At 40.9% G+C, this 64,875-nt stretch overlaps 8 protein-coding genes and 1 long non-coding RNA gene across 12 annotated transcripts in view; 5 read left to right on the forward strand and 4 right to left on the reverse strand.

The window, feature by feature from the left end:
- The window catches only part of LOC116651671 (uncharacterized), a 6,438-nt gene extending 3,455 nt beyond the window's left edge, over positions 1-2,983 (reverse strand). Inside the window, exons 1-3 of one of the 2 annotated variants that reach the window (XR_004304687.2) lie at positions 2,653-2,973; positions 717-2,199; positions 1-567 (exon numbers count right to left, since the gene is read on the reverse strand). The exon at positions 1-567 is cut by the window's left edge and continues 3,455 nt beyond it. This is a non-coding gene — a long non-coding RNA (uncharacterized lncRNA). Of the gene's footprint in view, positions 568-716; positions 2,200-2,652 lie in introns of those variants that run through there. The other variant, XR_011416739.1, reaches the window with a different exon arrangement.
- Positions 949-12,337, forward strand: FASN1 (Fatty acid synthase 1). The gene is made up of 6 exons (XM_002052391.4): positions 949-1,080; positions 3,801-4,276; positions 4,338-11,047; positions 11,117-11,212; positions 11,268-11,411; positions 11,474-12,337. The coding sequence occupies exons 2-6, from the start codon at positions 4,045-4,047 to the stop codon at positions 11,585-11,587; spliced, it is 7,296 nt and encodes a 2,431-aa protein (XP_002052427.1). The 5' UTR covers positions 949-1,080; positions 3,801-4,044; the 3' UTR covers positions 11,588-12,337.
- Positions 12,338-14,821: 2,484 nt separating this feature from the next.
- fusl (transmembrane protein fuseless) lies at positions 14,822-21,599 on the forward strand. 3 transcript variants are annotated; one of them, XM_002052390.4, is made up of 5 exons: positions 14,822-15,539; positions 18,166-19,402; positions 20,423-20,575; positions 20,646-20,829; positions 20,886-21,599. In XM_002052390.4, exons 2-5 carry the CDS (start codon positions 18,659-18,661, stop codon positions 21,215-21,217), a joined length of 1,413 nt encoding a protein of 470 aa, XP_002052426.1. In that variant the 5' UTR covers positions 14,822-15,539; positions 18,166-18,658; the 3' UTR covers positions 21,218-21,599. The 3 variants fall into 3 exon arrangements, with proteins under 3 accessions (XP_002052426.1, XP_015028678.1, XP_015028677.1); XM_015173192.3 differs by having other exon boundaries at positions 14,822-15,249; XM_015173191.3 differs by having other exon boundaries at positions 14,822-15,228.
- Positions 21,600-22,681: 1,082 nt separating this feature from the next.
- Positions 22,682-23,615, forward strand: LOC6628101 (acylphosphatase-2). The gene is made up of 3 exons (XM_002052389.4): positions 22,682-23,001; positions 23,205-23,331; positions 23,398-23,615. Exons 1-3 carry the CDS (start codon positions 22,938-22,940, stop codon positions 23,510-23,512), a joined length of 306 nt encoding a protein of 101 aa, XP_002052425.1. The 5' UTR covers positions 22,682-22,937; the 3' UTR covers positions 23,513-23,615.
- Positions 23,616-23,661: 46 nt separating this feature from the next.
- On the reverse strand, positions 23,662-24,417 carry cype (cytochrome c oxidase subunit cyclope). The gene is made up of 3 exons (XM_002052388.4): positions 24,278-24,417; positions 23,904-24,088; positions 23,662-23,844 (listed from the first exon to the last, which is right to left on the reverse strand). Exons 2-3 carry the CDS (start codon positions 24,074-24,076, stop codon positions 23,781-23,783), a joined length of 237 nt encoding a protein of 78 aa, XP_002052424.1. The 5' UTR covers positions 24,077-24,088; positions 24,278-24,417; the 3' UTR covers positions 23,662-23,780.
- Positions 24,418-24,832: 415 nt separating this feature from the next.
- Ncoa6 (Nuclear receptor coactivator 6) lies at positions 24,833-36,369 on the forward strand. Its single transcript, XM_032438673.2, has 6 exons — positions 24,833-25,862; positions 26,874-27,054; positions 27,130-28,455; positions 28,518-33,410; positions 33,454-33,969; positions 34,035-36,369. Exons 1-6 carry the CDS (start codon positions 25,848-25,850, stop codon positions 34,094-34,096), a joined length of 6,993 nt encoding a protein of 2,330 aa, XP_032294564.1. The 5' UTR covers positions 24,833-25,847; the 3' UTR covers positions 34,097-36,369.
- A 533-nt stretch (positions 36,370-36,902) lies between these two features.
- Positions 36,903-41,295, forward strand: LOC6628098 (carbohydrate sulfotransferase 11). Its single transcript, XM_002052386.4, has 3 exons — positions 36,903-37,000; positions 37,895-38,493; positions 39,420-41,295. Exons 2-3 carry the CDS (start codon positions 37,977-37,979, stop codon positions 40,184-40,186), a joined length of 1,284 nt encoding a protein of 427 aa, XP_002052422.1. The 5' UTR covers positions 36,903-37,000; positions 37,895-37,976; the 3' UTR covers positions 40,187-41,295.
- A 7,121-nt stretch (positions 41,296-48,416) lies between these two features.
- Positions 48,417-49,244, reverse strand: LOC6628097 (thioredoxin domain-containing protein 5 homolog). Its single transcript, XM_002052385.4, has one exon. It carries the CDS (start codon positions 49,242-49,244, stop codon positions 48,417-48,419), a length of 828 nt encoding a protein of 275 aa, XP_002052421.3.
- A 1,407-nt stretch (positions 49,245-50,651) lies between these two features.
- Positions 50,652-55,072, reverse strand: vri (nuclear factor interleukin-3-regulated vrille). The gene is made up of 3 exons (XM_002052384.4): positions 54,462-55,072; positions 53,051-53,350; positions 50,652-52,986 (listed from the first exon to the last, which is right to left on the reverse strand). The coding sequence occupies exons 1-3, from the start codon at positions 54,688-54,690 to the stop codon at positions 51,188-51,190; spliced, it is 2,328 nt and encodes a 775-aa protein (XP_002052420.1). The 5' UTR covers positions 54,691-55,072; the 3' UTR covers positions 50,652-51,187.
- Positions 55,073-64,875: the final 9,803 nt, after the last annotated feature.

Genomic DNA, 64,875 nt, shown 5'->3' on the forward strand with positions numbered 1-64,875 from the left:
TCTGAGAGTACAATTTTTGCACGAATTTCGACCAAAAATAATGTTGCCTTATTCAGATGCCAAATTTCACCAAGGAGGAATGCATTTTTCGAAAAGTGTGACCAAAGATCTTTAAAACTTTAAGTTTGATGCCGAGCGGATGGTAAACAAAAAAGTTGCATATAAACGGTATTTGCGATTTTTCCCGAATTTCCCGAAACGCCGTCTTAACGTGCACCTTTATCACGTAACGTGACTACAGTAAAACAGCGAGCTTCCTAGCTCTTACGATTTGGGCTGCGCGTTGATCACCTATCAGTCAGTTAGGACACAGTTTAATTATAAAACGCATATAAGTATATAGAGATATACATGTACATATATACGCATGAATTTGTATATACTTTGAATTAAAATAAAAAAAAAAAGTGGTGTGATTCTAATGTCTGCCCATTTTCAAGTATAGCACATCTAAAGCTCGCAATAATTATGAAAAAATTAACGCTGTATAAAATGTTATGAAGGGCATCGTTTTTGCAGAGTCCGCATCAACAACAGTCCAATAGCATAACAGCAGACGCAGCCGCCCTGCAATGAAAGGTTAACAGGGAGCAAAGAGCTTTTTGTGCTTATCTCGCTTATTGCTGCTTATTACTCTCTTGCTCTCACTGCGCACAAGAGACAAGCTTTTTCGGCACCAACACAAGCCCTGCCGTCGTATAAAAGCCACTGCTCACCTGATGCCGCGACTATTTGTAATTCACATTTCGTCGTTAGATCGCGCATGAGTTTACGGAGTTTTTAACCATAAGCCGATTCGCCGTTACAAGTGTTTTGCATCAATTGCATTCATCCAAGTGTGTAAAATATTAAGCTGGAAGAATAAATAAAACACAAAATTTGCAGTTGTTAAGAAATGTGCCTGAAGTGAACAAATTGAATCAAAACAATTACTTTTCTGGCTCTGATCTCAACGGTTGATTTAATACCACAGAGAGGCTACCCAAATACAAAACCGCTAACTCTTGTCATTCGCATAGCCCGGGAAAGCTGTTGCTATAGCCTAAGAAAACAGCTGTCGAGGAATCGCCTGATTTTTAGGTATGTATTCCGCATGCATACACTCGTACGGCAAGCATATGGATGTGTCCATGCATGCACACATACACTCACAACGATATTTACGTACACACATGCATACATATGTATGTGGGAGAAATGAATTCTGCAAGAAAGGAGAGAGCATAACAGAACATATTTTTTTTACCCATTTTACATACTGGCGATAGCAGAACTGCAAACAAAAACTAAAAATTACAAAAATTCATACTCTGTGGATATGTTTGAAAAAAAGCCGAAATAAATCAGTCGGCATTAAACTTTACATTGCCTTTTCTTTATTTTCTTACGATCTAACTTTTTTTTATGACCAGTCTAATGTAAGGGCTGTCATTATTCCTGTGCACTTGTTTCGATTTTCTTAATAAAGTTCCCAAAATATTCTCTAGACCCAGACTAGTTATTGCGCTTCATTCTTAATGTTTCACTTACAAATGTACTTGCTAGGGTTTCGCATGCTAATTAACATGATGGTTAATTTCTATGATTTCCACACTAACAAAACAATAGCAAAATTGATTGGGAAATTTCCAATCTACATACGTTCGCACATATGTACATAAAAATGTATGTATGTGTGTACAAACTGATTCAGCTAACCGAACGTTTATGCACGCGACTAGAAAATGTCCAGACACAAGTACGCACACATATGTACATAGGTATACATAGGTGTGTATGTAAATAAATAGACGCATGTGTATATACAAAATATGTCTGGAGATATGCTATCAGTATACAAAGCCAATTCGAGTTAATCACCCCATTCTCGCTTATCATTTGGCAATGAACTTGAGGCGCGCGCGTCGAACGACTCTGAGGAGAGGCTTAGGTGAGGTGATCAATTGCTGCAAATTCATAACTAAAACTAGTTGCAGTTTCCCAATAATCGATAAGTGCAAATATAGCCTAAGTGTATAAATAAACAGTATTAAGTGCGCGGTGGCAGAACTTGAAAACAAATTTACCGTAAAGTGTCGGCAACAGTGCCCATTTTTACAGTGGCCAGCTATTATTGCTAACAGAAACGTTTTGTTTACATATCCAATGACGCAATTCTTGTCAGCGGTCCGATGGCAACGCTGGAAATCAATATGCACCCTGTAATTAATGTAAAAGGATATGTTATTGTCGCAATAAGTAAGCGAAAACAGTATAACAAAACAAAACGACAGCAGAACATCAGACGTCTCCAAAACTAAAAAAAAAAAAAATTCAGAAATAATACTTAAACAAACATGGAAATCACGCCACCAATCTCACTCTCTACAAATTGCTTTTGAACACGCGTCATGCTGATGTGAATGCGTGTGTGTGTGTGCGAGTGTGTGTGTATGTGTATGTATGGATTTGTTGCCGGCTGGTGGACAATATAACGTCGAAAACCGGCGCGTCTCTCTCTCTCTCTCTCTGTGTGTGTCTCGCTCCCTAATTCTATGTATGTATGTATGTACACATGTATTCTTATGCTTATGTATGCATGCTTGCTGAAAGTGCTCTTGCGGACTTTCTCGCAAACAAGCCGAACTATTAGCTTTAGCTACACTGACTTACATATTTCATTGTGCCGCTCTCATTCTGCACATCGTACGAGTTTTATCGGTAAAACGTGCCAAACGTTTTAGTATGGGTGAGCGTCAGCTGCGACCCTGCTTTTGGAACTTCTAGGCTAACATATTTTTTGTTGCACTATTAGACTGGTTGCACACAGAGCACCAGGAAAAGCATATGTATCTCCATGTATGCATGTGTATGTGTATTCATACATACTTATGCGTGCGTGTATGTATGTACGTGTATACATGAAGAAATAATGTTGCCGCACATTGTTAGGCCATTCACTAATCACGCCACCGCAGATAGCAAAAACCGTTGCACGCGCAGCTTCTCCAGAAATCACCTGATTTTCAATTACTCGCTACAAAATTCGTATAACTACGCGGGCAGTTAGCTTTCGAGGGAAAACATTTAAAGCTTTTCGTGAGCAACAGAAAATTAACAGTATTTTAACATACATGTTAACATTGCTCGCTATACCTATATATTTAGCCACCAGTGTGCAAAAAATACGATAGAAATGCGGTGCTTGAATATTTAAACCATATAAAAACAGAAAGGTTAATAATATACATTTACCTTTCTTACGTAAATATTCAAGCACATATTTATTATATACAAACGCACGTTTGTGACCACTGGAATAGTTTAACGGAAATTTTTTTTTTTTAAGAATTTGTATTATTTTTATGTACATAAATGTAAATACGTTTTTTTTTTTTATTTCGAGAGGCAGAGGGATTGGTATTCGAGAAAGAAAACCTATGTTAAAAGTTTTGGCAAGAATTGCATGATTACATCTATGCAAATAGGAATCAGATCGGTGAAAGAGCTTACTAAAGATTTAATATAATTGCTGAGTTTGAGTTTTGGTTTTAATCTCATTCGACAAGATATTTAAGAAAATTCTTTTCGAGGCGTTTTTCACACTCATATTCGAGATGTGGTAACTGGCAACTTTTCTGTTTACCAACAAAAATGTTGGTTCAAAGGTTTTTATCTAAATTGTAAAGCAAAAATTTGTCATGGGCCTTTATCTTATATATGTATATAGTATATTATGCTCGCCGATATCTAATGTGATCTTAAGTATATAGTAGAACGCTACTGATAACTGGCTTTGATTTCTATTTTGGATTTTGCAGTCGCTAAAAGCTGTTAAGAGCCGTGGATCAGCAAACTGTTGCAGTCAAGGATAGCAACAATTGCACCCCCCCTGTACAAAATAGCGGGAAGAGTGCAGGCGCCCTACGTCGGCGACGCCGTCGCAATAGAAAGCAACAAAATTCACGCCAACCTGACGCCTCTGAGGAGCCAAGCGCGCAGCTAACACCAAGCACCTCCAATTGGAACCGTGCCACGAATAATAGTCCCATAACAGCCAAGAAAATGCCAGCCCGTTTTGCCGAGGAAGTGATCACCGCTGAGCCCGCAACGCATACTGCCCCCCAATTGGACCTGGGTGGTCACTATGCGCCGCGCCAGCAGGTGCTGAATGAGGAGATTGCGATAACTGGATTCTCTGGCCGTCTGCCTGAGAGTTCAAATATCGAAGAATTCAAGCAGAATCTGTTCGATGGCGTCGATTTGGTTAATGATGATCCCAGACGCTGGGAGCGCGGTAGGTGTACACATTATATTTTCTATTTAGCAACGTTTACAAGTGTCTCCAAATGCCACAGGTCTATATGGACTACCCGACAGGATGGGCAAAATCAAGCAAATCGATCTGGAGAATTTCGATCAGCAGTTCTTTGGCGTGCACCAGAAGCAAGCCGAGTGCATGGATCCTTTGCTGCGCATGCTGCTCGAGCTGACTCACGAGGCAATCATTGATGCCGGCTTAAATCCCACAGATTTGCGCGGATCTCGCACTGGCGTATACATTGGCGTATCGACATCAGAAACAGAGCAGCATTGGTGCTGTGATCCCGACCGTGTTAATGGCTATGGCTTGACGGGCTGTGCACGTGCCATGTTTGCCAATCGAATTTCATTTACCTTCGACTTCAAGGGACCAAGCTACAGCATTGACACGGCCTGCTCCAGCTCGTTGTACGCACTGGAACAGGCTTTCTCCGATATGCGCGAGGGCAAGGTCGACAATGCACTGGTCGCTGGCGCTGGCCTCATTCTCAAACCCACCATGTCGCTGCAGTTCAAGAGACTCAACATGTTAAGTCCGGATGGCAGCTGCAAGGCGTTCGACGAGTCCGGCAACGGCTATGTACGCTCCGATGGCTGTGTGGTGTTGCTTCTGCAACGTACATCGGTTGCCAAGCGTGTGTATGCTTCCATTTTGAATGTGCGCACAAACACGGACGGCTACAAGGAGCAAGGCATCACCTATCCCATTGGTAGTATGCAGAATCGTCTAATACGCGAGACATACGAAGAAATTGGTCTTAATCCCAACGATGTGGTATATGTGGAAGCTCACGGCACCGGCACCAAAGTTGGTGATCCACAGGAGGTTAATTCCATCACTGACTTTTTCTGCAAGAACCGTACCACGCCCCTACTGATTGGATCGGTCAAGTCAAACATGGGTCACTCGGAGCCGGCGTCCGGCGTTTGTTCGGTAGCCAAGATACTGATCGCGATGGAGTCGGGCATCATACCCGGCAACCTGCACTACAACAAGCCCAATCCGGATCTGTACGGTCTGCTTGATGGTCGTCTCAAGGTGGTCGATAAGAACATGCCATGGAACGGAGGCATCATTGGCCTAAATTCCTTTGGCTTTGGTGGCGCTAACGCTCACGTTATTCTGAAGTCCAATCCCAAGCCAAAGACCATAACACCACGCAACGGTGGACCTAAAGTTGTGATTGCTTCCGGTCGCACCTTCGAGGCCGTACAACAGATGCTCGAATCTGCCGCCGACCACACTGACGACGATGAATATCTGCACCTGATTAACGATATACACTCAAAGCCCATTCCGCTGCACTATTTCCGTGGTTACAGTGTGGTGAGCAACAAAGGATCGCTACAGCGCGAGGTGGTGGAGTTCAGCGACGAAAAACGCCCCATATGGTACATCTATTCGGGCATGGGCAGCCAATGGGCCAGCATGGCGAAGGATCTGATGAATATCGATGTGTTTGCCAAGAGCATTCAACGCTGCGCCGATGTTCTAAAGCCCGTGGGCGTGGATTTAATTGAAGTGCTAACACGGTCAACGGATAAGAGCTTTGAGAACATTCTCAATTCGTTTATCTCGATTGCCGCCATGCAGGTGGCCCTGACGGACCTACTTAGCTCACTAAATATCCATCCGGCTGGCATTGTGGGACATTCGGTGGGCGAACTGGGCTGTGCCTATGCTGACGGCTGCTTTACGCCCGAACAGACCGTGTTGGCTGCCTACTGGCGAGGCAAGAGCATCCTGGATACGCAGTTGCCAAAGGGCAAGATGGCTGCAGTGGGTCTCAGCTGGGATGAGGCGCACAAGCTCGTGCCCAGTGATTGCTTCCCCGTCTGCCACAATAGCGAAGACAATTGCACAATTTCGGGACCGGAGGCATCCATCGAAGCGCTGGTGGCCAAACTTAATGCTCAGCAAATATTCGCCAAAGCTGTTAACAGCAGCGGCTATGCATTCCACAGCAAGTACATCGCCGATGCAGGTCCCAAGCTGCGCAAGAGCCTGGAGAAGATTATACCTAATGCCAAGAACCGTACCGAACGTTGGGTGAGCACTAGTATTCCCGAATCGGCCTGGAGCACCCCGATTGCAAAGCAATCATCAGCTGCCTACCACGTGAACAATCTGCTATCCCCTGTACTCTTTCACGAGGCTTTGCAACACGTCCCCAAGAATGCCATTTCCATTGAAATCGCACCACACGGCCTACTGCAGGCCATACTGAAGCGCGCCCTTGGCCCGGATGCCACCAACTTGAGCTTGGTAAAACGCGGACACGAAAACAATGTGGAATTCTTCCTGAGCAACGTGGGAAAGCTGTTTGCGGCTGGAGCTCAGCCGCAGGTGCTGAATCTGGTGCGTCCCATCAGCTATCCTGTTGGTCGCGGCACTCCAATGCTGAACTCAAAGGTCGGCTGGGATCACACGCAGAAGTGGTTGGTGGCCAAGTTTGGCAAGGAGACCTCTTCGGGTGAAACCATCATCGAGATCGATCTCTCCAAGGAGGAGGACGCATTCCTAGCTGGCCATAATATCGACGGACGCATTCTGTTTCCGGCTACCGGGTATATGGCCTTGGCCTGGATGACGTTTGCCAAAATGCGAGGTGGCGAGTTCCAAAAGACGCCAGTTGTCATGGAAAATCTGGTATTCCACCGTGCAACTATTCTGAACAAGAGCGCCGTGGTCAAGTTCGGCATAAACTTTTTCGATGGCACTGGCAAGTTTGAGATCTGTGAAAGCGGCAGCTTGGCCGTTTCCGGCCAGATCACAATTCCGGAGAGCATCGATAACGAGGAACTGCCCTTGGAACCCCAGGCGCCCAGCAAGGTAGCCAAGCCGCTGGCCACCAACGATGTCTACAAAGAGTTGCGCCTGCGCGGCTACGATTACAGCGGAATTTTCCGCGGTATTTTGAGCTCCGATACCTATGCTTCCAGTGGTAATTTGCAGTGGGTGGACAATTGGGTTAGCTTCATGGATACCATGCTTCAGTTCAGCATTCTAAGCAAGAACCTACGCGAACTGTACTTGCCCACGCGCATAGAGAAGGCCGTCATCAATCCACTCAAGCATTTGGAGCTAATTAAGGGACTCACTAAGGTAACACAAACAGAGACTGGTCTGCCGGTCTACTGGTATAATGATATTAATGTTATCAAGAGTGGCGGAGTTGAGCTACGCGGTCTCAAAGCCTCGCTGGCACAGCGTCGCCCGGGCACCCAGAACCCACCCACACTTGAACGCTACTGCTTTGTGGCCAACAACAATGCAACCGAATTGCATGAGAATACGGAAAAGGCACGTTTACACGCTCTGGACGTGTCCATTCAGCTAATCATTGAGAACTCCGGTGGTGCTGTCAAATTGAAGGGTGTCGAGCTGGCCAATGGCCGTAATCCCGATGTGCTCACGGCCAATCATTTGCTGCAAATTATTGAAGGCGAACCGTTGCTAACCGGCGATGTGGCCGTGGTTACATCCAACAACAATGAGGAGATTATCGCGAGCGCCCTAGGCGATTCTGGTGTACGCGTCATAACCAAGGATGTGCTTAAGGAGCCGGTTGAACAGAATTGCCACTTTGTATTCGGCATCGATGTGCTCGCCCGACCGGATACAAAGACTCTCGAAAATAGCATTGCCAGCATTCGTGATGGCGGTTTTCTCATCTTTGAGGAAGGTCTGACTACGTATGTCAAGACTGGACGCGCACTTCTCGAAAAGTTCGGCTTCGTTGCCGTGCAAGAGCAGACGCTGGGTGGCACACGCGTTGTCGTACTGGCACGCCGTCGAGTCGATCTGAAGACGCGCAAATCTGTGGTCGTGCAGGTCACAGAGAAGAACTTTGATTGGGTCGATGAACTTAAGGCTGCGCTGGCCACAGCGGCCACGGAGCAACAATATGTCTATGTGGTCTGCCAGAATGAGGAACTGTTTGGTGCTGTCGGTCTGATGACATGCATCAAGAATGAGAACGGCGGTAAGCTGGCACGTTTGGTATTCGTACAGGATCTTGTATCCGAGAAGTTTGCACTCAACGCGCCGCTGTACCAAAAGCAGCTGGAAAAGGATCTGGTTTCGAATGTACTTAAGAACGGCAACTGGGGTAGCTTCCGTCATCTGAAACTGGAGACCCAACAGGCCACCCTACAGGTCGATCATGCCTATGTTAATACTCTAGTCAAAGGCGACTTGTCCTCTCTGAAGTGGATCGAGGGTGCCAAGATCGATAGCACAACCAAAAAAGACTATGAAACCTGCACCGTTTATTATGCGCCCATTAACTTCCGTGACGTGATGCTGTCTTCGGGTAAACTGGCCGCGGATGCTCTGCCTGGTGACCTGGCCGAGCAGGATTGCGTTTTGGGCTTGGAGTTTGCCGGCCGAGATACCGCCGGACGCCGGGTAATGGCCATGGTACCGGCAAAATCTTTAGCAACTACTTGCCTGGCCAGCAAGCGCATGATGTGGCAAATACCCGAAAAGTGGACCATGGAGGAGGCCTCCACGGTGCCCTGTGTCTACGCTACCGTATACTATGCCCTTGTCGTGCGCGGGCAAATGAAGAAGGGTGAGCGCATCCTTATCCATGCCGGCTCGGGCGGTGTGGGCCAGGCTGCCATTTCTGTGGCCCTGCACCACGGTCTGACGGTCTTCACCACGGTCGGCAGCAAGGAGAAACGTGAATTTTTACTGAAGCGTTTTCCCAAGCTGCAGGCACGTAACATTGGCAATTCACGTGACACATCGTTTGAGCAATTGGTTATGCGCGAAACAAAGGGACGCGGTGTCGATCTTGTACTGAACTCACTGTCCGAGGAGAAGCTTCAGGCATCTATACGCTGCTTGGGTCTCAATGGACGTTTCCTGGAGATTGGCAAATTTGATCTGAGCAACAACAGTCCATTGGGCATGTCGGTGTTCCTGAAGAACACATCGTTCCATGGTATTCTGCTCGACAGCGTAATGGAGGGCGAAGAGGAAATGCAGAACCAAGTGGTATCACTCGTAGCCGAGGGAATCAAAAGCGGCGCTGTTGTACCTTTGCCCACATCCGTGTTTAATGACAAACAAGTGGAGCAGGCCTTCCGTTTCATGGCGTCAGGCAAGCACATCGGCAAGGTGGTCATTAAGGTGCGCGATGAAGAGGATGGCAAGAAGACGCTAATGCCCAAGCCGCGTCTGATCAACGCTATTCCCCGCACCTACATGCATCCGGAAAAGAGTTATATACTTGTTGGTGGCCTAGGCGGTTTTGGCTTGGAGCTAACCAACTGGCTGGTTACACGAGGAGCACGCTATATTGTGCTCACCTCGCGCTCGGGCGTTAAGACCGGCTATCAGGGTCTAATGATACGTCGCTGGGAGGAGCGCGGCGTTAAAGTGGTAATCGATACTAACGATGTGACTACGGCTGCGGGAGCCAAGAAATTACTGGAAAGCAGCAACAAATTGGCACTGGTCGGAGGTATATTTAATTTGGCTGCCGTGCTGCGGGATGCGCTGATTGAGGATCAGACAGCCAAGGACTTTAAGACCGTTGCGGATCCTAAGGTGACAGCCACAAAATTCTTGGACCAATATTCGCGCACCATTTGCACGGAGCTCGACTACTTTATCTGCTTTTCGAGCGTCTCATGCGGTCGCGGCAACATTGGACAAACTAACTACGGCCTGGCGAACTCCGCCATGGAGCGCATTTGTGAACAACGCCAAGTTAGCGGATTCCCCGGCACAGCCATACAATGGGGCGCCATTGGCGACACTGGCTTGGTGCTAGAGAATCTCGGCGATAACGATACTGTTATTGGAGGCACACTGCCGCAGCGCATGCCGTCCTGTCTGCAGACCATCGACATATTCCTGCAGCAGCCACATCCTGTATTGGCGTCCATGGTGGTGGCCGAGAAGCGCAAGTCGGATCAGTCCGCCGGTGTTAGTCTTATTTCAACCATATCGAATATCTTGGGACTGCGTGACACCAAAAACATTCAAGACGCCTCTTCTCTAGCCGATTTGGGCATGGACTCCCTAATGGGAGCGGAAATCAAGCAAACACTGGAGCGCAACTTTGATATTGTTCTCTCGACGCAGGAGATTCGTCAACTAACTTTTGGAGCTCTCAAAGAAATGGACGGCGGCGCCGAGGTGAAGCCCACTGCAAGCTCAGCTGATGCGGCTGTCAGTGAACCGGCTGCCAAGTCCACGCCTCCATCGCGAACAGCCAGTCCCATGGGAGATGGTACACAGGTGGTTTTCACCACTGCACTGATACCCACAGAGGAAATTGTGCGCCTGGAGACTCAGGCACCGGCAAATAGCACACAGAATCCGATATTCTTTATTGCCCCAATTGAAGGATTTGCCACAGCGCTGGCATTGTTGGCCAAGAAGCTCGAGGTGCCTGCCTACGGCTTGCAATTCACCAGCACCGTGCCCTTAGACTCCATAGAGGCAGCAGCGAGATTCTATATCAAACAGTTGCGTACGGTGCAGGCAAAGGGACCCTACAAACTGGCAGGCTACTCCTTTGGCTGTCTGCTCACCTACGTAATGGCCGCCATACTGGAGGAGACCAACGAAATTGCCAATGTTGTCATGCTGGATGGCGCGCCCACCTACGTCAATTGGTATACGAGCAGCTTTAAGCAGCGATACACCGTCGATGACGACAACAGCAACCAAAGCTACGGCCTGGCCTACTTCGGTCTTGTGCTGGCCAACATTGACTATAAAGCTGTAAGCATCAAATCAAATATTTTTTGTCATCAATGTCATAAATCTTGTTCTTTTAAATCTTGTTCCTAGCTGGTACGTTTGCTACTGGTGATACCCACCTGGGAGGAGAAACTAGAAAAGTTTGCTGAGCTTCTGAGTGTGGAAATAACCCAGCCGGTGGAGACTGTAAGTACGGTTATTCTATTGGCTTTCCGATTTTATTTTTTATTCTCGTTTATAGATCAAAACGGCTGCGAAACTCTTTTACAAGAAGCTGGAGCTGGCCGACGGCTATACGCCAAAATTGAAACTCAAGTCAAAGGTGACATTGGTGAAGCCCACAGATAACTCTGCTAAAATGGATGAGGACTATCGCCTTAAGGAGGTGCGTTAAACAAAAAATAATAATTCCAATTTATAACTAATTTTTGATTGCTTTCATTTAAGGTTTGCATAAAGCCCGTGGAAGTGCACACTGTCGAAGGCAATCATCGTACATTCCTTATAGAGGATCAGTCCCTGGTGACAATTCAGAGTATACTTAAGCGACTCTTCAACTAGCAACCATGACTAAAACATTCCAAAAGGCACGCACACATTAGCATATATATATATATATATAATACTCATGTTCTAATTAGTCCATATTGTAGCTGTGGAAGCTCTCTATTTTCTATTTTCCTCTTTTTCTTTTATAAGGAAGTGCACAGCATCACCACAAATTACATTACAGCACAAGCTAGCACATTTAATAATGAATTTATACTATTAAGCTAAAAAGAATATATTCAAATTATTTTAACATGTCCAACAGTTTAGCAAGTCTATGTAATGTAACTGCCGTCTTGCAACGCCTGTGGATACAAAGGTCCAAAAATTAATCCACACGAGTTGCGATTCTGGGCAGTTGATTTTACTAAAATCTTTATGCACATGTAAACATGGGAGAGTGTCAGCATTCCTTGGGAACTACAGCAACGGCAATAGATCCAAATAACCAAATATAAGCGTGTACTATAATTATATGCACATTTGTCACATGCTTTTTTAGCTTTAGTTTTGTAGTTTTAAGAACAAACTCATATGTAACGAGCCACATTCCTCGAATTATATATAAATATATATATATATAACTAATTTATTTATATATATATATATTTATATATATGTGCAGTCCTCGATATTTATCTCCAAAAATAAATAAAAATTGTTGTATTGATATATAAATATGCTTACAAAGTTATCACTCATGATTATTGAGGATATATATTCATACATACTAACGAGTAAATAAAGATTACTTACAAATTATTTGCAAGTTTATGAACTTGATCGAATGTATTTGTTGGGGCTTCATGTGCGCATGCATGTAATCTTACATGTGCGCATGCATGTATTCAAAAAATCGTTGAATCGAATTTCTACCGAGGATGCTCAGATTCTGCGAAGAGTGTGAAACTCGCCCAACTGATTTTTCGTATGTATCCTTCGAAATTAATTTGAGCCCCATTTCCACCAAGGTACACAGAAAATTTCAGCTATATTCATACATGTGCGCATGCACGCATGCATGTGCTCATACATGTGCGCATGCATGCATGCATGTGTTCATACATGTAAAACAAACATGCATACATGCATTCAAAGAGACATACATGTGAAAACTTAAAACTAAGCCCACAAAATCGTTGAATCGAATTTCTACCGAGGATGCTAAGATCTGCAAAGAGTGTGAAACAACCCCAAATGATTTTTCGTATAGATCCTTAACAATGAATTTGAGCGCGAAACGTCACCCACCAAATCCTTGACCCTCATTTCCACCAAGGTCCAGTGAAACTTTCAGCTTCCTAGCTCTTGCGGCATAGGCTGTGCGTTGATCAGCAATCAGTCAGTCAGTCAGGAACAACAGTTTTATATATAGAGATAGAATGCTTGAATAGTATATGCTTTATAGAGTCGAACATGTCGCTTGCTACCTACACACATTTGCATAACCTTCTGACTTATATACATTTTCTAGGGTACCTATGGGTGCAAAAACAAAAAAAAAGTTTAGCAGACGTTTGCTCTGCTCTGAAAACTGATAAGCAATTGATAATCAGCCAATGCCCGCGATTTATAACCCGGGTTTTTTGTTTTGTTTGTATTCCTATTGGGAAGGCTTTTCTTGTTTTCGCGCATGTCAGAAACATGTACCATATAGATGTGCCGATGTCTGACTGTAAGCAGCAGCAGCATACCACTAATAAGATCGCTAGAGAAATACACTTACCCTTATCATCGCTGATAAGCCTCACAGCCGGCAGTTGGTTAGCTTAGAGGCGATTTTTGTCGAAATTATTTAGTTAATGAGAACCGCTCGTTCGACTTGAATCAGTTGATTGTTGTATGTATACACTTGTGTCCCACATTTCTTACTAATAATAAGCTAGGTAATTTAATGTAAAAATAAATAATAAAAAAAAAAAAAAAATCCATCAATTAGTTAAATGGCTTACGGTTATTTCAATATCTATGATATATTCAATGTGTAGCATATGCATAAGTTGTCTGCGACCTGACATAGCGCAAGTTTCTAAGAAAATGTGTGTCAGGTGGAATTTGAATATCGCATAATATAACAAACGGCAGCCATAAATAAAAATTAGTTTAATTAAATAACCTTATGCTAGGTCAGTTTTGTTGTCTCGCACGCATATTGAATACCTATCCACGCATTTAAGTCTATTTATACGATTTTGAGATACATTTTGTTGTTACTTTGAGCAGTCTAATGGCAAATATAATTATTATAATTTTAGGCGATTTACTCATTAATGAGGCCAAAAGCAACTCTAATTATTTAAATATATATTCTGCTGCATGACAACGGTGAGAACGATTCGACTATGAATTCGATTTGCAATTAACTTTCACATTTGCTGACTGAATTTCAGATTTTCATAGTATTACAATCTGTTCTTATCTCTAACGAATGGCATAAATTATTGGCTTGTGTTATAAATAAAAAGGAAGCTGGTCGCCAGTTCTAATTTCAAATTCACATTCACATTCAAATGAATATTCATAGCGTGCATAGTACGAGCCGTGTTCTTATTAGCTTATTAACTGCAAATAATTTTCAAATTTTATTAGCCCCTTGTTTTGCGTAAAGTGATACAGCACACAATCAACTTTGCAAGCTGCGATTTTCATCTTAGGATCGAGATTTAGCGTGTCTTTATTTGCACACGTTTTTTTTTCCAATGATTGTGGAATTAATTTAATATCTATACCAAACAAACCAACAGGGGCACTAATTAATTCAACTAAGTAAATCAATGTCATCTAAAGGAAAAAAAAGTTCATATTTTATAGAAATGTTGAAAATGATTGCAAGATACATTTTGCTCTGTTTTGTGCAAGTGTCTTTAGATAGAAGGAAGTCGAAATCTTCGAGTCCATGGAGTACATACACGTGTCTCATGTGCAAAATTGTACAGCCTAGAATTTTAGATCAGGCAAGAATCAATCAAAGTGCTGATAATCCGAGTTTGATGAACGGGAATGAGCGCGCTTTATGCTGAGACAAGCTCGACCTGAGAGACGGCGATCGGCTAAACGATTTATCCAAAAAACATATGCCCAACGCGACGCGCCGCACCGCATCGGACTCTATCTACGGTTTGATAAGCTTGCTCGTGTGTGTGCGGCTCGACCGTAGAGCAATATGGACGGGCACGAATCTGTGAATCTGGGAACGACACGGACGACGCGCGGCTGACGACCCTAGCCCAGCTCAGCTCAGCTCAGCTCAGCTCAGGTTAGCTCAGTTCAAAAGCGAAACTCAGATCGGACACAGTTCAGTTTTTGCTGCCATTGACGGTTGACTAAAGTGACCTCCGCGCTGGATGCTGCAGCTTCCAAGTGCCATAAGCTCTCGCGCCGCGCAAAATATATCTCGAAGTTCAAACAATCGCACAAATAAACTAGATTGCATTTGTGCCTGTGTGTGCCTGTGCGTGTGTGTGTGTGTGTGTGTGTGTGTGTGTGTGTAACTACTGTGTTTACGTGTGCTCGCCGCGGCGACTAAGCTATTTCCATAAATACATATGGAAGCGCCTAAAGTCGCGTTCGTTCATTCAAACAACCAACTCCTTCGTTAACGGTCAAAGTCTTGCTCGCGATCAAGTCAGGCCCTAGCTTGAACAGGTGTACAGGTGTAGTAACAATCACTTCCGGTGCGCGTCATTTCAAATTGCATCTTCGCGTAAAACATATCGAAAAAACTCTGCCAATTACACGTGCGCTTCAATCAGTGCGTACAATTATAATGTACACATACATGTGTATGTGCACACATAGATGTGCATGTGTTTGTGCCTAAGCTCCTCTCCATTGCGTTCTCTCTCTCTCTCTCTCTCTCTCTCTCTCTCTCTCACACACATATACACACGCTCTCGCTCACGCACCCACAATTGCAGTCGCCGGAGACGCCATCACACAGCAAAACTAATGTTAATTTGAAACGGTAAACAATTGGGAATGCTGTTACTTATTTTTGTTTTTTTTTGGGTTTTTTTTTCATGTACATATTTAAATGATTATGCGTAATTTCTTTGCATACACATATTTGATTGTACGCATTATCTTTATTCCGGATTGTAAATTTATCGTTTGATAACAATTGGCGATTAAAAGTTCGGGCCCGATAAGATAGCGAGCTTTCAAACTCAGCTGATAGTGTCTAGGTATATATATATATATACATATAATGCTTGTCCTGACAGACCGAAAGGAATTTTCCAGTATATGTAGTTAATATTATGTGATGGATTGTGACAAAACAAATATCTCAATTTGCACAAAAAATGGCTTAAAATTTGCATAAGCAAAAATTGGAATTTCATCTAATTAGCCTCGTTTTTTGAGATGGCTTTAGAGCACAAGATCTATCTGTGTGACACCCTTAAAAATTGATTGTCGAATATCCGATTATCATTAGATCAATTTTATCTAAAAGCCTCTACTCAAACAATTGTAGTCTGTTCTAGTCGGAAGTGCCCGACTTGGGAATACCCTGAACCTCTTTATAAAACCCGGTTTCAATTTTGAAACGGGGGAAGAAAAATCAACTTAAAACTACTCGTTTCGTGTTTAGTAAATGTATATTTCTTTCAAATATCAGGTTTAAGTTCAAGAGAGAGAGAGAGAGGGACACGGATATGCGATCTTGAATGTCCCTGGGAAATTTCATTTCAATAAAATAACTACAATATTCGTAGCTATGCCTATTTCGCCCATTCATTCGCGTAGTCGATTCCAGCGTAAAATAAAAATCGATATTTATCGATATTTTCGAAATGAAAGAAAAGCAACTTTTTCTGCGACAAAATTCTCATATTCGAGTATTTAGTTTTTGTCGTTTCCCATGAAAATTGCAAGGTGTTTGGCACGTCGTGCCAATCCCTTGTGCGCAAACTTAATGAGTATATAACTTTGTCAAGGGAATTAGCACCGCACAAAAGAAGAATATCTACGATCCAAGAGAAGTACATATATTTATATTCTAGATAAGAAGCAACGACCGAGTTGCCTCTTTTTTAGTTAACTAGCTGCTCAGATAAGTCGAAACACGCCTCGGATCAGACAACTATATCGTATAGCTGCCCTAGCAACGATCGGACAAAAATTAGGCGCTTGGCTGGAAAACAATTTTGCTTATCGAAATACTCTATTTTGCTTTTCATATATATGCAAAGTCTTATCAATATCGGATCATATATAGATGACATATATTCTGTACTTAAAGTTTGTGCAAGGGTATTAAATAATCGGCTATCCTAAGATAAGCATGCTTTCGCGCTTTTATTTATTATTTACAGAACTTAAGAAAAGTATAAAAGCATTCGCATTCGTGTGTTTGATCAAGATTCTCGCAAACAAACTATAAAATCTAGCTCTATAGCACAGTAAACAAAGGTAAACATTCGATTAGAGACCTTTGCAAGCAAATATAATTTGCTTAAAGCTAGGCAGAGATGGTGTGTGCGGGAGGGGAGGGGGGGGGGTGTTGGTCTGATCTGATAAGCACAGCATCACGGCAATTCCAATTGGAATTCCGAATGTCGCCAGTTTCTTGTCAATTAGCTGAGGTAATTGAAGCACAATGTAGCACTTGGCGACTTGGCATTTGCAAAACTTATTTGGTCTACATTTAAGTCATCTTCTGTCCCCGGTTTTGTGTAAATGCTCTAAATTATCAACGGCTGACCCCTAATATGACGAGGAACGAGGAAGTCCTGCTGCGCTGTGGCCACTTTAATGAGCTGCACCGCGGGACTTCCATTTAGTTGGCAATTCCAGCACGATGATTTATTTAAATGCGAATGCGCTTGACCCAATCTCTACAGCATTGTTGTTGTTGTTGTTTGTATTCTCTTTTTTTTTTTTTTTTGTTGCTGTCTGCATTAGCGTTTGTTAGACAGACCTTCAGAAGCAGAATGTCATGTTTAATTATTGCGCATACGCCACGTTGTCGCAGCCGCAATCACAAACATCCTGCGCTGCTCAAATCAGTCTAATTCCGTCATATACTATGCGCTTGTCTAATTAGCTTTGTTTAATTTGGATTTACACAATATACACAAAAATTAGACGAAGAGGCCAAATTTCTGAGCTACAAATTGCCGCAGCCCCAAACATAAAAATTCGTTTTTATTTTTTATTGAAAGCGAGTTATTAAATTTTGCCACCTTCAGCAGCAAACCGTCTCTCAGTCTCAGTGCCAATTCAGAGTTGAGCTGTGAATATATTTTCACTTTTTTTTATTTATTTTTTCTATTCATGCTGCTCGACGTCTTAAATTGGATATATTAAGTGCTTGAGTGAAGCGCTATGCTATGACAACAGAATGTCTATATATATTGATTAGAGCCAAACGGAAGCATATGTCACAGTCGTGTCGTGTGATAAACAAGCTTATTAAATATCATAAATGGGAACAATTGAAGGGCTCACAAAAGATAGCATATAGGTGAAACGGCCCTTTAGCAGTAGCTCACATATGAGTCTACCGAAAAGATCTGGATTGGGCTTAGCTTAGCTAAGAATTAGGTTAGACTCAACATTTGATGTGGCGTTCCTTGCATTTGCAGGCCCAAGTGCAGGCAGAACATAAAGCGAGACCCAGACCGGGTGACCCGCTGGCGTATGCTGGTGGATGTGGCTGTGTGGATTATACAATCCAGATTGACAACTGGAGGCAGACAAACACGTAGTCTGTTATTTAACTGCTATAACAATTATCAGTGCTGGATTATTATCAGTGCAACGAAAGCGAGTAGAGAAGCGGAGAAGAAGGAAGCGCTGCATCTCTCTCGCTCTCTCTCTCTCTCTCTCTCTCTCTCTCTCTTTCAACCGTAGCGGAGCTAACAATCAGCACAATGTCAGCATTTGCGATTCGCCAAACCCGAGACCACAGCAAAAACAGTATTAGAACGCAGATGCACAGATGAGCAGATGAGCAGATGAGCAGATGAAAGCAGCAGCACAGGGCGACGTCTGGACCAAACAGCAAACAATCCGAACGAACGCAAGAAACTTTTGGCTTTATTCCGGCAGTAGAAGCACTGAGCAGGCGCACACAATATGCTGACCATGGACAAGTGCACAGCGGCGAATCCGGCGCCAATTATCATCGGCGGCAACACAAAGCCGCCCGCGTTGCTGCCGGCGTCGGCGTCGGCTTCGGCGTCGGCGTCAGCGTCGGAGCAGCATACACACCTGCCGCAGCTGCATACGCATCAACAAGCGCATTCCCTGCCCCATTTAACTATGCAACATACCTGCACACACGCGCCGCCGCACAGCCAGAAATATGCACCTGATGCGCCCCGCCGGAATCTACACGAGCTGCTCCTGGAGCTGTTGGACGTGCTGCTCTCCTGCCTGGTGGTGGCGCCTTGCGTGATCGCCTATTGGCGCGGCACCTGGGAGCTGATGGGTGTGCTGCTCTTTCCCAATAGCCAGCCCTTTTCCGCACTGGCCTCCTTTGTGATCGGCGGCCTGGGTCACTTTATATTTACCATCACGCAGAACTTCTTCAAGGATCACATACATCCCGACAAGCGACGACTCACCTACTATGCCATCTCCAGGCTGTATACCGCCGTCTTTGGCATCGTCTGCGTCAACATGTGGCGCGGTGCCTGGATGATATGCGACTGGCTGACCAGCATCGACTCCCTGGCCATCATATCGGTGGTGACACTGATAGCATTGCTCTTCTTGGTCGGAACCCGCACTCTGCGCAATCTGGGCGCAGCTCCCTACACGGTGACCATGGATCACAAGAGCGACTACTTTGAGGTGGACACCATGTTTAAAATACCGGTAAATAGATATTCTGCACAAGATTTTATATAGAAACATGCAAAGCAAAGACAGCTTCAGCAAAGATCTCGAAAACATTGTCAAACTGGACATGGACAAAAGCATATACATATATATATCAGATTCGAGTTCTCTTTCTCTTAGCAAATTCGAAAGATTCTCAAAAACAACAAATTCAAATCGTTCTCTTCGAAAACATTTCGAATTCGAGTTCTCTTTCTTTTCGAATATTCGAAACATACTCAAAAGCAAGAATTATAGATCGTTCGAAAACATTTCGAATTCGAGTTGTTGAATTATTGACCGATCTCTTTGAAAAGATTTCGAATTCGAATTGTCTTCCTCTTCGAATATTCGAAACATACTCAAAAGCAAGAATTATTGACCGATCTCTTCGAAAACATTTCGAATTCGAATTCTCTTTCTCCTACCAAATTCGAATGATACTCAAAGCCCAGAATTATAGATCGAACTCTTTGAAAACATTTCGAATTCGGTTGGTTACTTTCATACAGTCAGAAGGGCCCCCCGCCTATATACTTTATACAGATTTTTGTACTGCCTTTTGTCTGCGACAAAAATTTGCACAATTCCAATACAGAGAAGAGAATCGAAATCCATTCGATCTTTCATAAGGTCCTTGATCATTTACTTAATATAAAATCGCGAGCTTAAGGTCAAGCAGGGTAAGAGAAAAAATGTCTTGAAATTTCGACACTTCAGATATTTCTCTCTTCAAATTATTTCTAGCTTTCTTCTAACTGCCTACACCATGATAGAAATATTGAGCTCTCATAAAATTGGATTTGCACTTAAAGAGTTCTTAAAATCGATTTTAGAAAATATTTTGAAAATATGAGAACTAATTATATAAGATTTTTTTTTTTGGTATTTCGTAGTTTCCGAGTTTTCAGCTTTTGTAGTTTTGAGATCGGCTTAGGGTATTGAACCACATTGAACTGAGCTCTAATAAATATTTGTACAAATTTTGGGCTTTGTATACGATATCATATCATGCAGGGTTTCAATCAGCCCGGCCTGTACGTGCTGGACACATTGTTTTCCGTTTTTGTCATTGGCAGCCTGGTCGTGATTGCCTGGCGTGGTGTCTGGGGCATCTTTGACTTGACCCTGTATCCGCGTGACAAGGCAAAGTCCGCATGGGGCTCACTGGTAAGCATGAGCTGCCAATTCGTATTGTACTAAACCAGCAGCACAGTAAGATTATGCTCCATCCGCACAGCTAATTGGTTACCTGACGGTATTCGTGACCTTTGTCATACAGCCCCTGATGCGTTACGTTTGCCGGCGCATCAGCGGAATCCTCAAGCTGATCATATGCGATATTTACTATCTGATGACATTTTTTGGAGCCGTAAATGCCTGGCGCGGCATCTGGAATCTGCTTGATGTTTATGTGTTTCCCGGTAAATAAATAACAGATATTGCCCCAATAGAACCGACAATAAACGAATTGTTTCAGACGATCGGCTGATGAGCTTCTGGATAACCCACATCATTCCGTTCCTGGTGCTGGCCGCCCTCAAGTGTTCCAACTCAATTTTGGTGCGCGGCGTCTTCATCGATGCCGAGGGCTCCGGTGCCGAGTGTGTGCATCTGCCCATCAACTATGTTCGTTTGCATTTTTTGCGCGAACGCCGCAAGAAATTGGCCACCGAACAGTATCTGCATTTGGAGTCGCCGTTCTACTATTCGAAGGCGGATCACCAGGCGCTGGGTAGGCACTTGGAGAAGGACAAGGAGGCACAGAACAGCCTAATTGAGAAGCCGCGTGCCAAAGCACAGATCATCTGAATCTGAACAATCAGTTCGCGTGTCTAGATTTCATATGCCATATGCACGCATTGTGGTATTTAACTAATTTTAAATCAATTAACTTAAGTTTAGCATACTTAACAGCAGCCCGGCCTGTTGGGCTCGTCAGTTATTTCCATATCGAATTGTACAAAATTCAATCGATTATGCCTATACATATATACATATATATATATATATATATGTGTGTGTGTGGTATACTTACATCAAATCGTTGGTACAAATTCACAGCTTTTCCTCTCCTTTTGTACATTATGCATTGCAATTTAGCTTTCGCTTTCTATAAACATTCATTTCAAATAAAATCTTCTTATCTATCATGCATATTTCTTTGACTACAGACCTAGTCTTAGAGCCACAATCTATTGTATGTGTTGTTTTTCTTTTCTTCTTTTTTTTTCTATTAGCAGCTGCAGCATTGCATTTACTCACATGCATATATATATATATAAATATATATTTAAATAGTCACCTTTTGTTTATCGAAATTGCAAAAGAAAATTCTCTATATGTACATATACTTTAGCCCTACAGCGATTCATGCACCTGATAGGAATATGTCATGGTAAATTTTAATGTAATTTGGCAATAAAGTTTCATGAAATTTAGAAGAAAAAAAAAAACAATAATAATGCCACAATTTAAAGGCATCAACTGCATTGCTCACTTCGTTTTTTCCTGGTCTCCATAAGAGTATGGAATCAATATATATATATATATATATATATATATACTATGTATATATATGTCAATCGAAGTAAAAACCACATTGAGAACATTCACAAAAATAATCAAAATTATCATTAATAATAAAATTAATGATAATAATGACAATAATAATAATAATGATAATGATAATAATAATGATAATGATAGAAATAATGAAAATAATAATGATAATGGTAATAATGGTAATGATAATGATAATGATAATAATAATAATTATTTTAATTTTAATTATAAATGATAATAATAATAATGATAATAATAATAATTATTTTAATTTTAATTATAAATGATAATAATAATAATGATGATACTAATAATTATTATTTTAATTTTAATTATAAATGTATTAATAATTATGATATTAATTAAAAATTCTTGTCATTAATTATTGCTTGATGTTAATTGTTTAAAATCGGACTTAATAAGCCCTACACATATGTAAATGCCGCTTGCAACGCATTGTCACTAAATAGAAATGTTGAATATGTTTAGAAATGTTGAATATGTATTAAATTTAGTCGACGAGTAGGGTGCTTGGCGTTGGGTACACATTTATCAGGCCAATTTCGCTGAAAATAAAAAAGTAAAAGGAAACGAGGGGGGGAAACTGCGCAGCTAAAATAAATACGCAAATGTAAATCGAAAGCGCAAAATAGAAAGCAATTGATATTGAAGCAAGGCGTGAAATGCAAAAACTTGGCATTTCAGTTGAAAATTGTCGACGGTTTGCTGAAAATCAAACTCGCAACAGCTAAATCAATTGCAATCGATCATTTGATTTGCATTTTAACAAAACATTTTCCACACATTAAACACAAGTTATCCGACTTTAGAATGTATTGAAGCCAACCAAGTTAATAAACGTGTACACATATGTGTCAAGGCGTCTGTGCATACCTCTCGGAAAGTCCATAACCTTACATAATCGCGAAAGGGCGACTCAAAGCGACAGGAAGTGGAAGCGATCGCCATGGGCATACCTGACATACGTCAGCTGGTCACACTGGAATTTGAGGTTTTCGGACATGTGCAAGGTTAAGAGTTAATTTTTATTTAGTTAAACCCCATGCCCGTCGCCCGTCGCCCGTCACCCGCCGCCTGTCGCATTTGCTATCACCACGGGCTAAAAATAAATCTTGCACAGTAGCTCGGCATTTTATGTCCTTGGCTTTGTTTCGTATATGCAGTAAGCGAAATGCAAAGTAATTATAGCAGAGAATGTTTGTGTAATCGGCAGGCTTAAATCTCACGAAAGACACGCGTGACCGTTGCACCAAAGCAGGAATCACAGGTTGGGTCAAGAACAGCAAGCGCGGCACCATTGTCGGCAAAATGCAGGGCCCCAAAACGGAGGTAGACAAAATGTATGTTACATGCTAATTGCTTATGCTGCTACTTAACTAATGCTTAATATTAATTATAAATTATAGGATAACCTGGCTGTCCAGCGAGGGCTCACCAGGCTGTCAGATCGAGCGATGCGAGCTGCGAAATCAAAGCAATTTAAATCGACTGGATTACAAAGACTTTGCAATTCGATTTTAAATGTTGTTGTCCCATGTCTATAGTCTTTTTTTCTTTTGTGTTTGTTTTGTGCACTATTTCGATAAGTTACTAGAAACCATTTAATAAATGATTTTTATCCCGACATGGCAGCCAGCTTGAATTGGGGCTCAAAAGAAAGCACAGCGCAATTCACATACGAATTGAAGTATATTTGGTTATCGGTTTCTCAATACAGCAGAGCTACACACTTTATAGCACAAACATTTGCATGTCTTATACTATTCCGGCCAGACCTAGAGCTTCTTGCTCAGCACGACTGGAAACGGCCGGCGGCCTTCATACGCTCAAAAGATTTGTTGGCGTCATATTTCCTGTAAATAAAATGCGTGTTAGTCAAGGCGAAACCATGTTATTGATTTTGAATACACACTGGTAGAACTCAGCGTAGGCAGCTTTCTTTGGATCATTGACCAAAACCTTAAAGGCAACTGTCACAATTGCAGTTAGTCCAAGAGCCACAGCCAGATTGCGCTTTATGGTCGCATTGTGCAGGCCGCGCAGCACGGGGCCGGCGCTGCTGGAGGTTGCTGGAGTGTTGGCCATATTATTGTTGGACTGTAAATCAAATTTTCACTGGTCAGTTGTTATGTAACTTAATTGTACAGCAAATGCTATTGCGAAAAATTCAATAAGCAAACACTCAATTCGGTTACTAAATTTGAAATGAATTATTTACGCTATACTTCGTACTGTTGCAAGATATTAATACTGTAAAGATATTACTGAACTTTTTATTTTACTCACATTTGCAGATTATTCACTATTAATGCTGCCACTCTAATCAAATATTCTGTAAGGTTGCCACATTACACAAATTGTTTTTTTTGGGGTGGCCACACTATGATAATGTTGCGATTCGATTGTCGTAGGTACCTGCTACTTAGTGTGCGTTATATATTTATTCAAATATCGCATACCGATATTTCCCTTTTCGCTTTGAAATTAGAACAGTGCCAATTTTAGTTTATTTTTTCGACACAAATATTCGGAATCGAAATTTTAAAAAATACTAAATTCTCGACAGATACCCATTTTGTAATTTTAAAATATTCTATTCCTGGTATAAACTCATTTATAGACTGAGATAATTTTAGAGATTTTTTTTTAAAATAATTTTCCATAAATAATTTGAATTCTAGAGTTTTTAATAGTAATTTTACAGAATATAGAGTCAAGACGATAAATTGTATGAGAAACATTATTAGACAATATTTTTTTAAGTTGGAAACACTGAGTGCTATGTGCTGGCATTTTTAGTATGTCTTGTTGACAAATATTAGGTAAACACTGACTGGAAAATAAAAATGGCTACCACTAAGGCGAATGCAAATGGCGGTTGTTATTGTTCGTGGAATTTCAATAATTACGAAGATTTTTTTACAAAATAAACAACAAAAACACTACGCTAAAGAAATACCAATAAGCTTAAAATCAATTAATAATATTCTGTTGACTGCTTGTATAACTATAAACATTGTATCCGTTCGTAGGTTGTCTTAATCAACACCACAAACTTTGTTCAATCGAAAATTGTGACAAGAAAAATAATCGGAGTGAAAAGCAATATTATTATTTTAAATGCATAGAAAAAAACAACTGTGACACCAAAATATTTCACTACAAGCTGTGAAAAGTGCATTACTTATTTTTTCAAAAACGAATGCTTGCAATTTCATGCAGTTAGCTGCTTTTCAAAAGATTGGAAAAATCAAATCAAAAGCAAATCAGCCAGTGCCAGCAGAGGAGCGCCCAATTACTGGACGCCTTCACCCACACTCCACGTTGTCTTAAATCGGGGAAAAATGCGTCGGAAACAGAAGATGTGCATGTGTTAACTTAAATTAAGTTAAATAACAGGCTAACGCAGAGCTCCTGAGGGGAAAAAAAAACACATATGCATGGGTGGATGCAAACAAGCAGCAAAAGTGCAGATAAAGACCAAAATAAAAACCAAACAGCAATTTAGTTGGTGCATACCGTGGAGCAAAAACAATTTTAAGTGCGTGCGAGCGGGGCAATAATGTTAGGACGTGTGTTTTTGTGTCATATTCTGTGAAATTAACAAGCTTACAATAGTAGAAAATGCGTGCAGTGCAAACATGCAATTGTTTAAATGCAAAGAACGAAACAATGCGCGTCTTATAGTTTGGAAAACAAAAACGAATTTATTAATTGGCCACGATGATGGTATCGATACACATTCGTGATTATAGTAATAGAAACAGCAAGAATTGTGTGCGCTTGTACTAAATGCTAAATTTGTACAACACTTTGCCAATTAAATCTACGACGGGTTCGATTGCCGTGTGATGATATGCCACTTAAACAGGTGAGTACATTATGTGCATTATGCGTTAATGCAATTGTGTGTCCCTTGTCACTTTCTTCTATCGTTTTTGATGGTTTTCATGATTTTGGTTTCCGTTTGCCGCATTCAGCTTTGCGCAAACAGCTGATTCGCGACTTCTGCATTTTCATTCAAGAATTTAGAGGTGGAGGGGTCGTGTTTGCTTATTAAAAACTTGCGTCACCCACGCTGTTTTCATTTACATCAGAAAACCGTTTTCGAACGTGTCATCCGTTAAATGCACCTGTGTGCGTATGGCACTATATTTTTTGTGGGATTTTAATAAATGGAAATAAGGAACGAAGGTGACCACAGCAGTGTTTTGGTTACCAATTCCTTCCCCTCTGGCACCAACCCTTTCCAGAGCCTTAAGAAAAATGGCGACGAGATATCGATAACGTACGTATGTCGAAAATGAGAACGTGAGCAACCTCTCACCAGGGGGCTTTTGCATATTGCTTTATTTGTGCATTTGACGTATCGTAGGTATGACACAATGTAGTACACTGTTTTATTTTATAATACAACATAGGTGGCCAGATATGAATTAATATCCATATATTTCTGTTGTAATAAATTGTTGTTGGAATTTCCAACAGGCCTATATAACCATCTCGCTCGCACGCTACACGAAGTACGAGCACAAAACAGAAACGTCAAAATGTTTAATTGTTTTTTTTTTTTTTTTTTTGTTGGTAGTTTTTCTGTCCATGTCTGGCTCAATAATTACCATGAACAGAATTGTTCTATTATTTAAGAGTGAATTAAAATTAGAATCCGTTTTATAACAATTTGATTGCCTACTGGGTACATACACACAACATATATTTTGTGGCTATTACGGCAGGGCTGCATGTGCAAGCTCAGTTTTCGATAGACGATAAATGTTGGCATATCGTTCTGTTGTACATCACTAGGAATATCATTGCCTCCTGCTTCCTTAAATGTATAGAATTTGCAATGCATTTATTAACTGAACTCTCTCACTTGCAGCAGCTTGAACCGTCTGTGCGGATATCGGTGTCTCTCCCCTGGGATGCAGCACAACGACTGCGTCAACTGGCCGTCGAGGGCAATCCCACCCTGCGTGCGCTCGGGATTCTTTCCGTGCAGCCTGAAGGCGATTCTGTGATAGCTTTAAATGTTGGAGGACAAGATATTAAAATAACAAAAGGTAGGTATTATCCAATAACGTTTAGATATAAAAGCTCCTTTCTTTTTAATACGTTTGTTGAACTTTAATTTGTAGATACTTTAAAAGATGTCGCAATCGGTGCAATTGAGGCGGCTGGCACGTCTTCCAACAAAGCCGCCCTCAATGTTGGCGTTGGCGTTGGCAATTCGGCGGCGACGCCTCTGGCGGCGCCCACCTTCGATGGTCCCAGTACAAGCAAAGCAGCATATACACAACATCAGCGAATCACGCAACTGACGCAAAACGATGCAATCTCTAGCCAGCAGCAATTACATCAGCATCGGCGAAATGTGCTAACGCAGCAGAAACTAATTCAACAGTCATTGCCGCCGCAGACACCATCCTCGCCGTACAGTAATGCAAATACGACGCCGCCTGTTTTCAAGTCCCCCAACACAGTGTGTCCCATGGAAGGCAAAGTGCCGTTGCTGCCCTCACCTGCAGGCACGCTTAATGTGCCAAGAGATTTCCCGTTCGAAAGTATGCGGCAGGCACGTGTCCTGCAGGGCAGGGATACAGCAACCACAGCTAGCATAAATGCGCTGGGCCCACCGCCGCCACCCCCCATTGCGACTCTCAATCTGTTAAATAATCAAACAACGCAGAACGGCGAGGTTATTGCAACAACAATTCTTGCGGGAACCTCCAATAAATCTCAGTTCGTAAATCCGCCTCCACCATATCCCGGTCTAGGTCCAAGTTCGAGTTTGACTACACCTAACAATAGCAATTCGGCAGTTGTTGCACCAAGCGCGAAGCCAGCACAGACTTATATGACGACATCTTCATCTGCAGCACCAGCGCCTACAACTACGTTGTCGGGCAGCAATAACATAGCAATATCATCCCCACTGTTGGTCAACCTGCTGCAAAACGACGGCAATGCAATTTCAAGTCAAATGAAGTCGCCCCAGTTGGCGGCGCCAACAACTCCGCAGTCACCAATAGTTAGCATGAGTCCAAGCACACAAATGATGAACTCCAGCTCGCCAATGCGGTGCTCCCCAGCCACTCCTAGCGATTTTGTTATGGGAACAACAGGTGCACCTCTCGACATTGGAAACGTGCCTAGTCCGGTGGTGCCCTCCTCTCCAACCGGTGTCGGGCCCGTATTAATGCGCAACCTGCCAAACCAACACCAACAACAACAGCAACAACAACAGCAGCAGCAGCAGCAGCAGCTGCTCCTCAGTCCTAGTGGTAATGCGAATCTGTATAATCAGGGGCCCCCACCACATCGATTTCAGCATGCGGTTGCATTGCGTCACCAGCAGCAACAGGTACATCAACAGCGCCATCATCAGATGCAGGGTATACATCCACGATTTATGCCACCCCAGCAGCAACAGCAGCAGCAGTTTATTGGGCAGCAACAGACTGGTAAGCAAGTGGACAGAAGTGGAATCAATCAGTTTATAAAACTTATACTTTTACTCACACAGATTGCTTCAATAATCAAGGCCTGCAACAATCGCAGCAGCAGCAGCAGTTGAGGCAACAGCAAATACGATCCGGTCTACCGCCGCCGCCCCCACAGCAACATCAGCGACTTATGAGCATGCCGTTGTCCTCGCCTCAGACGCAGCAGTTTATGTCTCATGGCGGCGCATCGCCCATTGCCCATTCACCTGCATCCAGCCATCACTCAATGCACAGTCCGCTGATGGCTAACCATCAGCCTCCTTCGTCAATGCTTTCGCCTTCGACGACGCCGAAAAGTCCACATTCACATCAGCTGACGCAGCTTCAACAAAAGCAAAAGGAGATGCAGCCCATTTCTAATATGCAACATGCTCACCTAGTACCTGTAGCGGGCGCGGGCAATGCGCAGCTGCCACCGCCTCCCGACTACAATCAGGCGGCGGCGAATTCGCGCTGGCCCGCGCTTAATAAGCCGATGGATTCGGTTACTAAAATTAGTTTTCAGGAGTTCACGCGCTACCAGATGCAATACAATCTACAGCAACAACAAATCAACAACGGTCCAGCGCAGACTGCAACGGCATCTAATACGGCAGAAATGGTGCCACCTGGAACGATAGCACTGACAGCGACCGGACAACGGCAGCATCAACAGCTACCAATACCAATCCAGCAATTAGGTGTACAGGAAGCGCAGAATGTTACGAACATTACAGCCGTTGGTCATGGCCTAAATGATCCATTGATTTCGTTGTCCGACCTCGACGCCTTAACGACCAACGACTTGGACGCTTTATTGCCAACTTTAAACTGTGATCTAGACTCAACGCTGAGCCTTGAGGATAAGAACGAGCTCGAATCATTGCTTCAGGATGCTAAGGATCTAGACTTGGACTTGATCGAGGATAATTTGACGGCGGTCGGCATGGATGTAGGCGATGCCCTGAGCACGCTTCAGGATACGGCCGGATGCATAGAACAACCCCAGCAACAGCAGCAACAACAGCAACAACAGCAGCAGCAGCAACAACAAACTCAAATGTTAGACATGCAGCCCTTCAACCAACAGCAGTTATTGCAGCAGCAGCAGCAGAGACAGCAACAATTAACTCAATTGCAACAACTGCAACAGCAACAACAACGTCAACAGTTGCAGCGCCAGATTCACCTGCCCCAGCAGCAAGTGACGCATCGAACGCATCAACAACAACAACTACTTTACATGCAGCAGCAACAGGTTGATAGTCCAAATGCACAAGTTATTGCGCAAAAGAAACTGGCACAGCAGCAGCAGCAGCAGCAACAACAACAACAACAAGCTCCAGGAAATGTCCAGCAAAAGCAGTTCATCATCAATCCGCATACTGGCGATATGGAGCCGATGGCTAGTGATGATAGTGACACGGAGGCGGAGCAAGAAACAACGCAACTTCAATTTCGCAGCATGTCGAATAGTCTGAGCGGTTACACGAGCTTTAATCCTGCCAACGACATGTTGCTGCCGAATAATATCTTCTCCGAGGAGGACTCCAATTCGGCTATTTCTGGCTCGCAGCTGCCAATAGCTGGTAGCAGTGATCAGGAGCGCTCTCGCGATTCCCTTGCTTCCAACAAATCTGCATCGAATCGTTCGAGAAAAATGACGCAGCACAAAACGAACCAATGCCAGCCCACGCAAACCCAACAGATGCAAATGCAATCCTCCGCTTCCGGCGACTCCTCTCAATCAGGCAACAGTTCTGGCCTGATTGACAGTGCAGGAAATAGCACTCTTGTCACCGCTGGCAATAGTAAGAAAACAAAACCAAATCTTCTGCGCGAAAAGTTGCAACAGGGTGTGAAGGAACGCAAAGCTAAGGACACAACAACAACGGCTACCCCAAAGCCAAAAAGGGAACGTGCCAAGGGAAATGCTAGGGCTAAAACAACAGCAGTGACGGTGTCTGCAGCAGCTATTGCAGAGGAGAAAATCAAGCTGCGACTTAAATTGGAGAAAGTGGATATAGCTGCAGCGTCTTATGAGCATCAGCATGTCCAAGTCAATGCCATAATGGACAGCAATAATCATTTACAGCAGCACCAGCTACCAATGCAGGCCAAATTGCTGACACTACCTGCATCGCAGCTCCAGCAACAGCAACAACAACAGCAGCAACAACAGCAACAACAACAGCAGCAACAACAGCAGCAACAACAACAGCAGCATCAACAGCAGCAACAACAACAGCAAAACCATTCAGTTTATAGCAGTTTCCAACATCAGCAACAAACTGATCCACAGCAAAGTGTTGCCGTTGGACTAAGTGAGCCACGTGTTCCGCCGCTTCAGATTCGGCTTCGCGGCAAAAACTCAGTGGTTGTGAAGAATACGCGCAAGGAGCGGAAAAAGCCATTGGCCACTGACGAAGAGCAAAGGGTTCGCCAAATAAAGAGAACACTTAGCGATCATGAGGCACAGCAACAGCAGGCATTAGTAATGGACGGCGGGACGGAGAGCAAACAGTCAAAGCTGATAGCTGCGCCACATGTGAATGGGCTGCCCAGCTCTGGCATGCTGTTACAAAAGACGCCACAACCACCGCCACCATTGCCGCCCCAATCGGTTCACCCTGCGCAACAATTGCCAACAGGTGCTAAGACCACAACAATTGTGGCCGGCAAGAACGGGCTAACGATTAGTGCCATTGTGGAGGCACATAAATCACAAACGCAAGCCAGCGATGGGCATCTAGCGACTGTGGGATCAACTAACACTGGCACCACCACGACCATCCAGCAGCAGCAGCAGCAATTGAGCAAGATAGCCACCTCGTTGCCCAGTAGCATTACTCTTAGTGCTATCACAAGCACCGCCACCACAAACAACAACAACAATAACAATAACAATAATAATAGTAACAATAATAACAATAATAATAATAGCAATAGTAATATCAATAGCAGTAGCAACAGTCGCGTGCTGAGCAATATTACCTTAAAGAATCCCATTAAGACTGCAGCCACCATTACACCCATTGTGGGTGGTAAGCCGATGACAAAAAACCATAAGCCGCCGCCATACATCACCGCTGTGCAACAGCTGCAGTTACAGAAGCAGCAACAGCAGCAGCAGCAACAACAACTGGCGGCGGCCGTTACCATGCTGCCAAGTGCGACGACGCTGAAGCGTGTCGAGATCACCAAACGGGCGCCGAGCAACACAACAGATACAGCCACAATAAAGGTCGTCACGACGGCCACGCCCACGCCCACAACACCGACTGCGACTGCAACGGCAACATTGTCAATGATTGGGGAGAGAAAGCTGCCAGTGGCCATCTCGATGAACTCTACGATTATTAACAATAATGTCAATGAAAATCCAATTGGAAGTACAAATGCACATACAATAACAACGTCAGGGCATCCCAAACTAAACCACGTGAGTCTACAAACCGTAGCGAGTACAACAACAAGCGTTACATCGTCACCAACGCCGGCGTCTGTGCTGGCTAGCACATTGCGCAATTCGCCCGCCAGCAACGGAAGCGGTACGCCCGGTCACGGCAACAATGGCGGCGGCGAAGACAGTGGTATAGAGTCGATGGATGCGCTCTCTGAAAAAAGTCCGCACCAACAATCCTCCAGCAGTCCCATACAGATGCAACAACAATTGGTTACCAAGCAAGCGACAGTATCAGCAAGTACATCAACTACAATAACACAATCTGCAGCAGTTGCTTCAGCAGTTTCAACAACAAGCAACAATAGTAAACTTCAACAGCTGCAGAATGCCGACGATGAGATTGAAAAGGCACTTGCCAAGATGGAGGGAGACATTCCGGATGACTCGGAGAACATTGTAGCCAGTGCCTCAAAGGAGACGGTAGCTGCAACAATGGGTGGTGGCTTCCATTTGACTACTACAATAGCGCCAAGCACCCCGAAACTGAATGGGGAGCATGTTATACTTGAACACGACGATCTCATTAAAAAGTTAACGGACAACATCGAAACGGAGGATAAAAATAAACCGCTACCAGCACCTGTGCTATTATCAACTGTAAGGGATCCAAATACCGAATCGAAGATGAAAGTGGAAAAGGATATGTTGGAGGATCAGCCGACGCTTTTGAACTGTAAAACGGAGGAAGCTGAATTGCAGGACAACCGACAAGCAGCTATGACGGCCAGTAAACAGGAACCAAAGCCTGGAATACATCGCGATGAAGACAGCCCAGATAAAAAAGAAAACGTGTTGGACGAGAAAAAAGAAAAGCTAACGGACGCACTTCAACCCATATCGATTGAAATACCCCCGCAATCGGATGCGGAAACACCGCGCATCCGAACACGCGCTACTAGTCGACTAGAGAGTCCGATGGACGCTCCAAAGACCAGCCCAGAAGCACAACAACAGTCAGCAGTAGTCATAACAACAGCTTCTGCGACAGCAGCAACACCAACATTGCCGATTAAAAGCGTAGCCCGTGTTACGCCAGTCCCGAGTCCGCGTCTGAGCACGACAACACCAGTTCACAATAATAATAACAGCTGTATTAAACGCCGTCGCCAGGAGTCTGAGTGCGGCAGCAGCAATGATGGAACAATCGACGCCAGTCTTGTCGGCGAGACGAGCAGCAGCACCAGCAGCAACAGCGCCAAGCGTGCACGTGTCAGCAGTGGCAGCAGCAGTGGCAACAACAACAGCAACAACAACAGCAACAACAACAACAATAATCCGGATATAACAGACCAAACAGGGCTCAATTATGTGCTATCGAAGAAGATCGAAATAGAGTCTTCCGACTCGGACGAGCCACTAATCGAGGTGGCAGGCAAGGTGCGCAATTCAAAGGCACAGTTTGAGGAAAGACACGTGACTAGACGCAATGCCCAGCAACAGCAGCAGCAACAGCAACAGCAGCAACAAAGTGAGTAAACGAAAATACAATTTAATGTTGATTCTTTGTTCAGTCAGTCCCGAGTACTTTACAGAAGCTCCCAGTTTGAATGCTACTACATCCGCACAGACACCGAAGACAGCCAAAACGCAGCCCATTGCCACAAACAACAACAATAACAGTGCGACGTTGCTGACTGTCAGCAACGCGGCAACAGCCGGAACATCAAACAACAACAATAATAACACAAATGTGGTGCATGCAACACGTGGCGCAACAGCAGCCGCTGCTACCAGTGGCAATACCAGCAACATTACCAATAACAATAATGTGGTCAATGCCAATTCGCCAACAGACGAGAAAGTTGGCACCAGGAGGAGCGTAAGGGCGAGCGCTGCAGCTAACAAGATAATATACAGTCGCAGCAATGCAGCCGCTGCTGCTGCGGCCGCAGCCGCCGAGCACAAGGGGACGACGGGTAAAAATGCAGCTGGGGGTACCGGAGTAGTCAGTGGTGCGGCGGCCAATCCCAATACGAATGCGAGTGTAGAGAGTGTGGCAGAAGCGCGCCGCAAAACGCGCAGTGCAGGTAAATTGTCGCGTACGCAACTAAAATGTTATAATAGATTCTATACAAATTCTTATAACTTACAGTAATTAGCGAGTCTATGCTGACCGAGGGACGACGAAGAAGGACTTCGCGTGATTACAAGTGACCAGAGTTTTGCGCCTTGGCTAAGGGAATTAATCAGGCAAACGATGCTGACGAGGACGAATTGGTTGAGCTGATCGAACTGGATATTCCGGATAGGTTTGATTTCAGCACTAGTTTCCCTTTGGACCAGGCGCAAAACGTTGAAGGCGACGTCGATGAGAACGGCAGCGTTGAAAACGATATTAAAGATGTCAAAGAGGATCTCGTTAATATCTCTTCAGCGCTGACTGTCGATGCGGTCAGCCTGCTTATGCCAGATTTGAGCAATGCCACAGCTTTAGATTGCGGCAACTTTGTAGACTACGATGAGTTCAACATGTGTTTGAATAATCTACTTAGTGAGAAGGACGATCAAAATCTGGAAATCCACGATGGAAACTCAAATGAACATGTGAATGCTGGCAAACACCAGTACCAGCAGCAGCACCATCTCCAGCAGCAGCAGCAGCAACAGCAGCAGTGGTGTGATGTTAGCGAGGTTCTCAACATGGTGCCGCTTAGCAACAATCTTGGATTAAGTTTTCAGGAATCCGTTCCGGACTTGAGCGTGACGGGCGATGATCGTTCTGTCGGCAGTAGCTCATCGCAAACGGCATAACGGCGTCGTTTTGAATTGTTGAAAGAATTGTTTACCATGCTTCGTTTAACGGCTCTGAGCTCTGTACATAGCTTAAACTCACACAAGCACACAAAAGCCAATTCTTTTGTTTGTAAAAAGTTTTTGTAAAGGTTTTCCTTGAATATTTGTATAGTTAGTTGTAAACACAAGGTTGCAATAATGTTGCATCTCTGACGAGCAGCATCACACACATAAATCCATGTTTCACTTATATTTTTAATTTTGAAACAACCCTTTACTAATTGAGCGCTACTTTTCATCAAATGTCCCATGGTTAATAGATTTGCTAGTCAAGTGAAACAGACAATTTATGTGAAGATCAAAAAATGTATTTTGAACAAATTAGATGAAAATCAAATATGTGCAGAAATGTATAACAAAGTAGTTAACTCAAACAACACCCTAACACGCATGCGTATTTTCATTTTCTCATCTAAGCTCTTGTATATACTTTAGACATTATTCTAATAAATGCAACATAAACTCATTTAAGAATATAAATAATTTACTACGGTTTATCCTAATGATTCAAGCTTAAGATTGCAAAACAAATCAGACCATACTTTTATATTTTTATTTTTATTCTATTTTAAGTATATGCACACGAAATATAGATAATAGTTCTTATAGTTTTTTATGCAAACGTTTGCGTTGTTTCGAAAAAAAAATTTGTTTTTTAGTTTTAAACGCTCATAATATTAACGAAAATTCTCTACCAATATATGCACATAAAAAACCTCTGCAATAAGTTAGTCAAGGCAAATCACGAAGCAAATAGCGTGTAGACCAGAGAGAAATATATAGAAAGTGTTTGTAGTTTTGCAAAGCGAATGAACATATGTCTACACTTATATACAAAAAGAAGCCGTATATAATGTTATATATTTTGCATACACAAAACAAGAAAAGTAAAAGTAAAAAAAAAAAAACAAACAAAAACAAAAACACAAAAACAAAAACGAAAGCAAAAGTTGTATTGTATATAAAGCAGGCTCTATTTTTGCTAAATGTTATTTAAACAATTAGGGGAAAATGAAGATGCATAGCAGAAGCAAAACGCTAAACAAACACATTATATTAATATTTCTTTAAACGCATACATATATATTGTTCAATATTATTATCTTATGTGTATTGTATGATTGCTAATTAAATAAGTCTTTTGATACTTAGTTCATGGTTAATGTAAATGAATGAAGAGAAGAAAAGAAACTTACATAAAACCACGATCCTTTAGAATAACATTCATATATAGTACCGATATATGTACATATTATATCTCTGAATACATATATAAAACGAGTTCGTTATGATACATAAAACCCCATTCAAAACCATGGATGTCAACAATTCTAAGCATTTCACAGTTATCCCCACACAAAATTCACAAACAATAATAAAAAATAAAAATACAAAAAAATACAAAAAATTCACCGCAATTCAAATCTGCAAAATTGTTAATGGCAAATTTGTATAAACAAAATTAGTTCTTATATGCCCCAATGCCATTCAACACAAACTCGTGCAACAAAGACATACACACACACATACACACACACATATACACGGTTAAAATTTAAATATTAAAAAGCAAATGCATGTAACAACACAAGATGAAGAACAACAAAAATAAAACGAAAGTGTCTTAAAACGTAGTATTAGAAATTTATTATAAAGAATTTGTTTGTACTTTAACATTAAAGTAAAAAAATATTTATAGAAAAAAGAAAATACAAAGATTTAATATACACGAAAATTAAAAAAAAAAAAAAACAAAATATTTCCTTCTTATATCGTCAACAAACCATACTTCAAATATTTTCTTCAAAACCCTAGTATTGCCCGGCCTTACCCGTGTCAAGTGCTTTAAATATTATTTATAACTATCAACTCCTGAGGGAAATTAAAAGCTACCCGTAGTATCTTGGCTACCAAGTCTACCATTCGATTGAACCCAAAATTATTTTCAAGTATCTTAGCTCAAAAATATTTCGGGCATTCCGAGCTCAAATTCATATCACAGGATTCACTTGATATGTAGATGCCTGACAGACGCAAGTGCTTCAATTAATTGGAGTGTTTTCTATATAATGTTAATTGGCAGAGCAGAGCAATTGCTCTCTCAGCGCGTGCGCAGAACGTTTGGATAAAAGAGGCTTTGCTTAGCAGTATCCCAGGCGGCCAGCAAGGACCAGCCGACAGTTGAGTGTGAGTCGCCCTTTGGAGCAGACGACAAGGTGCTCAGGCAGGCAGACCAACCGAAAGTGCAGTAACCAATAAACCTAGGTGGGGCACCAAGCAGAAAGTGGTGTATACACCAGAATGTACAATAACTATACAAAACGGAAAAATCAATTTTAATAAACAATAACAGTGGGATTCGTTGACTGTTTCATCCAAAGTGCAGTGAAAAACAGTTCGGAATACCCTGAAACTGCATCTGCCCATGCCAAAAGCAGTTCGCGCTACAAGTTTCTCTGCTTTAGCAGTAATAAAAAAATAAATAATAAAAAAAAAGTAAAACCGAGACTCGAACCCGTAACACACAGCGCCACTCGCCGTCGCCTCTACGCGACAGCCAAATCAACAGTTCGCTCGCTGCGAAAAAAAAAACAAACGTATTAAGATAGCAGCACGCAAAACAATACAAACGCAGTTTCAATGCTGTGTGCATGTGTGTGTGTGTGTGTGTGTGCATGTATACAGAAATTCTTGCCGCAAACACGTGTCACAATATAGGCACACGTTTTCTTAAATAACTTTTGTGTTTTTTAAGCGATCCTGTTGCAATTTTTAGCAGTATATCGTATTGTCCGATAGAATATTCGAATAAGCTCCAAAATAAAATAGCTATAAAATTAAAAATACTTGATATATATATGGTGTATACTCAAATAGAATCAACAATTTGTTGACTCTACCACACTTCAAATAGAAGAGATTTTCTCAAAAAACCGGGTTTCGATAACGATTTTTATCGATTTCCTGTAAGCGGGGCAAGTTATCGATAATCGGAAACAAACTCTGCGCGGGCGAAAGAAGTATCTAGGTTCGAAATTTCAAATCTCTAGCTCTTCGAGGTTCTGAGATCCTTGGGTTCAATTAATAATGGAAGAGCGTGACCCCTGACCCCATCCCCGTTTAAATATTAAATTAATTGTTGCACGTTTGAATATTTAGTTTCACCAGCCCATCGACAGTCCTTAACATGTTGGCGCTGTAAGCCGGGCAGGAGAAGAAGGATCCGCAGACTCCACTCAAAATGCACATCCGTTTGCCATCCGGACGACGCCTACATACGTACCTGAAAATAGGCACTTTTGTCTTGGTGGGCATCTTCTATTTTGCCTTCCTGTTCCGGGAATCGCTAAACGCATTCGAGCATCGGGAACGTACCACGACCTCCGGCTTTGAGGCGGCAGAATACGCTGAACCGTCGAAGCTAAAGCTCAAGCAACTGCATCGCCAACGCGTTAAGCAACGCATACGACCAAGTGTGGCGAATGGCAGCTCTGCAGTGGCTAGCGATATATCGGCCGGTTCAACGAGCACATTGAATCCGGCTTACGAGTATTCGGAGGAGCTGCACAGCCGCACCGAACGGGACTTAAAGCTGCGCCGCGAGCATTTGGCGACCGTGTGCGGGCGATACAAGCTGCACGATAAGTATCCGCCAAATCCCTGGGAGTTCTTCATATCGCCCGGCCACAACAATCTCGTGTGGTGCAATGTCTTCAAGGCGGCCAGCAGCACCTGGTTGTACTACTTCAACATACTGGGTGAGTAAAGAAAAAGGGCTAAAGTTGGGTTCATATAGGTTTTGCCAATCTTCACAATCTCTTCATTAAGCGAAAGAACTGCAATAAGCACCACATGTTGGTTTGAACATTATGATTATATAACAAAGAGTCTAGCTTACTTTTGGGGCCGTGAACCCATTGTCAATGGATCACAAGCTGCTTTGGTCTAAAAATCTATCTCCTCCCGTGCCTCCTCAGTTTGGAAGAAATGTTACAGTTCTAAGTTCTAAGAATCTGGACTAAATGTTAAATTTTGGAGAATCTGGAAGAAGTGTTAAATATTTAATCATCTGAAAAAGTGTTAGATTTCTAAGAACCTGGAAGAAATGTTAAATTTCTAAGAATCTGGAAGAAATGTTAAATTTCTAAGAATCTGGAAGAAATGTTAAATTTCTAAGAATCTGGAAGAAATGTTAAATATTTCATAATTTGGAAGAAATGTTAAATTTCTAAGAATCTGGAAGATATGTTAAATTTCTGAGAATCTGGAAGAAATGTTAAATATTTAATCATCTGAAAAAGTGTTAAATATTTAATAATCTGAAAGAAATGTTAAATTTCTAAGAATCTGGAAGAAATGTTAAATATTTAATAATTTGGAAGAAATGTTAAATATTTAATAATCTGGAAGAAATGTTAATTTTCTTCACACCTGGAAGAACTGTTATATTTCTAATAATCTGGAATAAATGTTAAATATTAATAATCTGGAAGAAATGTTAATTTTCTAAGAATCTGAAAGCTAGAATGACTGTAATAGGAGCTTCGCGTTCCATTTAGATTGTCTCCTAGTCGAATAACGAATTTGTGAAAGGGGCATAATGTATTTTCTCTTAAGTCTTAAGAGCTAGATTCCTATATCTTTCTATATATGTTTCCTCTATATCATGTTTTTGTTTCCTTAGCTGGCTACGATCTAAAGTATCTGCAGCGAACGGAAGTGCAGCCGCTGGAACTAGCCCGACAGCGCTTCCCTCGACCGGGACTGGCAGAGCTGCTGGAACTATTGCCCAGCGCATTGTCCTTTCTGTTTGTGCGCGATCCGTTCGAGCGGATTCTGAGCGCATATCGCAACAAGCTGGAGGGCAATCGCAACAGTTTCTACAAGGCGCTGGGCACCAAGGTCGTCCAACGTTTTCGCCGCCGCAGCGCAAGCGGAACGTTTCCCCGCTGTGGTCCCACCTTCGAGGAGTTCGTGCGCTTTCTCATCCAGGAGCACGCGACGGGCAATCGGTTTGACGAGCACTGGGCGCCTGTGTACAGCTTCTGCACACCTTGCAGCGTTAATTTCAGCATCATTGGCAAAACGGAGACATTCCAGCGCGACTCGGAGTTCATCATAAGGCAGGCGGGCCTCGAGTCCCTGCTGCTGGGCAAGCTGCCGCGACGCAAGCTGCGCAAAATCGCGAATCGCGCTCGCAACGGCGTCAAATCCGAGGAGCTGGTGGAGCGCTATTTTGCCGATCTCGATCGGTCCACATTGGACCAATTGCTCAAGATTTATCGCATTGATTTCGAGCTATTCGACTATGACTATCTCAAATACTACAATATGGTGCATTCCTGGAGCACGGATCAAAGTACAACCGCAACGACAGCCATTGGAAATGCAGGAAGAAGAACCGCAAATGCAACCTCAGCGCCAAGATCGATTATCGCTGGACCAGACTGAACAAGCTAGCTGAAAACAATCTTGAAACTGGAAAAGAAGATCACAACAAAAAGACAACAAATGAAACCCAACCGAATGATGAAACTACAAAATTAACTTAATCGAACAATGTGTTTGGCCAAATCAAAGTTTTCCAAATGTCGCACAGTATGTTCACAAAATCTTACACTGGGATGCCAATGACTTATTTTTATGCATTTTTTGAGGCAGTCGTTCAAATCCTAAACTTACAACTATACAGTTCCACTGGCACGCCCCCTTTTTAGGGACAATCCTCAGCGTAGTTCTCTCAGTTGCATTACTATTATTTTCCTAACACACACACACACACACACACACACACCACCTACCTTAAAAACGAACAATTTTAAGTATAAAAAAAAACCATATACATATATAATATATATATATAGATATTTACAATAAACATATTTACACCCTCGACGCATTCTCTATGAACTCTAGGAAAGATTTGCACAAAAAAAAAAAAAAAAAAAAAAAAATGCACAGCTGCATTTTACGTACAGTTCAGGTCTTCATCAATGTTTTTACCTTTTGTGAACCGAATGGGATGGGCTTTTTTCCTATTCTATCGCAAATCGCAAGTTAAAGGGGCTACAGAGAAGGCGAAGATCGTTAGCGAAAACAAATCTGCAAATATTTACAGAAATCTGATGTAAACTATTCATGTGATGTTTAAACTTAACGTATACACAACATATATGTACATATATATAGTGACATATCCATAGTCGCACCCACCCTTTAACATATCTTAGCACATAAGCATAAGCACAATTATAAACATTTCTAATATTGTAAACAAAGAGCCTGGTGATAACATCGACATTGGTCAAGATCAAACTGTCCCCCTTTGGTAGACATAAACAATTCACCCTAAATATCACGCCACTGTCAATGTTCCCATCAGAGTACTATCCCACGCATAATTGCTGACGCAGCTCAAACTTCACTCAATTTTGACTCAAACTCTCTCAAAGCGAAGTTTGCTAAGCGACCGCAACAGTTAGATAAATCAGTTCATATTCGGGAAGCAAATCTGAATGTACTCAACAAAAGTAGCCGTTAAGTGAAAATAATAAATTGAAATATATTTTTTTATAGTAACCTAACGTGTAAAACTTAATTGGCGCAGCCGGTAGGATACGTCGGGAAAAATTAAAGATCGCTAAAGGATAATTAATTCCCAGATCTAACGCACAATCGCGACCGAAAGTGTTGTCGGAGTGTAATAAAAATTTTCTCGAATACGTATCCGCACAAGAACCTTCGGGTCATTAGTAGCTTAATAATATTGACCCTTTGGGCAATAAAGCTACTACAGTTAATAACGACTGGCTTTGCATATCGTTTGATCCCTGCAATACGTTATTACTGAGTCTTTTTAAGACACACACACAAAAAAAAAAAAAAACATTTACACAATAATCCATCACAAACTTTAACTTAAAATAAAAGTGCAAAATCAAAGAACAATAAAGTTCAAACCTACAAACTCAAAACTATTCAAAAAAAAGTGTATTACACCAAGATGACAATGGAATTATCAGAACAACACCTCAACCAGGCCCTTTCACAACTTAGACAGGTGCCAAGCTTTGACGGATCAACGGATCAACTAAACGCCTTCATTAAAAGGATAGATTACATCCTACACCTGTATCCAACCCGAGATGTTAGACAACATAGCATCTTATACGGAGCCATCGAATTGCAAGTCACAGGAGATGCTCAGAGAATATCACAAAGGACAGCAGCCAACACTTGGCAGGAGCTGAGAAACGCATTGATTGAAGAATACAAAGTGCAGACACCATTTGAAGAACTCCTTCGACGCTTATACAACACGAATTACCAAGGAAACGTCCGTAAGTTCATCGAGGAGCTCGAGAATAAATCTTTTGTTATTTTAAATAAGTTAGCACTAGAAAATATACCTAGCAATACAACCCTTTATACAAATGCTATGAATAACACAATCAAAGATGTTATTACAAAAAAATTACCAGATAGGCTTTTCATGATGTTAGCCAGACACGACATTACGTCGACACAAAAACTAAAGCAAGTAGCTCAAAGAGAGGGATTATATGAAAATAGCGTTACTGAAAAACCTAAAAATAATAATGTTCAGGGAAATCCAAATAACAATCGTAGGAACATGGGAAATTATCAGCAAAATGCTAACCCAACCACCATTTCAAGTGGCTATTCCAACACGAATCAGAGTTATCACGCACAAAATAAACAGCATAATAAGTCCGAAGACAATCAGAAAGCTCACCACGAGTTCCAACAGAAATTAAGTCAAGGTAGATACCAAAATCCCTTAAACTACCAAAATCAGTCCCATTCACGCTTGAATGCACCAAACCCTCCGACTAAACGTCAAAGAGATAGTAACAGTGGGCAGATGAAAATGGATACATCCGAAAATTTTCATCAGCAAGCCTCGGAACAAACAGAAGAAATCCATTCATAAAATTGATTATGAATGACGAAGTTCTAAAATGTGTCATCGACACAGGTTCAACCATAAATCTAATGAAAACAAACCGCTTAAATTTTCCAGTTTACAACGAAACATTAAAGGTTCACACCATAAATGGTGTTATTGAATTAAAACAAAGTATACGATTAGGAGCAAGCAAAATTTGTCCGAGCAAACAAAAATTCTATATTCACGACTTCTCAGAGCATTATGATGTTCTGATTGGGAGAGAATACCTTGAGGCATGTCAAGCAAAAATAGACTATGCACAAGGATCCGTAACCTTAGGAGAATTTAACTTTTGTTTTAGATATAATGACGAAGAGGTCGAAGAGGACATGACCGCACAAGAGTGCCTTGATCCACCCTCAACAGAGGACAGACCATTTAACTTCGCTATTAATAATGAATTAATAGAAAACAATGAGTTTAGGCTAGAGCACCTAAACTCAGAAGAAAAAGAAAAAATAAAAAAAGTTTTACATGAATTTCGTGATATCCAGTACCATGAAGGTGACAATTTGACTTTCACTAGTACAATTAAACACAAAATTCTAACGAAACATGAGGACCCAATTTACAAGCGTCCATACAAATATCCTCAAATATACGATGAGGAAGTAAATAAACAAATAAGCGATATGATAAAACAAAATATCATACGTAAATCCAAATCCCCTTACTGCTCACCAGTAATAATCGTTCCAAAGAAAAACGATGCATCTGGAAAGCAAAAATTCCGGTTAGTCATAGATTACCGCAATCTCAATGAACTAACTATTAATGATAAATACCCTATCCCGATCATGGATGAAATATTAGACAAACTTGGAAAATGTCAATATTTCACAACCATTGATCTAGCCAAAGGCTTCCACCAAATCCAAATGGATCCTGGTTCAATACCCAAGACCGCATTTTCGACTAAACATGGCCATTACGAGTACACTCGCATGCCATTTGGTCTTAAGAATGCACCTGCAACGTTCCAACGTTGTATGAACAATCTCTTAGAAGATTTAATTTTTAAAGATTGTCTGGTCTACTTAGACGACATTATTATTTTTTCCACTTCATTGGAGGAACACATTTTGTCGCTACAAAAGGTATTTAAGAAGCTTAGAGAAGCTAACTTAAAACTACAGTTGGATAAATGCGAGTTTATGAGAAAAGAAACTGAATTTCTCGGTCACATCATCACAACTGAGGGTATAAAACCAAATCCCAACAAGATACAAGCAATTGTCAAATTCCCAATTCCAAAAACCCCAAAAGAAATTAAATCATTTCTAGGATTATGTGGTTTCTATAGGAAATTTATACCAAATTTCGCTAATATAGTAAAACCATTAACACTTAAATTAAAAAAGGGAGCAAAAATCAATATAAAAGACAGAGACTACGAGCTAGCGTTTGAAAAGCTAAAAGTACTCATAACATCCGACCCAATTTTAATATACCCTAACTTCGAAAAACCATTTTCATTAACTACAGACGCGAGTAATATGGCAATAGGGGCCGTCCTTTCGCAAGAGCATAAGCCTATATGCTATGCAAGTAGAACTCTCAACGAGCATGAGTTAAATTATTCAACGATTGAAAAAGAATTATTAGCAATCGTTTGGGCCACTAAATACTTTAGGTCCTATCTCTTTGGTCGACAATTTCAAATCCTTAGTGATCACAGACCACTCGTCTGGTTAAATAATATGAAAGAACCTAACATGAAATTACAAAGGTGGAAGATCAAGCTAAATGAGTTTGATTTCCAAATTAAATACGTCCCAGGAAAAGAAAATTATGTGGCAGATGCTCTGTCCAGAATTCAATTAAACGAAAACTTCTTAGGCGAAGATACAATTAGCACAAGAGCAACAATACATAGTGCTCAAGAAGACAACAGTAACCATTTACAAATCACAGAAAGACCACTTAATTATTATAATCGACAAATAGAATTTGAAAAAGGAACCGAGAACGAAACAAAAGTTACGAATTACTTTCACAAAACCAACATAAAAATTACGTACAAAGACATGACTAATACGCATGCCAAAGAATTAATAAAAGAATACTTATGCACAAAGAAAAGTGTGCTATACTTCCACAACGAAGCAGATTTTCCAATTTTTCAAGAAGCCTACTTAGAAATAATAAGTCCGAATAATTCAACAAAGGCAATGAAAACTAGTACAAAATTAATAGACCTTCAAACATACGCAGAATTCAAAGAATTAATATTAAAAAAGCACAAAGAATTATTACATCCAGGAATTGAAAAAACTATCAATTGGTTCAAAGAAACCCACTATTTCCCAGATTATCAAAATCTAATTCAAAATCTAATAAATGAATGTGAGATTTGCAACATCGCAAAAACAGAACACAGAGATACAAAATTAACTTTCGAAATAACTCCGGAAATCGCTAATATCCGAGAAAAATATGTAATGGATTTTTACATAGTAGGAGATAAACAATTTTTATCTTGCATTGATATCTATTCAAAATTTGCATCATTAATAGAAATAAAAAGTAGAGACTGGCTAGAAACCAAACGAGCTATATTACAAGTGTTCAACCAAATGGGTAAACCCATCGAAATAAAGGCAGACAAAGACTCAGCTTTTATGTGCACAGCTTTACAATTATGGCTAAAATCAGAAGCAGTAAATATTAATATAACCACTAGTAAAAACGGTATATCCGACGTAGAACGATTTCATAAGACAGTTAACGAAAAACTAAGAATCATTAACAGCGACTCAGACGTCGAAAATAAACTTACAAAATTTGAAACTATACTCTACACGTACAATCATAAAACAAAGCACAAAACGACTAACAGAACACCAGCGGACATATTCATATATGCAGGTACACCAGAGTATGACACTCAAGCTAATAAAGAAAAACTAATAAATAACCTCAACAAAAACCGAAGAAACTTTTAACAATTTAATTGAACAAAGTAAAGAATTCAATAACCTTATACAAATCGAATACCTAGTAGAAAAATTAAACAGAGAAATAAACGGCTTAAAAATAGCCAAACGTAGCAAAAGAGGTTTAGTTAACATAGTAGGAACAGCATATAAATACTTATTTGGAACATTAAATCAAGAAGACAAAGCAGAAATTGAACAAAAAATAAGCAACTTAGCAGAAAACAGCGTTCAGGTTAACGAATTAAATTACATAATAGAAGCTATAAACAAAGGAATAGAAATCATGAACGAACTAGATCAAGAGAAACAAAAAGGAAAGAAATTAGATATCCTTATATTTAACTTACAACACTTTACAGAATATATAGAAGACATTGAGATGGGAATGCAGCTCACAAGATTAGGAATTTTTAACCCAAAATTACTAAAACATGACTATTTGTTGCATGTTAATTCTGAGAAATTGTTGAATACAAAAACTTCCACTTGGTTTAAATCAGATACAAACGAAATACTGATAATATCCCATATTCCTCGAGAAATAATAAAAAGCCCGGTATTCGAAATAATTCCATACCCGGATGAAAATAATAATATTTTGACAGAAATAGCTCATGAAAAATATTTTACCCAAGATAAAAAAGTTTATAGCAGAGAAACAAAAAAATTAATTAATAATGAATGTTTAACAGGAATTTTAAACCAAATAACATCAGAATGTAGTTATACTAAAATTTTGCAAAATTTTCAAATCAACTACATAGAACCAAATATAATTTTAACTTGGAATTTACCAAAAACTATATTAAACCATAATTGTATAAATAACGAAATAACAATAGAAGGAAACAATATAATAAAAATCTTTAATTGTTCATTGCAAATTAATGAAATTTCAATTTCAAACAATATGTTAGATTATACTCAAAGCATTTACGTAAGCAATGATGTTATAAAATTAGAACCACTTTCGTTTGTACAAACGAAACAAATTATAAATGCACATACAAAATTTAACAATGTATTCCAGATAATTACAATAACCATATTTGTAATCATATTAATAAGTTTAACACTGTATTTGACATATAAGTTCAAAAGCATACCTAAGAAATTAATTATAAAATATAAAAAACCCAAAGTAGAAGAAACACCTACAATAATAGGAGATATACCAATTGTAAAAGAAGAAAATGTTACACTATATCCAAACTTAAACACCTGAGGACAGGCACTTTTCTAATGGTTGGGGGAGTGACATATCCATAGTCGCACCCACCCTTTAACATATCTTAGCACATAAGCATAAGCACAATTATAAACATTTCTAATATTGTAAACAAAGAGCCTGGTGATAACATCGACATTGGTCAAGATCAAACTGTCCCCCTTTGGTAGACATAAACAATTCACCCTAAATATCACGCCACTGTCAATGTTCCCATCAGAGTACTATCCCACGCATAATTGCTGACGCAGCTCAAACTTCACTCAATTTTGACTCAAACTCTCTCAAAGCGAAGTTTGCTAAGCGACCGCAACAGTTAGATAAATCAGTTCATATTCGGGAAGCAAATCTGAATGTACTCAACAAAAGTAGCCGTTAAGTGAAAATAATAAATTGAAATATATTTTTTTATAGTAACCTAACGTGTAAAACTTAATTATATATATATATACATAATTGAATATTTTACGTACATATATAAACAAAACCTTTACTTATTATACCTATTTTCGATTGTATTCCATGTAAATGAAACCGAAATTGAGGAGCAAACTTGAATTATGTTTCAACGATATTATTCAACTTTTTTGTTGGCAACTTAATAAAAGTCTTAATAAATAAATAGTACATAAATGTTTTGTTAATAATCTAATACTAATGCTAATGCTAATGCTAATGCTAAAATGGTCGAAATATTCGAAAAAAAAGGTTGGTTTCACATGGGTATCGTTTTTTGGTCCACAACTTTTTAAAACCCATCGAATTTCATTTTGTTTATATGTCAATGAAAAGTAGGAATTCTTACGAACTTAAAAAGATATCGCATGCCCAAATCAGACGATATTTAAGCGAGATATTCAAAAAAGTTTTTGATTTTCGAACCGACCCAGAATTTGAGAAAAACCTAATGTAACCCGTTTGATTTTTTTTTGTCGATTTATGTCAAAATTAAGATTTTTATATTTCTTAATGCCAATCGACACTGAAATCCAAAATGCTCTAAAATACCAAAATCGAACACTATTTGGCCGAGATATGCTCAAAAAGATGGAAATCGTTTTTTGGTCAACAACTTTCTGAAACCCATCGAATTTCATTTTGTTTATATGTCAATGAAAAGTTGGAATTCTTACGAACTTAAAAAGATATCGCATGCCCAAATCAGACGATATTTAAGCGAGATATTCAAAAAAGTTTTTGATTTTCGAACCGACCCAGAATTTGAGAAAAACCTAATGTAACCCGTTTGATTTTTTTTTGTCGATACTGAAATCCAAAATGCTCTAAAATACCAAAATCGAACATTATTTGGCCGAGATATGCTCAAAAAGATGGAAATCGTTTTTTGGTCAACAACTTTTTGAAACCCATCGATTTTGAGAAAAAGAAAACCCTTAAGTTTTTTCTGTTGAATTTGAATTTTGTAATGCCAGTCGAGGCTACCGATCCCTATTAAGGAGCTAGCAAGGAGATTGCGATAGCTAAAGATACCCGATATATATATATATATATTGATATTCTAGAAGCGGAGACCGAGACAATTTATGGGTAATAGCCCTGTGTTATGTAAATGTAAACAAAGACAAGTGCAGTACACATTATGCTCGGGGCCCTATTGACTGTGATTGTTGCCAGAGCCGCCGACCTGTAGGTTCCATTGAGCATCTCCTCGACAAAGGTGCGCAGGTTATCGATGTGCCGTGCGCCCGTATACCTTTGGATAACTCGACCGTCCTGGAACCAGAGAATTGTCGGCACAGTTTTTATGTTCAGTTCATTGCAAATGGATCTCTCGGACACGCAATCGTACTCGGCAATACATAAAGTCTGATCGGTCAATCCTTTGGCCAGTTCCGTCCAAATGGGCGCCAGTTCCGTGCAATAGTGGCAAGTGGATGAGAAAAATTTGATAAAAAATCGCCCGCTGGCAATTGTCGCCCGGAACGTATCCGATTTCAGTTTGAGCACACGGCCGGGCGTGCAGCTCGTTTCGGCTCTGCGTACACGATCCGCCGGATAATTGGAAATATTTGGCAGGCTCAAAAACTTGATCAATGTGTAGAGCTCAGCTGATCCGTTGAAGAGTTTGTATTGCGTGCCGCCCTTCTCGAATAGCGCTAAACTTGGATAGCTGCTTATATTTCTATCGATACAAAACTTTTCATGTTTTTCACAGTCCATGGCGGCAATTGTAATATTATTATTATTATTATTGGAGCTGTGCTCGATGGTGGCCAGCAAGTTAGTTAAGAGCACGTACAAACGGGAACAGCTCGAACATCCTGGCACATAAAACTCAACAAAAAAAATGCGACTTTTCGAGGCGCTTTCAAAACTCTCCGGATTGAGCGACACGATCGATTTGCCCATTGATAATTTTGCCGGAACGCTGAAGTTTGCCAGAAGTATAAACAAAGTCAATTGAATTGGACACGTTTTGACTAGCATAATTTTCAAAATTTGACAAAAAAAACATTCTTTTACATCTATATCAAAGGTAAGTACGTCCTGTTGCTTTACAGCACTAACCAAACAACATTTAGACTGGGACATGCCGAACGAAAATAGTGTGCCGAAAATTATTGTAGACATCAGGTCCAAAAACGCGAGCAACTGAGCAACTGAGCAAGATATACATATGATGTCTTCTTATTCGCTTACACTACGGGCAACTGCTTCGGCTTACTCTCTTCCATATGATTTGTGCTGTGTCTTTTTATCTCGCTCACACTTACTCTCAGTGCTCTCTCTCTCTTTCTAAATGTTGTTTGGTTAGTGATAAACTAAAAACTAATTAGCTCGATGCAAATTATATATTATATATATATTTAATAGATATTTTACTTTTATATGAAGGCATTTTCTTTTTCTTTTTTTTTTGCGTACAAGCAAACAATCTTTTTGCAACTCAATTATCAAGATTTTAGTTTTAAATAATATGTTATTCTATATTTAATCAATATAAATTGTTTTATTTGCATAGATCAATATTGAATACGTGTAATCGCAATGCATGTTTTTTTTATTTATTTATATATTTATGGAATGTCACACCTTTATTATGCAAGGTGTGACAATCAAATAGATATATATATATATATATATATGTTTACAAACGAGTTGGGTTAACAATAGGTATAAATAATTATTAGGATATAGAATTATCGGTAATAGAACTTATATATACTTATTAACTAAATGTTGCCCTCGGCAAATGTTAATGTCAAGCAAAGCACATAAAACAATGCAATGCAAACACGGCCTTGGCATGCTTTATCTTGGATCCGATTTTATAAATCCGAATCCGTACATACACTATAAAATCCAAAATAGTTTAAACATCGATATATGCAGATTATTGTTGAAATTTTAATCATTTCCTGTATGGAAAGCCTTTTCATAGCTAACCAGCTATACACATATTTTGAAAACTTCTAGTATTGGACGCCTGTTGGAAATTGTTAATGGTTCAATTACTTAACTTAACTAATTGTTTATCGTATTTGCTTTGTGATATGGTAATAATAAATAAGCTTTGCTTTTGCAATTATACTTAATGCTGCTATCCTACTCTTATAATAATATATTTAATTATTTCTGCCTAAATATATTGCCATGCGTATATGTACAATGATAATTTAGGAATATTTTTACACAGCTGATGAAAATGGAAATTTAACGAGCTGAAAACTAGTTGCATACATACAATATTAGAACCTATTTTAACTTATGTTTAATGTACAACAGTAAATACTTAGGATTGTTTTGATTAAATTATACATAAATATACATTTAGAGAACAACAATGAGTAATCGGTTAAAGCATAGTATATAGTTTTTTTTTTTTCTTCATTTCTTTACGTTTTCAGCTCCAAAAAGTGTTCATTGATGTACACACACACTGTACATACATGCATACTATGATGTATTTGGGACAATCGAAGAAAACTAAAAAGAAAAAAAAACCAGCTAGTTGATTTTGAAGTGCGGCGGCGGCCAATTATTTGCGCTCCTAATTAAACGAGATCTATATAAGTAGTTAATCGCATATCCATATTTATCGAAACTCTACACAGAAATACCCAATGGCAACAAATCTGAAAGCACAGCGGCCTTCCCTCAGCTGCCCCTGGACATGGGATGGGTGTGCACATTTAGGGATCAGCAGCATCTGCTTGCTCAGAGAACGCCTCATACGTCTGGCCATAGCAACATCGGCGTCAAAATATACTTATATATCAAAACAAATTGTTTGCCTTCTTTACATGTTTTGTGTCTGTCTCTTCGCTCTCTCTCCCCTTGCGCCTGTCAATCTAATCGGCCAGGATCATCATGCTCTTGATGCTGGCCACCTCCGATTCGAGTCGCTCCAATTGGCTTTTGAGCATTTGATCGCGATCCACGTTGGCGACAACAGCAACCGATACGACAGCATCTTTGGGCGCCAGCAGCTTGCGCTGAAACTGTGCCGTCCATTCGGCGCTGGCAATCGAAATGCCCGAGTCGCGCTCGTCGCTGGAATTGTCGCCGCCATCGTTCCATGCGGGCGGCGAGGAGCGATTGCAGTTGGGCTCCTGCTTGATGTGCTGCAGCGATAGCAGGGCCGTTGCGGCCGCATCCTTATCGCCCAGATGCGACTTGTGGCGCAGCTTCAATGGCAGACAGTTGTTGGCTTCGCTGCCATGTGCTGGACTGCTGCGCTGCATGCAGGCCAGCGCATGCGAATCCTGCGAGCGAGCAGCCACATCGGCAACATCATGCTCCTGCTCATCATCGCCGGAAACGGCGCCTGACGACGAGGCGCACGAAGACGCCGACGAGCGATGGGACGTCAGGCATGTGGTCGAGGACAGCATGTGATCGTAGCTGGGCGAACAGGCACGTCTCGACAGATTCAGCACGCTGGCCGCAGCCGAGCTGACGACCGCGGAGCAGGTGCTGCTCACTGTATCCACCGCACTGCTGCTGACGGCACCCTCCACATAGCTAGCTTCCAGCTGATCTTTGCTGATGGCAACGTATCCGGCTGTGGGTGAACTTGCGCTGGCATTGGCATTCACTGGTGCAGGTGTATATATCGTCGCGCCGGCTGGCGATGCCGCGCCTACAGTCGCCGCGTTGTATAGCGCTCCAACGGCCACAACTTTGCGCAGACTGTCCAAATCCTGGGGTCTCACGTTGCGGTGCAGCGCTTGTTGCAGCACATGCAGATTGGCGATGGCGTTGCTTGGCGGCCGGTTGTGTCCATCCATTGAGGCTGAGGCTGGAGCAGCGTCCTGCACTTGCTGATGATGGGCTGGCTGTTGCAGCTGGTGGTACGGATGTGAATGCGAATGCGGATGGGATTGGGGATGGGGCGGCGGCGGTGGTGGTGGTGGTCCATGCTGCCCCAGATGATGCTGGCCATTCTTGTTGGACGATGATGATGATGTCAATGACTCGCTGGCAGAATTGCCGCTCGGTCCGTACACGATGGGCGAGAGCAAGGGTGCATTGGAGCTAATGTAGCCGCTGTGTGTGTGCGCGGTCGGTGAGCTGCAGCCGGCACCAGCCGGCGAGGAGCCCGAAGATGAAGAGGAGCAAGAGTTGCTGCTGCTGCTCATCTTGGCGCGCTTCGTATTGCTGAGCACCTGCTCGCTGGTGGGCAAAGAGGCGAGAATTTTCTCCACGCTCACCAGATTCTCGCCCGAGATATTAAACTTATCGCGAATAGCGTCCAGCTGCGCCTTCAGCACATGATTCTCTTTGGTTAACTCAATAACACGCTGCTCCAGGACCATGTCGTTGTAGCGCCGCTTCTCGCGACTTCGTTTGGCCGCCTCATTGTTGCGTCGCCGCCGGTCCCAGTAGCTTTCATCCTTCTTGTTATCGGGCGTAAACTCGCGCTGTTTGCGCTGCGAGAAGAGCTCCTTCTGGGCGGCCGTCAGTGTGGATTGTGCCTCACCCACGGCGCTGCTCTGTCCGGCCGATTTACTCATCAAACTGTGGCCATGGCTGTCCGCGTAACCGTTGCCCGGCACAAACTTGCTCAGGCTGTGCGAGTGGCCGTCCGACATGCCGCTATCGTTTGACTGTGGGCTTATTGAGCCGCCGTACATGGACAGGGGATGCACTGCAGCATAGATAAATCAAATGATAAACAGTTGCAAAGTGTTCACTTTACCGAATCTACTTACAATTTGTGGCCTCGTTGGAACTGCCGTTCATGGACAGACTGGGTGAAATGGTTGCCAAGCGCACACTGCTCATCATGGATACGGATACGGATGCTGCGACAGCAGATGCTTTATTCTGCGATTGTGTGGGTGTACCGGCGAGCACCTCGGGCATTGCGGTCGGCGTCGTGATCACCCGCAGTTCCTGCTCCTGCTTAAGCGGTAGCAGCTGCGCTAATTGGCTGCTTACGCTGTCCCTCAAGCGCTCTTGTTCTTCTTGCTGCAGCAGCGGCAGCTGAAGCTTCTGCCCTGTTTGTCTAACTGTAAAGAAAATGCAAGATCAACTTTAATATGAGGCCACAATTCAGTTTTCTTTTATAGATTTTCCATATTTTAGAATTTTAGTTAATTATACATGCATATAATATTATAATAATATTTAATATATATATATTGTATGTACGTTAATTATTGTGAACACATTTTAATATGATCTTGTTTGGCCAAACAAACATACACTACATACATACGTATTTGTATGCATGTGGGTATATGTTACATACATACACACACACACATGCATACGCCTGCTCAGTCATTGTTTATCTGGTCCTTGGCCTTGTCTTTTTCTTACACACACACATGCATACATATTATAATTTTGTACATGCATACAATTGCATGAATAAGCATACATGCATGCATGCATACATGTACGTCTTGTGTATGCATGTATGTATGTAGATACGTGTACTGTATGCACATGAGCTTTCGTTTTTAAGGCGGCCAGCCATTTACACAATGATTACGGCAAATGATGCAAGAATCAGTGAATTAGACGACAGCACCAGCACAAAGAACGCACAACAACAAGTACACGTATACACTCAATCGACACACACACACACACACATGCAAACGAAAATGGCAACGTAAACAAGAAATCACACGGATTGGTCGGTATTCTGTTTTGTGTTGCTGTTGCTGTTGCTGTTGTTGTCACCTCACCCTCACCGTGACCATCAAATTGGCATTTGCAGTTCAACGTGCTACAGCACACACACACACACGCTCGCGCACACATACATTCATAATCGTTTCTATAAACTGGCTACTCACGTCAGCAGCCAGACGCTGCCAACGTCGTAGCCGCCGGCAACCCCTACGACTCCTACGCCGACAGCAGCAGCCACATTGGTACAAATAAAAGCAACAGACGACGACAACACTTCGCTGCAATCGGTGCGCCGCTGCCGCTGTCGCTGCCGCTGCCTGTGTCGAAATTCACAAAAACAACATGACTAAGCGCGCTGCTGCTGCGCGCTCTCTCACTCTCTCTTTCTCTCGTGTGTCATTCTACTTTTTCATGGGTTTTGTTTTGCGTTTTAAATTAACAATCAGAAATTCTGAATGTTGTTATTGTTGCACTTACATCTAGCTTTAATATTTGTTGCTGATACAGTAGTGCACTGCGTATGCAGTGTGTTGAAGCCGTTGCTGTTGATGTTGCTTTTGTTATTATTTTTTGTGTTGCTGCACAGTTTATCGGTTAAATTATTGTTCTGGACGATGTTGTTGTTTTTAAATATAAATAAACTTTTAGTTGTTGCAGTCTCATGAAAAAAGTTAACTTTTCGCTCCAACGGGCTTTCTATCGACATAATGTTTTAAGTGCCCGATCACATTTAATTATTCAAGCATTGTTCATGTAATTGCACTGTTGACTTAACATTAGCATTAACATTCAGATTTGCAATTCGATCGGATTGCCAAACAAGCCAAACACACTGATGCATGTGCACTTGAATGTTTATTAGTAATTCCAGAATAAGTTTTTACACTAGAATGCACTTGAAGTGAAGATTAAGTGTTCTTTTTATTATTATTATTATTATTATTTTGTAATTTTTTGCATGTCCCAAACACTTGTAACGGTTGTTTAGATTTAACTGTCTGGGATTTGATTGCACTCCATTCACAAAATATAACGCGGCTCGCAAGCGCATCCACAACCGCTTCGAACGAATGCTGAATCGCAATTGAATTTGTAAAAGCATTTCACTCGGCAGCCGCAGTCCAATCGGAGCCCGGTCACGTTGCCGCTGCACGCAGTAGCGACACGCGACTGCCTTCGAACATCGAACATATGCCAACATGTTCGAAGCTAACAACCAGAACTGTGGGCCATTGAGAAAAGTGAAATTTAACGGTTTGCAATCTGATTATACTCTTATGAACGCTGCCCGCCTGTTGCGCGCTGCCAGTTGCAACCGATCACATTGCCATACGTATATACATACATACATTCCATGGTTGAGTAATCAACGGCAATCAGAAATCATTTTGAGCTGTACATTTGAAAACTAGAACGTGACTGCGTCTGTTGGCTATCAGCGGTGAGGTGAGTGACAATGGCAGTGATAAGGGCGGAAGGTGTTTTATGAGGATATTGCGTTGCATTTAACTGGGCACTCCGCATTCAATGTATCCATGCATATGCCCATGTATGTGTATTCTTGTTTGTATTTATACATGTGTTTTCATGTGCACAATGTTTTGTGGTGACGCAAGCGTCTTACTTAGAACGCCCACGGATTAACCTGGCTGGAAGGTCGTCTGGCAGGGTGCCTCTCTAAGGATGCTTGCACTAATTTAAGTGCTTACATCTTAAATAATTGAAGTGAAACAGTCGTAGATACATTATCTATCTCATTTAATCTAGACTTGTTTATATTATTGCTTATCCTGTATCCATAATCATTTAATAAGCCTAATAGAATGATGCTCAGTTCAATGAATGATTCTGAGTTTGATGAATGATTCTAAGTTTGATGAATGATGTTGAGTTTGATGAGTTATCTTGGAAACAAATTGCAAAGTCTCTTTTTTCGTTCAATTTTTTTTCTATCCACGATCCAGATCTCTGATTCAGTAAAATTGTAAAGCAAAAACCATTCTGAAATGAACTTTTATAAGAATCCTTGGCAATGAATTTGAGCTTGAAACTTTATACCCAATTAACAGTAGGGAGAGGTGAGCTTGCTTAAATCTCATTTCGATTAGATCTTTGATATAGAATTTAAACCTAAAACCTTATATAACAAATTCTAGCGCCGCTTTTTCACTAAAAAGAAGCTGATGAAGAAACTCCAATTAATTTTACCCTTTTGTTCATTTGCATCAAGTATGTACATATGTAAAAATGTAAAGAATATAGATTGTGTGCAAAACAATTGCAACAACATTTTTTATAATAATAACTAATTAACAATTCCCATATAAGTCTACAGTTACATAAGCGATAATAATGCAAGCCGGAGTTTTTTTTATTGTAAGACTCGCATTGATAATTCAGTTCTTCGGATTCCAAAAACAATATTATATATATATTTTTTGACATTGACAGTTACTTGCGTCATTATAAACAATCTATATTTCATAATTGTGAGCGTACTTTTATGTATTATTCAGTAATAAATTCGAAATAATACTCATTATCGCAAAATTATCAAAATCGGGCAATGAATATGAATATGAATATGAATATGAATATGAATATGAATATGAATATGAATATGAATATGAATATGAATATGAATATGAGTATGAATGTGAATATCAATATGAATATGAATATGAATATGAGTATGAATGTGAATATCAATATGAATATGAATATGAATATGAATATGAATATGAATATGAATCCGACTCGAGCTCCAGCTCCTGCGACAGGTACACGTGATCCGAGCCACTTCCGTTCAGGATGCAGAATTTTAAAATCTGGATATGTTAGCATTATTCAAATGCAAAGATTGAATGTTTGCAGTTAATTGCGTAAAGAATGATATAATGAATGTAAATGAGAATAGGAATATAAAATTTGCTCTTAGGTTATAACGCAGGTGCATGGCTTAGTATATATGTACACACATCTGTGCGAGTGCTTATGTATGCACATATTAGAGTGAGATAATGTTAGTGCAAATACGCCGGACTGTTACGAAACAGAGCCGTCGTCATCGGCGTCGAAATCGGCAGAGCAGCAACAGCGAACGTAATATAAGCTGTCGCCAGCTACACAGCTCAGCCAGCCCGCCGACCCGCCCCCTTCGCCTTACGCAGCACTGCCACCACGCCTCCTAAGGCTGACGACGGGCTATTTATACTTGATACTTGCCGGGCGCTGGCGCTGATCACGTGTCGGGAAATGTGCAGTCGACAGTGCAACGCTCCCGCGACAGTGGCTCACGTGTTCGCGACTTGAGTCCGCGATGGAAATGAGCGAGTCGCCAACTTTGTGCGCATGATTTCCAATTGTTACAATTCTTATACTTATTTTTATTCGTATTCATATTTCTATTCATATTCATATTCATATTCATATTCTTATTTTTATTCTTTCTCTTATTCATATTCATATTTATTTTCATACTCATATTCATACTCATATTAATATTCATATTCATATTCATATTCATATTCATACTCATATTCATTTTCATATGCATATTCATACTCATATTCATACTCATATTCATACTCATATTCATACTCATACTCATACTCATATTTATATTCATACTCATATTCATTTCATTGTTCTATGACTTTAATTTATTTCTCCTGTTCAACTCACAAATACTAATTAACAGTTATGAGTCATTTATTTTTTATTTTTTTATATACTCGTGTTCTCTGTTGTGTCACTCAGCGAGCGGGGAATTATGTAATATTCTGAGTTGTTGTAAATGCAAATGAATGCATGTATTGACAAAAATGCACTTTCTACCCTTGTCCGATGCGGATACATTATTTGTTAATATTGAATATATAATAAAACTATAGAAAATTAATATTTATAATACGAAACATGGAAAACAAGTCCCGATTTGACCTAGAAAGTGGTTCAACGCTAATTGTATTTTCTAAAGAATCGTGTGTGCGGGGGGAGCTGGCTTTACAACGTGAAAAATCAAATCCATCCAGACATGCTCCCGGTTTATCCTTCAAACCCTGTCCCCCAATCATCGTGTTCCAACCTGTTTGCGGCGCGACACGTTGCGAAGGTAGCTGTGCTGTTGAAAAAACGTGAGTCGGCCAAACGGCAAACGTGACAGCATGTTCGAAGCGATTTCCGACTGGCCTACTGAACAGGTAATGGCGTTAAAAGGCGGCAAGCGGGGCGTACATGTTAGGAGCGCAAAAAAATAACAAAAAAAAAAACAACATTTCGCAATTTACCTTGTACGTCGTTGGCACGTTGCAGAACAAAAGGGTGGGTCGTAGGAGTCCAGACGGACACTGCGATTATTCGTTATTCGGATTATGCATTCAGCAAAATTACAGTTACTCGCTGCGCCCATTGCATGACATACAAAACGATGCTAATGGCATGCGATAATTGTTGTTATTAAGCCACGAAAACATTTTGTCACCTGCAACGTGCAGTGGACTGCAGGCCTAAGGCAAATTGTGAAAAGCAAATATCAATGCATTAGTATTAATATGGGTCGCTGCAGAGCGGGGCGAATCGAGAGAGGCGCTGCTTGTAGCTTTCGTCTGGCCGCAGAAGTTTCAATTTCAAGAGCAGCCGCGTCGACGTCAGCGTCAGCGTCGGCGTCGGCGTCAACGTTGGTTTTGGCTTTGGCCGCGTAATGAGTGCAAATGTGAATGAACTTGCCGCAGACGCACACGCAGCCAGCTACTCACTCACACACACGCTTGCCGACGCTCTCTCTTATCTTCTGTCGCCGTCATTTTGCCAAACTGAACCAAAAATCTGAACTAAACAGTTTGGGTTAAAAGTTTCACGCGAAGTTGACTGCGATCGCTGCCCATGGGCAAGGGGGGAGTTGGTGCTCCGTTAGACTGTTCTAGACAGATAATAAATTCCATACCACCCCCTCCCCCCCTAAAACTTTTTACATGAATATATTAACATGCATGTGCATGTTTGTATATGTTTTAACACAATTGATGTGTGTCTGTATTATATATGTATGTATGTACTTGTTCTTTGTCCTATTTACATTTCATACTTTCGAATATGTTTATTATACGCGCTTATCAGGCACCTCGTAAATCGGTTTGGTTTCATTTTATCACACGACAAGAGAACGGTAGAAATCATTTGATATAAGCGGCAATGGCAATCGCAGCAAACAAGAAAGAAAGCGTTACAGCAATCGGAGAGTAAGAGCAACAGAGAGGGAAGCCGATAACACCATATATAAAAAGCTTCTGTGCATACAATAACATGGTATGCATATACATAGATAGTTATGTACGTATGTATGTGTGTAGAGTTAAATACGCAGCAGCGCATTGGCTGCCAAAGACTCGAAAGCTTTGAAGAAATTTGGGTCTTGCTCTAGTTTTCACAACCAAAGTTCAATGATCGATTGCAAAATCCAAAAGCTCATGCGTGAGGGCAGTAAAGGAGGCAGCGAGCGAAAAGAAAGAGAGTGAGAGAGCCAAACAGTATAATGATAATAGAGGCTCTCTTGCGTCATGCAGAAGAACTCGCTCGTCATGTGTGGAAACATCTACGCATCGAGAGGCAAACATATGCATGTACATACATATGTATGCATGTGTGCATGTATGAATGAAATGAAATGGAGGACGCGCGGACTTCGCTTTCTGCTTTCTTTTTATCGAGCAACTTTTGCGCTTCGTTGTAATTGTTGTTGCCTTTGTTATTAATGGGTGAATGCAAGAAATGCGTCATACCCAATTTATATACATGTGCATACATATGCAAGTGTACGGCACTTAGTACACATATTTAAATATTTATATGTATGTATGTAGGTTCTTGTAAGCCAAATATCCTTATCCTATATCTAGATATCCTTGCACACCTGTTTATATATGTGTAGCATATTTATGTATAGTGTGTGAGTGTGTGTGTTTGATTGATTTGGTTTTTTTCAGGTGACAAAAAAAAACACAAAATATTAGAATAAAATTATAGCAAAATACAAACAAAAAATCTTTCCGTTAGCTTTTCGACCCACACACACGCACACATGAATGGAAAGTCAATGCACGCCGCGACAGCGACGCAAATCTCACAAGTAAGAGTAATAATAGCTGTATCAACAACAACAACAACAATGGCAACGGCAACAACGTGACATACTTACAGTTCGGCTTTCTTTTATACTCTGTAATGCAATTTGTCATAGAATTTCTAATAACTTATTTTTTGCTAAGTTCCAAAATATTTTAATGACCAAAAATGCATTTCAATGATGAAGTTTGTCAACTATCTAATGTTAATGTACATACATATGTAATAGATAAAAAGATAGAATTTATATTGGAGAATTTGTCCTGACGGACTTAAGAGCTGGGACATTTTTACCGTAGCTTGTTGAGTTAAATTTCCCTCCAAGCGAGGGACAACGATACTAAAAGTTAGTAGGAACGATGCTGGTCTAGTCGGAAGTGGCCGACTAGGAGATACCCTATAAGAGTTCGGCTTAAAGTTTTAATAGCATGTCAATTGTTTTTGTGCTCCCGAATGATCGAATAGTTTTTTTTTTTTTAGTTTAACACTTTCTTTATCCCGACTCTCTTTAAGGCTACGTTTTTTTGACCTACCCTCCTTCTCCTTTTTGTGCCACCATCACTTGGGTAACAGATGACGCTAATGCAGTCTACTCTTCTTTTGCCTTGTCTTCTTGTCTTTGCTGTTTCAGCTTTCTAGAGATTACGAGAAGTTTGTCTAACTGAGAATCGACATTCCTGACATCCACACTTATGTATATTTCTATACTTGAGCATAGAATGCTTGAGCATTAGCGAAACCCAGTTCCTGGGTATAATGCGATAATGATAATGGTAATGATAATGATAATGAATATGATATTGATAATGAAAATGATATTGATATTGATAATGATAATGATAATGATAATAATAATAATAATAATAATAATAATAATAATAATAATAATAATAATAATAATAATAATAATAATAATAATAACAATAATAATCAAATAAATCAAAATCTAGACTCCCATTTTCACCAAATAGGAACAACCCGTCCGAAATCAAAGATCTTTTAGATCCAATTGATAGAGATAACAATGTAATGATGGAATTCAATTTTAATAGAATGGACAGCAAATAAGCCATCATCAGATCGACATACTTTCATCCACGTACACATGTGTACAAAGTAGATCAGGCCAAATACTCAGCGGAGAAAATAGTACAAGAAGCATACATAGATACTGCAGCAAGAGACAATGCAGAACAAGTTTTCAGAATTAGGTAAGCACCATAGACTCATCTTAAGTCCAAAATGCCGTTATTCCAGTGTCAGAGCTGAGAGCAAGAACCGTAATGGGACCGCTCGTTTGAGACGCCAACGCAACGCAATGTTAACGCTGTGACCCAAAGAGCGCAAGCTTTTTCGCCTTATGTAATCAATTACTAAAAGAATGATGTTAAAGAAAGAAATGCTACAACACGCCTGCCCAACTGGCTTCGGCTCGGCTCGTTCTTACTTTCTCCGGCAAAGTAGGCCGCCACAACACGATTAACGAACACAGATATCATGTAATTACGAAACTTTCACGCAAGACACACGAACGCACACACACACACATGACAGCAGCTCTCCAACAACACAAAGCCAAATACCAACTTATACAAAGAATGTGCATATGTAAGTGTGCTCACACACACACATACACATACATACATATGTGTGGCAGCGCGGCTCTCTTAACATTTGTACGTTCCGTCGGTGCAACTTTTTCGGGCTTGTAGTTTTTCGTCTTTCGATTCCAGTTTAGAATTGGGTCAAATAACGGATTTGAGTATTTGCCTTTCGTGGCAGCGGCCGCAACGGCGTACTCACTAACTCACACACACACACACACACACACACACACACACACACACACACACACACACAAGCGCGCGCGCGCACACATTTTCTCACAAAGAAACTTCTGCTGCGGCAAGATCAGCTAAAGAACGTAATAAACCTCAAGCATGTCATTACTCACCGCTGTCCGTCTGCGCTGTTTAAAACAAAAACCGAATTTCAAATCGAGAGCACAAGAAACCGGTTGCGTTTGAATTACTCCCGCTTTACCTAGTGGCCGGCTTTGGCCATGGCTTTCATGCAGGTTGCGACTCAAACATGCTGCGTCGCTTCAAGCTTTCGTTTGTGTGCAAGCAAGAAGACAGTGTATATGTAGCTAACATAACATATGTATGTGTGTGCATATGTTGGTATGTATTGGCTAGCTTTGAGGGCTGTTCTACATTTGAGCTCTCCAACTGGTGAAAATCAACTTGTGAGCTTGCAAGAGGCTACGGAATAGAACGTTCACTTACGCCCAATGCTCATTAAAGCAACACTAAAGAGATATTCCGTTTTGATTTTATTGCTCAAGAGAAAGTGTTACGCCAATTGTTTAATTAATTTTTCTTCTTGCTGCTCGTAAGCGAGTAGAAGCTACCAGAAGCTACATACATATATACATACATACATATGTATGTACATATGTATATATTACGTATGTGTTGCATGCGCTCCGGTGTCAATAACCTCAGCAAGAGCGAGGCCAGAGTAAAAGTTTTACTCAATGCGCTTCATTTGTTGTTTTGTCATCCTACATACCTACATACATACATACATACATCGATTACTTACGCTTCTCTGCTCTGCTAACACTCACTCGCTGCTCTTCAGTTGCTGTCAAAACTGAGCTTGGCTTGGTTGCGAATTCATTCTTAGGGCAACCTTTTGCAAGCGTTTCGTCTATTTTCAATGTGTTGGCTGTACGTCAGGCAAGCCAAATGAATTATGCATTTCAGCAACTAAAACTTTCCAATTTTGTTTTTTTTTTCCGTCGTTGTTGATGTATTTGCTAGTTTTCTAATTGTTGTTGCTTCTATAGTAATTATTATCGTCTTTTCTATTGTCATTATTTAGCGCAACTTTTGCTACTGTTGCTTCCACACAGAAGACATTTGACACTATTTTCTAACTTTAATTTAATTGTACGCACATACATACATGCCACATACATTCATACATACATGTACGTATGCAAGATCGTAACTGCAAGCGTCTTCCTTATCCCAATCGTGGCGAACGATGCGGCTATTACGAAATAATCGAAGAATAAGAAAAGACAATCGGACACACACACATGCAAATTTATGTAGATATGTTCAAGTATACAATATACATACATATACACATGTTAAGTGTATAGTATTTACCAACACTAAAACAGCAAGGCAGAAAAACATACATACATATTATCCCTTTTTTTGAGCAGCGCAGCCATTCTGCATAAATGCCTTATTTAGAACGCATCAGCATCAGAATATGAGGGGCAAAGAGAGACTGTCCTAGAATACCCAATGCATAGCTGCAATCGCATTGAAGTCGCAGTCTGTATCAAGCAGTAGGTTTATTGGTCATTGGTCATAAACCAGTAACTGTTCTTTCGCACTCTCACTCTTTCTTTCTCTCTTGAGCAAGCTCTCCCCCACTCTTTGTTCGGCTGAACAATTTGCGCAGTTGCCAGCCATAGCAGCGACAAATATTAGCAGCAACAACAACGAACGGCTATTGAACCAAATCTGCGACGTTCATTATTTGAATTGTTTATGCAATAAAGGCAGCCTAATTAATATATTTACATATATGTATATATTTATACTAGCTGATATAACCCGATCTTCTTACTGAAAGAGTAAACGTCGGCATGCCTAAGAATTTTAAAGACTGACAAATTTAAATGTTTGCGCCTTCCTGTCTGTTCACACTCAAACAAACACACATCAATATCGACGCCTAGAATCAATGAGTGCACTGAGAGTAAATTTCCTTCTTATTGGTTGAGCAGATACCATCAGATCTAGGAGTGCAGTGAGAACAGTGGGGAGAGCGAGAACACACTCTGCATATGCATGCATGCAAATAACTCTGAGTGAGAGTCACTCACACACACACATACATAAATACAGTAATAAAATTAGCAGCAGCGACGTTGCACACTGAGCGCGCGACGGCGCTGCACTGATTGTTCGGTTTTCGAGGCTTGTCGTTGGCTGACGATTTGGCAAACTTGCTCTCGCAGATCGAAAAACAATGAGCGCATGAAGTGCTGAGACGGTGTCGCAAAAAAAAATAATGTCAACCATGACCGCTCTATAAGTATATATTGTATGCTTATTGTAAAATATTATTATATAATTATTTAAATGCTAACAGCACATAAAGAATGAAAATAAATATATTGCTTTTTGCATCTACATTTACATATACACACGCCGCTTACTGCGCAGTTTAAGCTGCGGGTGAGCTGTTTCTTCCTTTCGCCACACACTGTACGAAGAGCTTTCGCTTATCGGTGTGTATTGTCCGATCATTATGGAACAGAAGCATATTATCGTTTAATATGTCTAGATTTGAAATATATTTCACTTTTTTGGATAACAAACATGTATGTCTTTATGTACATACGTTAGCTATTATAAGGTATCTGTGAGTACGTGCATACGCATTTTGTAGTTCGCATTGGGCTATATTTGAAATTGTAAGATTTCTGAGGGGTGAAGGGGATTTTATATTCGCGCACACTGGACTACAGCGTTCTTACTTGTCTTTATTAAATTTCTGATTACATAAAAAGAATTGTTTTCCGTTGAGCTTAAGCCCAGTTGTGCAATTTTAGGCTTATTTATATCGTGCATATGTATGTATGTGTATACGTATGTACATAGACATACAGATGCGCATGTGGGTACGCCAATAACGCTACTAAATTTAATCTTCGTTCTCTTTCTTGGTCTTGCTG

This window comes from Drosophila virilis, chromosome 4 (genome assembly GCF_030788295.1).
Source record: "Drosophila virilis strain 15010-1051.87 chromosome 4, Dvir_AGI_RSII-ME, whole genome shotgun sequence".
NCBI classification, from domain to species: Eukaryota; Metazoa; Arthropoda; class Insecta; order Diptera; family Drosophilidae; genus Drosophila; species Drosophila virilis.

Excerpts from the sequence above, each read along its gene's own strand:
- FASN1 (XM_002052391.4), top strand. The coding sequence starts at position 4,045 with ATGCCAGCCCGTTTTGCCGAGGAAGTGATCACCGCTGAGCCCGCAACG. Across the intron at positions 4,277-4,337 it reads TCCCAGACGCTGGGAGCGCG|GTCTATATGGACTACCCGAC; the intron begins GTAGGTGTACAC and ends CAAATGCCACAG. Across the intron at positions 11,213-11,267 it reads TAACCCAGCCGGTGGAGACT|ATCAAAACGGCTGCGAAACT; the intron begins GTAAGTACGGTT and ends TCTCGTTTATAG.
- LOC6628101 (XM_002052389.4), top strand. The coding sequence starts at position 22,938 with ATGGGCATACCTGACATACGTCAGCTGGTCACACTGGAATTTGAGGTT. Across the intron at positions 23,002-23,204 it reads GGTTTTCGGACATGTGCAAG|GCTTAAATCTCACGAAAGAC; the intron begins GTTAAGAGTTAA and ends TGTAATCGGCAG. Across the intron at positions 23,332-23,397 it reads AAAACGGAGGTAGACAAAAT|GATAACCTGGCTGTCCAGCG; the intron begins GTATGTTACATG and ends TATAAATTATAG.
- fusl (XM_002052390.4), top strand. The coding sequence starts at position 18,659 with ATGCTGACCATGGACAAGTGCACAGCGGCGAATCCGGCGCCAATTATC. Across the intron at positions 20,576-20,645 it reads AGTCCGCATGGGGCTCACTG|CTAATTGGTTACCTGACGGT; the intron begins GTAAGCATGAGC and ends CCATCCGCACAG. Across the intron at positions 20,830-20,885 it reads TGATGTTTATGTGTTTCCCG|ACGATCGGCTGATGAGCTTC; the intron begins GTAAATAAATAA and ends GAATTGTTTCAG.
- LOC6628098 (XM_002052386.4), top strand. The coding sequence starts at position 37,977 with ATGCACATCCGTTTGCCATCCGGACGACGCCTACATACGTACCTGAAA. Across the intron at positions 38,494-39,419 it reads GTACTACTTCAACATACTGG|CTGGCTACGATCTAAAGTAT; the intron begins GTGAGTAAAGAA and ends TTGTTTCCTTAG.
- cype (XM_002052388.4), bottom strand. The coding sequence starts at position 24,076 with ATGGCCAACACTCCAGCAACCTCCAGCAGCGCCGGCCCCGTGCTGCGC. Across the intron at positions 23,845-23,903 it reads GCCTACGCTGAGTTCTACCA|GAAATATGACGCCAACAAAT; the intron begins GTGTGTATTCAA and ends TTTTATTTACAG.
- LOC6628097 (XM_002052385.4), bottom strand. The coding sequence starts at position 49,244 with ATGGGCAAATCGATCGTGTCGCTCAATCCGGAGAGTTTTGAAAGCGCC.
- Ncoa6 (XM_032438673.2), top strand. Across the intron at positions 33,411-33,453 it reads ACAGCAACAGCAGCAACAAA|TCAGTCCCGAGTACTTTACA; the intron begins GTGAGTAAACGA and ends TTCTTTGTTCAG. Across the intron at positions 33,970-34,034 it reads CCGCAAAACGCGCAGTGCAG|TAATTAGCGAGTCTATGCTG; the intron begins GTAAATTGTCGC and ends TATAACTTACAG.
- vri (XM_002052384.4), bottom strand. The coding sequence starts at position 54,690 with ATGTCGATAGAAAGCCCGTTGGAGCGAAAAGTTAACTTTTTTCATGAG. Across the intron at positions 53,351-54,461 it reads AACAAATATTAAAGCTAGAT|TTAGACAAACAGGGCAGAAG; the intron begins GTAAGTGCAACA and ends TTTTCTTTACAG. Across the intron at positions 52,987-53,050 it reads TTCCAACGAGGCCACAAATT|TGCATCCCCTGTCCATGTAC; the intron begins GTAAGTAGATTC and ends TCTATGCTGCAG.